Below are 72,089 nucleotides of genomic sequence, written 5' to 3'. Positions count from 1 at the left end.
TACCCAAGTATTCTTCTTAAATACAGATTTCAGGTCCTTTACTTGAGTATTTGCATTGTATGAAACTGTATACTTCTACTCTACACTTATATGCTTTTACTTAACTAAAAGAACTGAATACTTCATCCACAACTGAATATAATAAGCATGGCACATATCTATGTGGTGATAACATCACATTTTGTTATGAAAGAAAAGCACATTATAAGCAAATCTTCAGTCCTAGGACCTGTACACACATTTCTCAAAATTACTTAGTTATGTCTGAGTCTATATATGACAATGTATGACACCACAGTGTAACAGTGTAACAACTGATTTACTGCAGCTAGTAGACTATCTCTCAAGCAGGTCACATGCTCTGACAAAAAGTTCAATTCCATGATTTCCATCATCAGTGAAGGGGTTGATGGGCCTTAACTCCACATTCCACTGGTGATCATAAGGGGGTTGCACAGGTACACGATTGAGTGGCCTTTGATGCTGAGGAAGTTGGAGCATTCCAATTGTCCACAGTTGCAGTGGGGACCGACTCTCCATTGTCCTCAAGCTGTGGTTGTTCCACTGGCTCACAAACTCATCCACAGATCTGTTAATTCTTGGAAGATAAACATGGTGAAGAGCTGTAATGTGAAGAGGGTCAGTGCTGTCTAAAAGTCCGAAATTTTCCATAAAGAGGAAAAGGTCTTTATAGTATCCTGACACAACCCTGTTTACTTCTGCCCACAATCTTTCGATTCTTTGATTATGGACACTACGTCCAACCATGAAACTTCCTCTGTTTGTTCCTCGATTCTCAATCATGAACCGTGCAACATCAATGTTCTCGCTACCAGCATCACCCCTGACACGATCTGGCAGTCCAAATACATCAACAGCACCCTGGAAAAGATGCAAGGCAGTCGATGCTCGGTTGTCTGTGCAACATCTCAGGAAGGTAATGCAGCGACTGTAGCCATCAACTGCTCCATGATACACAAATCCCCATGGATTTAACTTGTGGTTTGTGTCAATATGCCTGAAATAAGAAATTAGTTATTATTATTATTATTATAGTATTGTTATGTACTGGATGTACATAAACATGTAACTTCATTGGCTTTGCTGTACGACTATTTCTACTTGATAATAAGAATGTTCCTTGTATCAATATTTTCAATGAGTTAATGGTCAGTGAATTGCGTCATTGACCAGCTAGGGAGAAATAACTAATGTTAATCAAATTAGTAAAACAACACATACCACACTTGATTTGGGGCAGAGACATTGTAGACCCTCCGCTGAATTGCCCTTCGTCCTCTTAAGGCTCGCCCCACTGGATCTACTGTTCTTAAACGCTCCCGTACCCGCCAACGCTGAACTCTGATTCTTCTTCCTCTCAAACTACCAGTGATATAGGTCTCTCCGGAACCGGGGGTTTGCCTGAGAATCTCAGCAATAAGTCGATCCAGATCGACATTTGCAATGTCAGTGAAACTCCCATAGTCCACCAGACCGAGCTGTGTCCTGTGGTTGTACAGTGTTCGTATGTTTACAGACAGCATCCGAGATATGGCCATCCAGCTAAATCCTAAATCCCGCATGTGAATCAGCTGAGCAGCTGGTATGTTGTACCTTTAAAGAAAAAAAAAACAAATAAAAAACCAAATATGTTAATGTGTTAATTCACATTGTGTGAATAAATTGGTTGAAGCCTATAATAATGTCTATATAATAATACATTATAACAAGTTTGTAACTTCTTTATTGTACCATGTACTAAGTAGAGATTATACTTGGCCTGCATCAGCCTCCATCCCCATACCCTTATTTAAATATTACTTACTTAGGCCTTCCTCTCTGAGACGCAGAATGGATGCCCATGCCATTAGCTTGTACATCAGCTTCCAGCTGTAATGTTATTTCCGCCAACATCTCCCTGAGAGACTCATAAATTCCTTCAAGAATGACGTATAATGTCCTTTCAGCAATGTTTTGTTGAACATTCCTCATAAGTACTGTGAATGTCGCAATAATAGAGATATGATCCTCAAGGTGACGTGATATAGTCTCCAAACTGTTAGTGTCATTTGGAGTACAACCTGTGGCAAAAAAGTTTTCCAGTTCAAGAAAGTATTGGAATAGTTCAACTGATGCCATTTTGTAAAACCAGCGAATTCAGCAGGCTATCACTTTGATGAAAAGGATACAACTAGGTTTTGGATGTCATTCAGTATTATCAAGTTTTTAAAAGTATATTAAAGCTTCATTCAATATATTCAAAGTTCATTCTATATATTCAAAGTTTCACTCCATATATTCAAAGTTTCGGCAAAACTCATTATGCATTTGTCTGTCTGTCTGCAGTCCGCTGCGTGAGTAACGTGCCCAAAGCTGACAATGTGTCGCCAAATAAGTTCAGTGCTAAATTAAATATTCAGCCTGCATTGGTCTATGAATGTGGGCGATTCTTATTGTATCTAAACAATATATGAAGAGCTTCTCTTTCAGTTCACGAAATCCCTGTAGCCACAGCAGCTTCTCCAGTCCGGAGAAGTGCCGCGTCAGAGCGCAGTGCCATTACGCACGGCCATTCACTGTGTTTTACCTTCATTAAATCACCTGAAAACTATATCAAGCTAACCATACAGACCTACATACAGACCTCTACACACAGCAGAGTGTTCCGTTAATAGTTCGGCTTTTTTTATGAAGGAGACGCCCTGTTACCAGGGCTCATTATAGCTGCACTGAGATATAGAATATGATCTATATCGTTATATGCACTCTACTGAGAGCCCTCATCTAGTTTAAAATAAAGCCTAGCTATTCTTACATCTTGTGTCTTGGGCCCTTTCTTGTGTACGGGCGGAGATTGTACACATGGGGCTGTTGTGGGACACTCCTGTGATGTTGAAGGCATGCTGAGGTTAGCCTGATAAACAGCTGCCTGGCCTGTTGCAGTAGGTCTGCCACGATTAAAAAGGGAGCGAACTTTTTCGTCAGAAGAACGGTATTGGGCAGGGGTATCAGGAGGATTTTGGCCCGTACACGCATTCGCCAGTGTGTTGATCATGTCCTTACAGTTTAATATTGCTGCTGCGAGATTAAAAGCGGACTGACTAACTTTTTGCTGCAGCATCCGCACGTTACACAAGATGGCCGCACTTCACTGCAGTGAAGTCTGACGTCAGTCAAGTTTCATTCAATATATTCAAAGTTTCATTCAATATATTCAAAGGTTCACTCCATATATTCAAGATTCATTCCATATATTCAAGGTTCATTCAATATATTCAAAGTTTCATTCAATATATTCAAGTTTCATTCCATATATTCAAAGTTTCATTCAATATATTCAAGATTCATTCCATATATTCAAAGTGTCATTCAATATATTCAAAGTTTTATTCAATATATTCAAAGTTTCATTCCATATATTCAAGGTTTCATTCAATATATTCAAAGTTTCATTCAATATATTCAAGATTCATTCCATATATTCAAGGTTCATTCCATATATTCAAAGTTTCATTCCATATATTCAAGTTTCATTCAATATATTAAAAGTTTCATTCCATATATTCAAGTTTCATTCAATATATTCAAAGTTTCATTCAATATATTCAAAGTTTCATTCCATATATTCAAGTTTCATTCCATATATTCAAGGTTTCATTCAATATATTCAAGGTTTCATTCAATATATTCAAGTTTCATTCCATATATTCAAGGTTTTATTCAATATATTCAAAGTTTCATTCAATATATTCAAGTTTCATTCCATATATTCAAGGTTTCATTCCATATATTCAAAGTTTCATTCAATATATTCAAGTGTCATTCCATATATTCAAGGTTTCATTCAATATATTCAAGTTTCATTCCATATATTCAAGGTTTCATTCAATATATTCAAGGTTTCATTCCATATATTCAAGGTTTCATTCCATATATTCAAAGTTTCATTCCATATATTCAAGGTTTCATTCAATATATTCAAGGTTTCATTCAATATATTCACGTTTCATTCCATATATTCAAGGTTTTATTCAATATATTCAAAGTTTCATTCAATATATTCAAGTTTCATTCCATATATTCAAGGTTTCATTCCATATATTCAAAGTTTCATTCAATATATTCAAGTTTCATTCCATATATTCAAGGTTTCATTCAATATATTCAAGTTTCATTCCATATATTCAAGGTTTCATTCAATATATTCAAGGTTTCATTCCATATATTCAAGGTTTCATTCCATATATTCAAAGTTTCATTCAATATATTCAAGGTTTCATTCAATATATTCAAAGATTAATTTCCTGAACGGCATGCCATAATATATATATATATATATATATATATATATATATATATATATATATATATATATATATATATAGTTAAACAAATTATATATATATATATATATATATATATATATATATATATATATATATATATATATAATTATATATATTGTTAAACAAAGGAAGATCGTTGTGAGATAGAGGACAAGTCTTCTTCGGACTTAACTTCACATTCGATTTCGCAGGCTGCAAATTTCAGTTTGCGCGCATAGTGGTGTGGTGGTGAAGTACAGCCGTACATGTTGCGGTTTAATAACACGTTCAATACAAAGTTATGGCTGCATGGTGATCGGAAATGAAATGAGTTTTATTTATATTTATATGGTGATATAGGCTATTCAAGCTTATTATGGTGATATATGACGTATTTGAGAGACTTCCACAGAAAATTAAGTTTGCTTCTTTCATGGGAGCCTGAGGGAATGGGAGCTCAGCTCCCATTGGCTCCCACGTAATTCGAACTATGAGTGTAAGGACCGTGCAGTTTGTCTTGTATGTAAAGAAAGTGTGTCGGTTTTCAAAGAATATAATCTGCGTCATCACTACGAAACCCGCCACAAAGAGTATGTTAGTTTGCGAGGGCAAACAAGAGAAGACAGGATTCGGAGGATGAAATGCGGACTGGCTGCACAACAGAATGGATTCCTTCGCCAAACCCAGATCAACCAGGCTGCTGTCCGAGCTAGCTATAAGGTAGCTCACCTACTAGCTACCCATGGAAAGCCGTTTACTGATGGGGACTTTGTTAAAGTATGCATGCTTGCTGTGGCCGAGGAGGTGTGTCCCAACAAGAAGGATGCGCTCAACGCGGTGAGTCTCTCCGCACCTACTATGACCAGGCGAACCGAAGATTTGGGGGACAACATGTATGACCAGCTGAATGAGAAAGCGTCAGAATTCGAGTTTTTTGCTTTGGCCATGGATGAGAGCAATGACGTGCAGGACACAGCACAACTGCTGTGATCTATTGCTCATATTATTATAATTTCACTGTTTTTTAAAATTTATTTATTTTATAGGCCTATTTATTTGACCTTTATTAAGTGCTGCATACAATTATTATATTATTAATAATATCAACAGGCCTACCTACAATTTATAATTTTCCACTCATCTTTGCCAGTGTCAATCACCTCAAATAGGCAGATGTTTCTTACCTTGACAGCTTTGATGTTATTTTTATTAGAAAACAAATAAATGGAATATCTGTGGTATTTCAAATTAAAACAAAGTGTGAAGACTCAATTACTACTTTTGCAAACCACTAGTAAAGATAAACAAATATGTGCCAGGAATCAAGTGTTGATATAGTAGTGGGGATATAGTAGTGTTGATATAGTAGTGTGGGTATAGTAGTGGGGATATAGTAGTGGGGATATAGTAGTGGGGATATAGTAGTGTGGGGATATAGTACTGTGGGTATAGTAGTGTGGGTATAGTAGTGGGGATATAGTAGTGGGGATATAGTACTGTGGGTATAGTAGTGTGGGTATAGTAGTGGGGATATAGTAGTGTGGATATAGTAGTGTGGGTATAGTAGTGGGGATATAGTAGTGGGGATATAGTAGTGGGGATGGCCGTGCCAGGCTAGTAATCTCTACTACACAATGAGGCCTGCTGGTGGTCATATTTGTCTGGGTCATACAATTCTATGTGATATAGCTGACCCGACCCCGGCCCCCCATCACAGTCAGGAACGACAATGTGGCCCCCAGAGAAAAAAGTTTGGTGACCCCTGTCTTACAGTCTTCAAGTGGCTCTGCCCCATCCACTGAATTGAACTAAGTTTGACTGTAATTTTTCCTTCTAAGACAAAAATAGCAGTCAGTAATTTATGAAGAAGAAGAAGAACAACAACACTTATCACACATATACACTTAAGCACAGTGAAATTCTTCTCTGCATTTAACACACTAATGCACACACACATACCCAGAGCAGTGTGCAGCCATGCCACAGCACCTGGGGAGCAGTTGGGGAATAGGTGCCTTGCTCAAGGGCACTTCAGCCCAAGGCCACCCCATGTTAACCTAACCGCATGTCTATTGAACGGTTTCCCCCACAGAGCACCTGGGGAAATCCACACAAACACGGGCAGAACATGCAAACTCCACACAGAAAGGTCCCCGTTGGCCGCTGAGCTCAAACCCAGAACCTTCTTGCTGTGAGGCGACAGTGCTAACCATTATACTACTGAGAGATTTTTGAATTATCACAAAAAAATTATATAAATATTGATTGGCGGCCATATGGCTGTGACCGTGAACATCTGACCAGAGGAAGCCCAAGCTGTGTTTCTGTGAGTAATAAATTAATAATAATAATAATAATAATAATAATAATAATAATAATAATAATAATTTGTTGCCAGGCAAAACAAACCTTGACTGGGAGCACTTATGATGAAATATGAAGAAAGATATCATGAAAAAAATAGGTACCCTGTGGGTATATATGGATGCTGCTTATAAATAAAATTGTTTTCTGATACCATGTCCATACAGTAAATATAGCATATATATTTACTCTATGAGGTAGTAGCCACAAAAATGAAGTGTAATCCAAAAATGAACAATTTAAAAATCACAGAAGTAAAATATACCAAATGTCTGTATTTTATATCATTCTACTCTGACCTCTTACAGTTTTCGAAACTGAAACCTTTGAAACAAGGCTGACATACACACACTGTTGCCATGACTGAAACTCTTATTTCCCAGAATGGCCCAGTGCTAGAGCTCAGTGGAACGCACTTTCCCTCTGTAATAAGCATAAACATGTCTGAAAGTGATTTCTTTAGTCTAGTCCATAGATAGTGAGGTAATAATAATAAATCAACAGAGCAGGGAAGTTTTTATCAATGAGGTTTAAAAGTGGGCATGGCCATAACCCCTTTCTTTGCATATGCAAATGAACCAAGAAACCATCCAATGACAGCACAGTGTATGAAAATGTGTCAGAATGCAGGCACTTAATGGATGTATCTGCAGAGAAGAGCAGGGCGCAAACTGTAAACAAAGCCAAGACATGAGACTGGAATTGGAGTGGGTAAACTAGCGAGGGTCGGGCGATCGACAAACAACATAGTAAAGGGAAAACAAAGCGTGAAAACATGAGAGAAATAGCAAAGGGTCAGAAATACAATAGGCAGTCAGAAAATACAAGGCTTGGTATGAACTGAGAGAGCAGAATGATACTTCGCAAGGGTGTGTGTGTGAAGAAAGCTTAAATAGGGAGACAGGTAATTAGGGAGATGAGTGACAGCTGATTTCAATAGGCTGGTGACAGGGGGCACTGTGGTTCTTGGGAACTGTAATTCAAGGTGTCCAAGTTTGTAGTTTGTTCGTTTTCAACAGGTTTACTGACAGAACCCCCCCCCCCCCCCCCCCAGGAGCTACCTCTGGGAGCTACATTCTTTCTGGGATGACCCCTATCTCTCAGTGCTGGTTTTTCAGGTTATAGGGCATGAAATTCTTGTTTGAGGAGTGGGTATAGAATGTCTTTGGCCATGACCCAACTTTGTTCCTCGGGTCCATATCCTTCCCAATCTACCAGGTATTCGACTTGACCTCTTCTTCGTCTTGAGTTGAGGATCTTATTTACCTGGTAGATGGGCTCACCCTCTAAGTTGAGTGCTGGGTGCTCCTGGACCGGTGTGTTTCTGGTGAGAGGACCTGGGATGGCAGGTTTCAGATTGGTTACATGGGAAGTTCAAAATGGTATGAGACTTCATTGATACGACGCATTACCTTGAATGGTCCAATGAAACATGGTTGGAGTTTTCTACAGGCATTGAGTTCTCTCAGGTTTTTGGTGGCCACCCATACTCTGTCACCTGGGGAAAAGTTTGGAGTGTCTCCTCTGTTTATCCACATATTCCTTATACTTGGCTTTGACTGACTCTAGACGCTGATGTATCTCCTCCCAGATTGTCTGGCTGCATGCAAACCAGTCATCTATGGCTTGTACCTGGCTGGGTGTGTCGTCCCGGGGAAACAGGGACAGCTGGTAGCCGAGTATACACTGAAATGGTGTTAACCGGGTTGCAAAGTGTTTGAGGGAGTTCTGTGCATATTTGGCCCATGGAAGGAAGCGTGCCCAGTCCCCCTGGTTACACATGCAGAAGATCCTCAGAAAACAGCCAATTTCCTGGTTGGCTGTCTCTACTTGACCATTAGACTGGGGATGATAGCCAGATGTGAGACTCACTGATACCCCTAATCTTTCCATGAAACTGTCATGCTCTGCCCCGGACTTCCACTCCAGAGATTACTTATCTCCCAGATCAGCGCTAATCCAGATCCAGGACGGGAATTCCATCTTGCCTGCATTCACTTCCTGGTTTTCTCTGCTGTGTATAAAATCGCCATTCTCAGACAGGGACTTCGGCAGAACGTCTCATCAGTTTTTCTCACCGTTTATGTGCCCTTTATGCTTCTTGGTTTTTTGCTCTCTAGCCTGCTTGTTTCTTGTCATGGTTTTTGCATTAACGTTTTGTCTTTTTCATGTTTTTTGTGCTAGTGTTTTTGTCCTTGCCTGCCTCATTTTTTGTCTCAAAATTTTTTGTCTGGACTATTTTTCATGCCTTTTACACTAGCGTTTTTGTCCTTGCCCACCTCATTTTTTTGTCTCTTTTTTCCTGGACTATTTTTGCTATTTGTTTTTTCTACACTGTTTGTTTACCTTTTTTGCCATGCTCTTTCCCTGGATTAAATCACATTATTTATTGGATTACTGTCTGTGTGTTCTGCTCCTGGATCCTAATCTCACCACACCTCCACCACCCCTAACAGTACATTCTGGCCAACATGGATCCAGCAGAACTGACCCATCTGAGAGCGGCTATACAGCAGCAAGGAGCTCTCCTTGGGACCCACCAACAGGAGCTCCAACAGATTACCCAGAACGTCTCCACCCTGTCCAATTCACTCAACCTTCTAGTCATGCAACTCTAGCACTCCCAAGCCGTGCCTACCCCACCCAGCCGCCTCCTTCTTCACCTCCTGCCACTGCTGCTCTCCACGAACAAAGACTCCCTTCGCCTCAGCCCTACAGTGGAGAACCAGGTACCTGCAGATCTTTTCTATCTCACTGTTCACTGATCTTGGAGCTACAACCTCTGGCCTTCCCCACAGAATGCTCCTGGGTAGCCTATACCATCACGATCCTCACCGGCAAGGCCAGGGAATGGGGAACAGTGGTCTGGGATGCCAATGCATCCTTTTGTTCCACCTTCAAATAATTCTCCGAGGGAATGAGGTGAACATTCGACTGCTCTCTGTCCAGCCGGGAGGCGGCTAGGGAGCTCATGGAGCTGCGGCAGGGGTCCTGATCTACCTCAGATTATGCCATCGAATTCCGGATGTTGGTGACATCATGTGGTTGGAACGAGAGTGCCCAGGTCGACGTGTTCCTACATGGCCTGTCCGATGCCATTAAAGATGAACTAGTCTCTCGGGAACTGCCGTCGGACCTCTCCAGCCTTATGGACCTTGCCAATCACATCGACGCTCGGATTCAACAATGGAGAAGAGAGAAGAGCCACCCCAGTTTCACCACCTCTCCACCTTCCGCCTCGTCCGTCGAACCCATGCAGGTAGATCAGGTACGGATGTCAGCAGAGGAACGACTGCACTGGTGGAGCACGGAGGCCTGCTTCTACTGTGGTCAGCAAGGACACATCTGCTGAGCCTGTCCACTAAAAGGATGAGCCCACCAGTGAATCGAGGGGCCCTGGTGGGCAATGCTTGGAACCAGTCCCCTGTTGACCGACCGTTGCTCCCTGTTATCACCCACAACAACTGGCATCACCATCTTCAGGCACTCATCGACTCGGGGGCGGACAGGAACCTGATCTGCTCCACTACCACCAAGGATCTCAGAATCCCGTTACTCGCCCTCGAGGTCCCTCTCATCATCATGACACTCAGTGGCACTGGTTTGACCACCATCACTCACCTTACTGCCCTGCTCACCTTAAGGATTTCAGGCAATCACTCTAAAACTATTCAATTTCACATCATGAACAACCCTCACATTCCCGTCATTCTAGGACTACCTTGGCTGACGCAGCACAACCCTCACTTAAATTGGACTAATAACACCATCTTAGGCTGGAGTCCTTCCTGCCTGGCCTCCTGCCTGAACTCCGCTCTGCCTCCCACCAAACCACCACAGCCCTCAGCCAGTGAGTTTCCCGACAACTCTCACGTGCCTCTGGAATATCTGGACCTTAAGGTAGTTTTCAGTAAGACCTGAGCAGTGTCCCTCCCTCCTCACAGACCCTACAACTGTGGTATCGACCTCCTGCCTGGGACAGCACCACCTAAGGGATGCCTCTACTCTCTTTCTCCCACCGAAAGACAAGCCATGGAAAAATACATCACTGAGTCACTGGCTTCTGGGATCATCCACCCTTCCTCCTCCCCAGCAGGGGTGGAGTTCTTCTTCGTGGAAAAGAAGGACAAGTCACTCTGCCCCTGCATTGACTATCAGGGTCTCAACACTATCACAGTCAAGAATCGTTATCCACTACTGCTCATGACCACGGCCTTCGAACTACTCCAGGGAGCCAAAGTGTTTACTAAACTGGACTTACACAATGCCTACCATCTCATTAGGATCAGGAAAGGGGATGAGTGGAAGATGGCCTTTAACACCACGACAGGCCACTATGAGTACCTCGTGGTCCCTTTCGGCCTGACCAACGCACCCGCAGTCTCCAGGCACTAGTTAACGACATCTTGAGGGACTTCCTTAACACCGTCTTTGTGTACCTGAATGACATCCTGATTTTCTCTCGCTCCCTGGAGGAACATCAGTGTCACTTCCGGCAGGTCCTCCAATGCCTTCTTGAAAACAAGCTGCTCACCAAGGTGGAGAAAAGCGAGTTCCACCAAAGCTCTGTCTCATTCCTGGGGTTCATCATCTCTCCAGTGAAGATTCAGATGGACCCCCTCAAGTTGGAGGCAGTCACTGACTGGCCCACCCCATCTTCAAGATGAGAGTTCCAGCACTTCCTTGGGTTCGCCAACTTCTACAGGTGCTTCATCCGTGACTTCAGCACAGTGGCCAGACCTCTCTCAGCCCTGACCTTGATCAAGACCCAGTTCAAGTGGGGGAAGGAAGCAGAGAAAGCCTTTTCAAGCGCAGGTTTACCACAGCACTCATTCTCACCATACCCGATCCAACCAAGCAGTTTATCTTCGAGGTCGATGCTTCCAAGTCAGGGGTCAGAGCCATTCTCTCCCAGAGGGCCAGTGACAACAAGGTCCACCCATGCTCCTTCTTCTCCCACCAGCTGTCCCCAGCTGAACGGAATTACGACATTGGCAACAGAGAGCTACTGGCTGTGAAACTAGCCTTGGAGGAGTGGAGGCACTGGCTCGAGGGATCTGATCTCCCCTTCCTAGTCTGGACCAACCATAAAAACTTGGAGTACCTCAAGTCCACCAAATGCCTCAATTCTCGACAAGCCTGATGGTCTCTCTTCTTCTCCTGGTTCAAATTCACGCTCTCCTACCACCCAGGCTCCAAGAACAGCAACCCTGATGCCCTGTCCAGGATGTTCTCTTCCTGCCAGGAGGAGTCCAAAATGCCCAAAACCATCCTCCCTCCATGCTGCCTGGTGGGGGCCGCCATACTTGAGGTTGAGACACTAGTGCAGAAGGCCCTGAAGCAGGACCCTGGAGAAGGTAGCTCCAATGACATTCCACATAATCATCTGTTTGTTCCCTGTCCTGTGTGAACCCAGGTGCTGCAGTGGGGTCATGGCTCCAAACTGGCTTGTTATCCGGGAGCTGCCCAAACCCTGGCACTCATCCAGCAGTGCTTCTGGTGGCTATCCATCAAGGAAGACGTCCAGGAGTTTGTGGCAGCCTGCGACACATGCTCCTGGAACAAGACAGCCAATCGACCCCCTGCCGGCTTGCTAAGACCCCTCCCGACTCCGCATCAACCTTGGTCTCACATTGCCCTGGACTTCATCACAGGACTCCCCAACTTAGGTGGCAACACATGCATCTTCACTGTTATTGACTGTTTATCCAAGACCATTCATTTCATCCCTCTGCCCAAGCTCCCCTCAGCCAAAGAAACTGCTGAACTACTCATCCAGCACATTTTCCATCTACATGGACTGCCCACTGACATCGTTTCTGACTGGGGTCCTCAGTTCACTGCACAATTCTGGAGGGTCTTCTGCAAACTCATTGGGGCCACCTGTAGTCTCTCCTCAGGCTTCCACCCACAAACCAATGGCCAGGCAGAACGGGCAAACCAAGCTTTGGAGGTAGCACTCAGGTGCCTGGCGTCCAGGGACGCCAGTTCTTGGAGTAAGTACCTACCTTGGATTGAATATGCTCATAACACTCTCCCTTCCTCTGCCACAGGTCTCTCTCCATTCCAGTGCTCCCTAGGTTACTAACCACCACTGTTCCTCAGCCAAGAGGAGGAGAGCGCCATACCCTCAGCCCAGCTCTTTATACATCGCTGCAGGAGGACATGGGCATTGGCCCAGAGAAGACTCATTCGCTCCACCCTTGCATCCAAGAGGCAGGCTGACAAACACCACTCCAAGGCACCCACTTACTGGGTAGGACAATGAGTCATGCTCTCCACGTGCCACCTGCCGCTTAGAACCATCTCCCGCAAGCTAGAACCCAGGTTCTTTGGACCTTTTCTTGTCAAGAAGGTAATCAATCCATGTTCCATTAGACTGGCATTACCACTCACCATGCGATGTGTTCACCCCACCTTTCACATATCACAGCTCAAACCCCTGGTCTCCAGTCATTTATTAGGCACTGGAACACACTGAGCGGCACGGTGATGTAGTGGTTAGCACTGTCACCTCACAGCAAGAAGGTTCTGGGTTTGAGCCCAGCTGCCGGTGGGGGCCTTTCTGTATGGAGTTTGCATGTTCTCCCCGTATCTGCCTGGGTTTCCTCCAGGTGCTCCGGTTTCCCCCAAAGTTCAAAGACATGCAGTTAGGTTAACATGGGGTGGCCTTGGGCTGAAGTGCCCTTGAGCAAGGTACCTAACCTCTGACTGCTCCCCGGGTGCTGTAGTATGGCTGCCCACTGCTCTGGGGGTATGTGCACATGTGTTCACTACTTCAGATGGGTTAAATGCAGAGGATGAATCTTACTGTGCTTGAAGTGTGCATGTGACAATAAAGGTTTCTTCTCCTTCTTCTAGAAAGGCCATAAGGCATTACCCGGTACTCAAAATGGCCGGCAGTAGTACTAAAGGCAGTCTTCCACTCATTGCCCTTCTTTACCCTGATCAGGTTATATGTGCTGTGTAGGTCAAGTTTGGAGAAGATCCTAGCAGATCTGAGTTGCTCCAAGGCTGCCAGAACAAGGAGAAGAGGATAAGTATATTTAATGGAGACCTGGTTTAGACCTCTGTAATAGATGCAAAGTCTTAGTCCACCACTTTGTTTCTCCACAAAAAAAGAAACCAGCAGATGCAGGAGACTTGGAAAGGCAGATATATCCTTGCTTGAGGGCCTCCTGAATATACTCCTCCATGGCAGCATGTTCCTTTTGGGATAGGGGATAAATACAACCCCGTGGCGGTGACATACCTGGCAGTAGGTCGATTGCACAGTCATATGGCCAGTGTGGTGGTAGCCCACAGGCCTTCCCCTTACTAAAGACCTCCGAAAGGTCCCTATAACAGTCAGGAACATTGTCCATGGAGTCTGGTTGTGGACTCTCCACTGAGGTGGAAGATATATTGACCTGGGGACAAGAGAGACAACTCTGAAAGCAGATAGGTGACCATTGGAGAATTTCCTTATTCTGCCATGAGATCAAAGGGTCTTGCAGTTGTAGCCAGGGATAACCAAGAATAATATCATGATCCACAGCTGTAGTCACATACAGGGAGATAAGTTCTTTGTGCAATGCTCCTACTTGAATCGGAATTGGGATAGAACATGTGGTGACGAGACCGTCTCCTATGGGTCCTCCATCGATGGTCCTAATGCTGAGTGCACTGTGCAGAGGAGTGGTAGGCAGGTTGAACCTCTGAACGATCATACTGCTGATAAAGTTCCCCTCTGCCCCTGAATCGACAAAAGCAGAAAGGGCATACAGTATGTGGAGGACACCACCTTTAATAAAACTGGAACCTTCAATGATTTTGAATTGATCTTTCTCACCGGACTCACAGGTTGTGCTGGGCCTTCTGCTGGAGCTACAGAGGGTGGATGGATGGGACAGCGCCTGATGTTATGCTTGGAGCTCTTGCAGTGGAAATACAAACCCTCCTTATGTCTTCTCTCATGCTCTGCACAAGTTAACTGGGTGCATGACACTTCCATGGGTGAACTATGTTTGGAGGGTTGCACAGGCTTGGCACTTTCTTGGATAGAGGGTTGGTGTGTCAACAGATGGTCAAGACAAATAGCTAAGTCAATGAGAGAGTCCAGTGTGAGGTTCTCATATCTACAGGCCAGTTCACTAACAATCTCAGGGCGCAGACCTTGGCAAAAAAATGCTTTCAGGGCAGGATCGGTCCATCTACTGGCAGCCACTAATGTTCTGAAGTCCAGGGCAATGTTTCTAGAACCTTGAGAGCTGGTAAGCAGACTTTCATTGACCTCAATCCCTTCAGGTTCATGGTCAAACACTCTCTTGAATAGGGTGAGGAACTGCTCATATGATGTGGTCTGCTCACTGCTCCTGTCCCAAATGGCAGTTGCCCATTATAGTGCTTTGCCAATGAGAAAGGAGAAGAATTTAGTGATCTTGTGCTCGTCAGACAGGTTAGGCATGGTAGCAAAATACATGGAACATTGAAGTAGAAAGTCTTTACATGTGATAGTGTCTCTGGCGAATTTCTCCACCGTGGAGAGCTGTAGTGCTGGGCTAGGAGGAGACTCAGGGCATAGTAGGAGGGCCTGTGACATCACAGTTGTGAGTTGTGCCATTTGACTGTTGAGGTCTGCAAGCATCTGTTGATGTTCTCCTAATAAACACCCCTGTGTGTTCAGAGCAGTCTGCTTTGCTTCTTCCATGATATCAATGTTCGGCGAAGTATCCTGTCAAAATACAGGCACTTACGGATGTATGTACAGAGGAGAGCGAGGTGCAAACTGTCAACAAAGCCAAGACATGAGACTGGAATTGGAGTCGGTAAACTAGCGAGGGTCGGGCGATCGGCAAACAACGTAGTAAAGGGAAGACAAAGCGCAAAAACATGAGAGAAATAGCAAAGGGTCAGAAGTATGAGAGGCAGTCAGAGCAAGGCTTGGTATGAACTGAGAGAGCAGAACAATACTTTGCAATGGTGTGTGTGTGTGAGGGAAGCTTAAATAGGGAGACAGGTAATTAGGGAGACGAGTGACAGCTGATTTCAATAGGCTGGTGACTGGAGGTGCTGTGGTTCTTGGGAACTGTAATTCAAGGTGTCCATGTTTGTAGTTTGTTTGTTTTCAACAGGTTTACTGACAAAACTAGGCAGGTAGTGATCCAATCAGCGTGTTTATGGGAGGAGTCTTTCTGAGGCAGTGCTCCTGCAGTCTGAGCTCAGAGCTTTTTTTTTTAACCTTTTTGGTCACCATGACCTTGCCCTTGGACAGATGACCCTCAAAATGTCGGAGGTTCTATGTGAGACCAATGCCCATCTATTCTGAAAGTTTCATAAAGATTGGTCCAGCCGTTTTCCCGTAATGTTGCTAACAAAGAAACAAAGAAACCCAACCGAAAACAATACCTCACCCCACTTATTCTGTAGCGGGCAAGGTAGCTAGCTCACAGCTGCACCTCTACTTAACTAACTGCAGCTAACTAACAAGATGGCTAGCCAACTAACTACAAAGTAATTTGACAAAATATAAGTGTGGTGATTATACTACATTATGTTTTTTGTTTACTTAGAATTTAGTCTTTCTAAATGCTCATATTCTCCATAAGTGAGTTACCTGTTAATTAGCTTCCTAAGAAAATTCCAATACAACTGATCTGCTGCCAAATGGCTGAGTAACACTAAGTTAAACTTATGCTGTAAAGGCACTTGTACCTGAGCTGAGACGCAAAAGCGGTGGAATTGGGGGGAAAAATATTTTTTAATAATTAAAAGTGCTGACTGCAAAGTTGAATTCTGGGCAAAATGTTCTATGTCAATAGCTATTGGAGTTTTGAGATGTTGTGATGCTGCACACACCATGTACCCTGTGTCATTGTTTTGCTGGGATAAGATGCATCCTGCATTTTATGATTCTGAAAATTGCTGAAGCAAGTGAACAGCAATATCACGTGACCACCATGGGGTGCGTTTGACCTACTTTTCACCAAAACAAGTCAGCATGACAAACATGGCAGACTGTGCTCTCCCGCCAGTGAAAAGCCAGTGGAAAAGAAAAGGAAATCTTGTCTAGTGAGTGCAGCTACAAGATAGAGCAAGATTAGATGACATAATTTTTCTGGACAGATAACTAAATCATTCTAGCTAGCGCTTGGCTATCTTAGCCTTAGAATGCATGGGCTCGATTCCACTGTAGCGAGTATAGAGTTATAGAGGCCTTTCACGTGACATCATAGTAACTGCAGTTTTGCTTATACAGCCAAGCTTTGTGTTTGACAATGACCAGTATGAGTGTATGTGAGTGATTGTAAGCCCAATTCAGTCCATCTACAGATAAACTTGTAGATGTTACATCTAAAAGAACAATGCCAGAGACCTGGAGGGCTTTTGGATGTAATAACAGACATGGAGATAAGCCTGATTTTACTTTTCACTGCTTCCCAGAAAACCCAGAAAGATGAGAAAAATGGTAAGCTACAGTTAAATGGGAAGACTGGATGCCAACAAACCATTCCCGTGTGTGTGGAGAACATTTTACAGTATATCAGGTTAGTGTGAAAGCTCTGTGCAACATTAAAATGTATATCTGGATGTGGGCTTTGGACATGAAATATTTTATTAGACCTAAGGCTTGGCTAGACTAGCAGCATGTTTGTTATGTACTGATAATGTATTAGATGAGGCTAAACATCATAAAATATACTAGAACTAGGCCCTGGCTTGTTTATTACTATTAGTTCAGTCAGGACCACTTTTGTCAAAGAAACTTTAATTACATTTGCAATATTTGCAACAAATTGTATTTGGCAGGTGTCTCTGTTCTGGGACCTCCCTGCCATTCCATATGCATATGTGGAAAGCCTTGGGGCAGGGAGAGCACACCTCCTTGCTCTACCATGTACCTACATGGAAAGGCTAAAGCAGGGAGATCAACAGCAAAAAACCCCAAAACTACCACACCAGGCAGACCTCCTTGGCCTTCCATGGGCTTTCATGGAAGAGCCAACAGGAGGAGCTAGCTGAAATATTAAGGAGGAAGCAAGTTAAACCAAGATAAAATATGATAAGGTGAGTTGAAGAGTCACAGATTTCTAGTTGGGGTAACATAACTAGTTAGTTTATACAGAGAGCCTAAGCAGTGATGCAGTAACAGTTATTGTTTAGTTTAGTGCAGTTTGAATGAACGGGGGCAGGTCAGGCTGGATAGCATTGCCTCAGGGCACAGTTGGCGAAATTTCTGAAATTCAAAGCGGGAAAAATAATTGGCCATTTGTTGTCCAAGCCTGGAATATGGGCTGTTCTAATCATGAAATTACCCAACACAGAGGACCATGTGAGGTGCATTATGAATCTATTAATAAATAGAACTGAGGCACACCCTTTGTTAATGATGTTTACAGGTGCCTCATTGTCACAAAAACAGGATTTTTGCTTTCTTGACCAGTATTTACCCCACAGAAGACAAGCTACAGGATTGGGAATATTTCCATAAGAGCAGTGGAAGAAGTGTTAGCTGGCAAGGATGACAGTTCTTTTGGCCATGCATCAGCAAACCGCTGATTATTGAAACCCCCCTAAAACCAATGGGAAGGACTGTCTGTGAACAACCTAATTGCTTATGGAGATTCCAGGTTTGCATTATAGAAGAATGAGATACCATTCCATTTACCCAACAGAAGGAGACCAGAACCGGAGTTCAGATCTGCAGCCTGCATCCAAGCTCACCTAATCATGGAGTTCTTTACAGATTTAGAGAGGTCAAGAAGCCTGGATATAAAGGCACATCCCTGGGGAGTAACATGCATTGTGTAATTAAGATGCCCAAACATAGAAGCAATTCCCTTTTTTGAAATTGCTATCGCCTCCTGCACTTTTCATGACCTCTCTGTTATGATTTGATTTTTCCAAGAGGCACTGAAGCTTGCATCAGGTTGCTGTCTTAGGTGATGCTATAGAATTTCTATAGATGAGAAAACCAATTTCCATAGGTAAGAAATACTATAGTCTGGAGAAGGCCTGATGTTTTCTCTTCAGATAGCGATATATCCAATTTTATAAATGTATGTTTGAGTGCTGAGATACACTGGTCTGGTTTTGAATTGAGTAGTCCACTAGCAAAAGTCATCCAAGAGGTGAAGCGCAAAAAGCAGTTTACCATTGTTAAGGAGGGTCCAGCAAAGAGCCTCTGATGAGGTGTCAAATATTTTTGGGCTGCTGCGACAACCGAAGGTGAGTCTGACTGAGAAATACATCCTATCTCTCCATTTAGAGAGAAACACATTATAAAACCTATGAATAAATAAATAAATAAATAAATAAATAAATAAATAAAATTTATTTAAAAAAACAATAACCAAACTTATAAACCTATAAAAAGTTCCAGGACCGCGCCTTAAAAAAATAATTTCATTTAATTTTGGCTGCCATCCCCTTCAAAGTAATGTCCTTGTGAAGTGATGCACCGCACCTTGATTTTGGCAACATTACAGTGTATAATAGAGCAGCGGCTACAATTATTGACACCTTAATGATCTTTTGGCCATTGCAAAAGTAGAAAAGACTTTCAATACATAAATTGTGCATGAATAATTACTCAAACTTCCACTGGAAAAAAAAAAGAATTGATTCCCAATTACTTAGTGCAGGGCTTTTCAAAGTGTGGGGTGCGCCCCCCCTGGGGGGCGCCAGAGTTCTTCAGGGGGGGGCGCAACGTGAGAGACAAAATGGATCGATTTTTAGTACCTAAAGCTACAGGGAGTGAGGAGACGGCCAAGCAAAAAAACAGAGCCTCCAGGATGTTGCGATTTGCAACTTCAGCGCAAATTCAACCAATCCCCGCGAATTCAGGGCGGTGTTGCAATTATATCCAATCACCACAACTTTCCCGCAAATTTGACCAATCGTTGGCGTCGTCTTGAGGTGACATCGACAAACTACCTTCCGCCTTACTTCCGGATGTCTATGTTCAAGAGAAGCAGCATGCGCGCAGTGTTGCCAGATTGGCGGTTTCAAGTGCATTTTGGCAGGTTTTGAATATATTTTGGACTGGAAAACGTCAGCAGTATCTGGCAACATTGCATGATGTGTGAGTCAGTGTTTATGTAGGCTTAAATTCTGTTACTGAAAGTGTGTTATGTTTACAGTGAAGGACTGTGTGCACTTTATTTTTTATTTTTTACTTAATACAAGAAATTAATAGATGCCAACATTTTTGCCAAAATGGTATTTTATTTTCCATTGTTTAGGCAGCTTCAGAATCATACTGTGAGATTCGGTTCAAATTGTTTTTTTTTTCTTCTATGAAGCCTGAGCCATTTATTTTATTAGTTTATAATTATTGTTTAATTTAGTCTTCAGGAGAGACTGCCTGCACACAGTACTAGTATTAATAGGTTTTTTTTCTTACATGAAAGCTGAGGCATTTATATTATATTTTAAGGTAACTTCATGTTGTGCTGTGAGGTTCTATGCACTTTAACTTTTGAACCAGCAGGTGCATTTGGATAAGTAAAGCCTATTTTTCTGCATTTTTGTAGTCCGGGTAATCTTTTATATTGGTAAAGTTGTTTATAGGACCATTTCTCAGTGTCTTTGTTTTTTAATCAATAGTTTTTCAGTAATAACTTAATATTTAACATATCACTCAATTTTAATCACAAAAAGAGAAAATCGCAACAATTTCTCGCAACTTTCACTTCCTCCCGCAATGTAATCGCAACAAAAACCTAAAAAACACCACAACTTTCATCGCAATTTTTTTGGAAACCCCCGCAACATCAGACATTTTAGCCCACAACAATCACAAAAAAGGCCCGCGGAATCCTGGGACTGGAAAAAGAAGGAAGTATGACCACGATTATTTAAAGTTTGGATTTTCATGGACTGGATCTGAAGATGCTCCACTGCCACAGTGTGTTGTCTGCCAAGAGGTGCTAGCTAACGATGCTATGAGATGTTTAAAATGTGTAAAACAAGATGTTTTAAAAAGCACAGATGTTTAAAATGTGAAAAAGAAAAAAATAATGTGTACAACAACCATTTTTTTTAAATACAAATGGAACATTAAGTATAGCAACAACAAAAATTGTAAGGGGGGGCGCTGTTGTTTATTTGCTCTCTGAGGGGGGGGGGCTGACTCTCCCACACTTTGAAAACCCCTGACTTAGCGTATCAGATCACGTCACACCGTTCCACAATTACTGACACCTTTGTCCACAGTTATCGACACTGTTCCACAATTATTGACATCCAAATAATTATTTATAAAAAAAATAATCAGTATGTGATATTAAGGTACCAAAACATAGTTTTTATTTAAAATTTGTTTTACATAGACTTATATTTAGTACAAAATATATTTTATATAAATATATCGGTCAGTGCTTACATAAATGAGGAAGTAATTCTAATTTTGTAAATAAATGAACTGATAATGTTTAACCTGTGTCAGAAAATCTTTTTGTTCCAATTTCTACCAACTTTCTAAGTATTTTCGTAGATCACATTTTGTTAATCATTTGTTGTTGTTTGTATTCATTTCTACTTTTGTAGTTTACTAGTAAATGTCAACAGGCAATTGACATTGGAACCACATGAAAATCCAGGTCAAAGGTTGCATGTCATTCCTCAAACCAAAACTTTATATTTTTATATACTAGTGCATCTCAAAAAATTACAATATTGTGAAAAAGTTCAATATTTTCCATCAGTTATTTAAGAAAGTGAAAATGTTATATATTATAAACTCATTACACATACACTAAAATGTTTCAAGCATTTTTCTATTTTAATCAGTATGGCATACAGTACAAAAACATTTAAAAAAACATCTCAAAATATTAGAATATTTCATTTCGAGTTTGAGTAAAACAGTATGAACACAGTGTATCTCTCGGTCTAGTTCAGTACACACAACCACAATCATGGGGAAGACTGGTGACTTGACTGTTGTCCAGAAGATGATCACTGATGCCCTCCACAAGGAGGGTAAGCCACAAAAGGTCATTGCTGAAAAGGGTGGCTGGAAAAGGTGCACAAGCAACAGGGATGGACGCAGTCTTGAGAGGATTGTCAAGAAAAGTTGATTCAAGAACTTGGGAGAGCTTCAGAAGGAGTGGACTGAGGCTGGTGTCAGTGTATCAAGACCCATCACGAACAGACATCTTCAAGAAAGGGGATACAACTTTTGCATTCCTAATATCAAGCTACTCCTGAGCCAGAGACAATGTCAGAAGTGTCTTATCTGGGCTAAGGAGAGAAAGAAATGGACTGTTGCTCAGTGGTCCAAAGTCCTCTTTTCAGAGGAAAGTACATTTTGCATTCAATTTGGAAATCACGGTTCTCGAGTCTGGAGGAAGAGTGGAGAGGCACAGAATCCAAGGTGTTTGAAGCCCAGTGTGAAGTTTCCACAGTCTGTGATGATTTGGGGTGCCATGTCATCTGCTGGTGCTGGTCCACTGTATTTTATCAAGTCCAAAGTCAACACAGCCATCTACCAGGAGATTTTAGAGCACTTCATGCTTCCATCTGCTGACGAGCTTTTTGGAGATGCTGATTTCCTTTTCCAGCAGGACTTCGCACCTACCCACAGTGCCAAAACTACTACCAAATGGTTTGCTGACCATGATATTACTGTGTTTGATTGGGCAGCCAACTTGCCTGACCTGAACCCCATAGAGAATCTATGGGGTATTGTCAAGAGGATGATGAGAAACACCCAACCCAAAAATACAGATAGGCTGAAGGCCACTATCAAAGCAACCTGGGTTTCAATAACACCTCAGCAGTGCCACAGACTGATCACCTCCATGCCACACCGCATTGATACAGTAATTCATGGTAAAGGAGCCCCAACCAAGTATTGAGTGTATAAATGAATATACTTTTCAGAAGTTGGACATTTCTGTACTGTAAATCCTTTTTTTGATTGATCTTAGGGAATATTCTAATAATTTGAGATACTGGATTTCTGATTTTCATGAGGTATAAGCCATAATCATCAAAATTAAAACAAAAAAGGCTTTAAATATTTCACTTTACATGTAATGAATATAGAATATATGAAAGTTTACCTTTTTGAATTAAATTATGAAAAAAGGAACTTTCTCATGGTATTCTAATTTTTTGAGATGCACTAGTATAAAAATATAAAATGTTGACTGATATGGTGGCGGCACGGTGGTCTAATGGTTACCACTGTCACCTCACAGCAAGAAGGTTCTGGGTTTGAGCCCGGTGGTCGACGGGGGCCTTTCTGTGTGGAGTTTGCAGGTTCTCTGTGTGGGTTTCCTCTGGGTGCCCCAACAGTCCAAAGACACGCAGGTTAGGCTAACTGAAGGCTCTAAATTGACCATAGGTGTGAGTGTGAATGGTTGTTTGTCTCTGTGTGTCAGCCCTGCGATGATCTGACGACTTGTCCAGGGTGTACCCCGCCTCTCGCCCAGAGTCAGGTGAGAGAGGCTCCAGCTTGCCCGCGACCCTGTACAGGATAAGCGGCAACAGATAATGGATGGATGGATGGATGGATTTAACTAACATCAAAAAACACAGAGTATCCATGCAGACACGGGGAGAACATGCAAACACCACACAGAAAGGCCCTCGTCAGCCACTGGGTTCAAGCCCAGGACCTTTTGGTTGTGAGGCAACAGTGCTAACCACTACGCACAAGTCAGTGTCTTCTAACAAGAACTGTTTATTTATCAGCTCCTTCAAGCTGATGAAATTATTTAAAAAAAAGAAGCTGATAAAGCTTAAGTATTAAAATCACATAAAAATAACTGACGAGTCAAATCTTTCGCTGTTGAGAAATTAAAATTTGAATGTCCTGTTCTCAGACATTTTTTTTCTTTTGCTGCCATCTAGGGGTGAGTGGGATAAATTCCCACATTGTTCATACCTCCAACACAAGAGACTCAGGTGACTTCATGTTCTGAGGTCAGTTTCCTGTTCTGTTCATTGTCACTCTAAAGTGTTTAGAGTTTTTCAGTTTCTTAGTTGCATGATAAGCTGCGTTTCATCTTTTTCACTTCAGGAGAGAGAGAGAGAAAAGTGATGCTGGAGACGAAACAGCTCTTTCATCGCTGCTAGAGATATCAGGAATTAATTTGTCTCAGAGACACACAACATTAATGAAATTATAAACAGTCAAAAAGAGCAATGTGTCATTCATTCATAAATTCAAAATAATTGGCAAATTGCTGTGGTATAAGCAGAATAACACTTCAGACTGCTGTTATACAAAAATAAAGAGCACATCTGTCACACGAATTATTCTTTACATATGCATCTTTACAAGGGGTGCCAATAATTGTCGAGTGCACTGTAACTGACAACAAATAACAAGTATATAACATGCAGTAACTACACAACACACGGTTAGTCGACATTAGATTCCCACACAGTAGACACATCTTACATGCAAATACACTGATACAAATTATTACAGAAGATCCTGCTGACGAACTGCATTCAGTTCATTTGTGTATCATTCAGTGCTCTACATTTACATATCCACTCCAGAATACATTTTAGTTGAAAAAAAGTGCTTAATCTGTAAATATTTTACTACTATATAAGAGTTTGTTCGATGACAGAAGTAATTTGAATAGGTGTGAATGTGAGTGTGAATGGTTGTCTGTGTCTATGTGTCAGCCCTGTGATGACCTGGCGACTTGTCCAGGGTGTACCCTGCCTTTCGCCCGTAGTCAGCTGGGATAGGCTCCAGCTTGGCTGCAACCCTGTAGTACACTACCGTTCAAAAGTTTGGGGTCACCCAGACAATTTTGTGTTTTCCATGAAAAGTCACACTTTTATTTCCCACCATAAGTTGTAAAATGAATAGAAAATATAGTCAAGACATTTTTCTGGCCATTTTGAGCATTTAATTGACCCCTCAAATGTGATGCTCCAGAAACTCAATCTGCTCAAAGGAAGGTCAGTTTTATAGCTTCTCTAAAGAGCTAAACTGTTTTCAGCTGTGCTAACATGATTGTACAAGGGTTTTCTAATCATCCATTAGCCTTCTGAGGCAATGAGCAAACACATTGTACCATTAGAACACTGGAGTGATAGTTGCTGGAAATGGGCCTCTATACACCTATGGAGATATTGCACTAAAAACCAGACATTTGCAGCTAGAATAGTCATTTACCACATTAGCAATGTATAGAGTGTATTTCTGATTAAAGTGATCCTCACTGAAAAGAACAGGGCTTTTCTTTCAAAAATAAGGAAATTTCAAAGTGAACCCCAAACTTTTGAACGGTAGTGTGTGTGTGTATATATATATATATATATATATATATATATATATATATATATATATATATATATATATATATATATATATATATATATATATATATATATATGAATTCATATGAAACATCTGACCACTATAGCACAAAAGGAACTATGTAACATTTTAGTCCTTTTTTTGTTTCTTTTTTTTCTTAACTCTCCCTATATTAACATAAATAAAAATGATAGTTTTTTTTGTGATCAAATATTTATTGAGAAGATACACATCAAATTTACAAAAATACAAAGGAGAGTGGGCAAGAAAAGTGTGAGGTCATTAATTTATTACAGAAGTAAGCATCCAAATTCAAAGTCAAATATAGCACAACTTGAAGACTTAAATAAAACAATGACCCCTACCCACCCAGCATAAAACTAGCACAAACAAATAACATGTAATAAAGAGAGCCCTGTGATGACCTGGCGACTTGTCCAGGGTGTACCCTGCCTTTCACCCGTAGTCAGCTGGGATAGGCTCCAGCTTGCCTGCGACCCTGTAGAACAGGATAAAGTGGCTAGAGATAATGAGATGAGATGTAATAAAGAGAAAAATAAATAAAGAAAAAAGAAAAAGCAGCCCCAATCATGCCTGCCTGAATGTAAGGGGATGCATCCAAACACAAAAGAATGAGTTAGACACACAGACAAGGATAAAGACACAGACAAAGACACAGACAAACGCACATACATGCACACACATACATACCATACACATGCACACACACCATTTCAGGGGAAATAAAAATTTCAAACAACAACATAAGGAGTAATGACAATAGGGACTAAAGGGTTACCCCAATAAGCCTTTTAAGTATTCCGCTGCTGTCTGCCAAGTGCATAGAGTTTTTTCTGTGGCACCATGAATACGGGCAGTTGACAATTCCATATAAACAACATCTAAAAAGGTAAAGATCCATTGTCTAACATTAAGCGCCTGCAACGGTTTCCATCTTGTAGCAACTAGCCTTTTGGCAGCTGTGAGGCCAGTTAGGAGGATGCGCTTGTTAAGTCTAGAAGTGTTTAGTTCCGATAAGTCACTTAACATCAGGACAGGCACTGTCGCTGGCACTGGTTCACCCACTAGATCTGACAGTGTCAAAGCAACCTCATTCCAGAACTGTGCCACTGGTAGGCAATCCCACATCATATGTAAAAATGTCCCAGGACACTTTAGATTACAAAAGGAGCACAAGGGGGAGTCTATCAGTTTCATGTAGAAAAGTTTACGAGGAGTTAGATAAGTTCTATGTATGAAATTGAAATGTATCTGTTGATAGTTTGGATTACGTGACGCCTCTTTTATACTATCCCAAACATCGTCCCAGTCAAACTCTGGATCCAGAACAGGATAATCTTGTCTCCATAATCTATTTAAAGGCAAATCAGGGTATGAGGATTCTAGAATAAACTTATAAAACATAGATACCATACCCCTAGTCCCATTTTGCACTGAAATCAATTTGCCAAGGGGATGAGTGGGTAATGGTTGCTGCCATGGCACCCCATATGCTTTCATGGCTGATCTAATCTGTAAGTAAAAAAAGAAAGAGGAACCTGGCAGATTGAATGAGGTTCTAATATCCTGGAAGGAACCTAGGGCGGTGTCAATGTATAAATCCTTTAAGTACTGGATACCTCTATTGCTCCAGTGTGATGGAGAAATAGGTCTCCCTCCAATCAGTAACCCTTTGTTGTTGAACAGAGGGGAAAGTGTATGCCATCTACAGGAAATCTTACATTCTTTTTCTACTAAGCGCCATGTACGAAACACATTTGAGACTAAAGGGCCAAAACTTAGCATGGTTTGTTTGTCAGAGACATTAGAAAAAAGGACATCTACTAAATTCCATGGTTGTACCATTTTTTCCTCCAACCCGCGCCAAGATACCGGCATATCAGGATCACGCCATGTAACAATAGGGCGGAGCACAAAGGACCAAAAATCATATTTAAAATTAGGTACTGCTAACCCACCATCTCCTCTACTTCTCTGTAATGTGGATAATTTAAGTCTGGGACGTTTTTTGTTCCAGATAAATTGGGAAATATCAGCGTGTAATTTCTTCCAATAATCTGTGGAAGGGCAGAGTGGAATCATTGAGCTGATGAAATTAATTCTCTGTAAAATATTCATCTTAACAATAGCAAACTGGGCCTGAAGGGAGGCAGGCAGGTTAGCCCACCTATCCATATCATTTTTTACGGTTCTATGGATTTCCAAAAAATTATGAGATGTAGTGCGATGCAGAGAAGGAAAAATCTTAATTCTAAGATATTTAAAGTGCTGGACAACAGGGACATTAGTGGGGAAAGGCAGTGCTTTCACAGAGACATTCAGAGGAAGAAGAGCAGATTTGGACCAATTGATCCTAAATCCAGAATAAGCACCAAACTCCTCACAAACTGTTAATAGATGTAGTATTGACTGACTTGGGTTTTCCATAAAAACTAAGACATCATCCGCAAAAAGAGCTACTTTGTGTTCCGTGTTTAAAATAGAAATGGGGTTTATGGAGGGAGACTGTCAAATCATTTGCGCCAGGGGTTCGAGTGAAAGGGCAAAGAGCGAAGGGCTCAAGGGGCAGCCCTGTCTTGATGACCTTGTAACAGGGAATGGAATGGAACTGCCCAGTTAGAACCTGTGCAGAGGGGCTAGAGTATAAAACCTGAATCATGTGTATGAACCCTTTGGCAAATCCCATAATTTCTAAAACAGACCACAAAAAGGACCATTCCAGCCTATCAAAGGCCTTCATGGCATCAAGGGACAGCACAGCTAGTGGAACTTTTGTATCTTTGGCAGCATCAATAATGTGGAGAAGTCACCTAACATTGTCAGAGGCAAGTCTGGTCTTTATAAATCCAGTCTGATCACAATGAACCAAAAACGGCATAAACTTTTCAATACGCCGCGCAAGTAACTTAGCATAGATTTTCAGGTCTGCATTCAACAGACTCAAAGGTCTGTAACTAGCACAGTCTGTGGGGTCCTTTCTTTAAGAGTAGCAAAATAAGAGCGGTATTGACATCCCTTGAAAAAGCGCCTATCTTAATTGATGCTGTGATCATGTCAAGAAGTAAAGGACCTAATTTCTCCCAAAATAAAACAAACCTCTGGAGGTATTCCATCTAACCCAGGAGATTTATTTGACTGCATAGACGATGTCGCTTTTTCTAATTCTTCTAACGTTAAAGGGCTGTCAAGGCTCAAAGAGTCTTCCACTGACAGAGATGGTAAATCTAGCTGCTTAAGATAGTTCTCACATTCATTTTTATTCAGCTGTCCCTCAGACTGGTATAAAATGTAATAGAAATCACTAAAAGTTTTATTAATCTGTTTGGGTTCTGTTGTTATGACTCCATCGGCTGATCTAATGGAGGGGATGTCTGCAAAGTGTTCATTAGATCTAATTTTCATGGCCAGTAAATGACTGGATCTGGATCCATGAAAATAGTACCGTTGTCTAGTTCTGTGTATTAAAAATTCTGATTGCTGTTTCAAAATATTATTAATTTCTTTTTTGACAAAATCATGTTTAGTCTCTATGTCTGAAGAATAATTATTTTGCAAAAGAAAATCTAGTCTAGAAAATTCGACTTCAAGAGTTTGTAATCTAGCGGATTTCGTTTTACGTAAATTGGAACTAAAAAGTGTAGCAGTACTGATAAAACCTTTCACTGCATCCCATAATACCCTAGGATCATCTACTGACCCCACATTAAAAGAAAGGAACTCATCCAACTCAGATAAAAATTGCGCCTTAAAATCTCATCTCATCTCATTATCTCTAGCCGCTTTATCCCGTTCTACAGGGTCGCAGGCAAGCTGGAGCCTATCCCAGCTGACTACGGGCGAAAGGCGGGGTACACCCTGGACAAGTCGCCTCATTCTTTAATAATGAAGAGTTAAAGCGCCATCTAGTGACACGTTTGGACAAGCATTTCAAAGTGGCGTGATAGAAGACACCTTTGTGGTCTGACAGAGCAATGGGAAGCAAAAAAGTTGCATCAATCCTTTGAAAAAGGTGGGGGGATGAAAAAAGAAAATCTATTCTAGAAAATGTGTTGTGTCTGTGAGAAAAGAAAGAATAGTCTTTTAGGGTCAGATTCATTGATCGCCAAACATCTACAAGACCTAGGCTTTGTACCCAAGATCGTAGAGCAGCAGTAGCCAACTCTTGATCCCTTGTGGCTCTTGGATGGGAACGATCTAGAGCAACATCCCACACAGCATTCATGTCAGCCCCAACTACTATTGAATACTGTGTCAGTTCTAGCATATAACACGTTAAAAAGTCATAAAAATGTTTCTCAAATTTGTTCAGAGCATAAACCAAACAAGAGCGACTTTCCGTCCAAAAAGCTCTGCCTTCACGATAACCATTCTGCCTTCATTGTCCGCCCTGATGTCCAGCACCCTGATCGGAAGATTACGTCTAGCCAAAACTGCCACTCCCCTAGTTTTCGCATTTACTGATGAAGATGTAATGACATGGTAGAATCTATTAGCCAGGCACTTAGAATCATGAGATAACAAATGTGTTTCCTGTAAAAGGGCGATATCGATCTTCTTATGACTGAGCAGTGACAACACATTAGCCCGCTTATGTGGCGCATTTAAACCTCCCGCGTTCCATACTAAATTATTTATTTATTTATTTCGAACATGTATAAAAAAAATGTATGTAACTATTTGTACATACAAAAGAAAGAAAATGAGAAATTAAAAAAATAAATAAAATAAAGAGCTAAGATATTACAAAACACCGCACATTGTTCGAAAAAGGAGTGGGAAGAAGTACAATACTTTTTTAATTTCCCACCCCTTTTTAACTACCCCGAAATCCAAACTACATTAATACACCTATAAAAATATATACCATATATACACTTCATGAATATCTATATAAATATATAATTACAAAAATAAATATATACTACATACCATATATACACTTCATAAATATCTATATAAATATATAATTACAAAAATAAATGTATACTCCATACCATATATATACTTCATAAATCTCATCTCATCTCATTATCTCTAGCCACTTTATCCTTCTACAGGGTCGCAGGCAAGCTGGAGCCTATCCCAGCTGACTACGGGTGAAAGGCGGGGTACACCCTGGATAAGTCGCCAGGTCATCACAGGGCTGACACATAGACACAGACAACCATTCACACTCACATTCACACCTACGGTCAATTTAGAGTCACCAGTTAACCTAACCTGCAGGTCTTTGGATTGTGGTGGAAACCAGAGCACCCGGATGTTAGGGTTTTGCTGGGATTCGAACCTGGTTCGTTGGTGTGATAATCCAGCAAACCCCCACTAGGCCACCAGGGGGATGACTCAAATGCAGAGGCGTGAGGCGGAAGTAGAAAAAGAATCAAAAAGGTTTATTTAAACTATATACACTATATACAGGGCAAAACAAAAGACAAAAAAAAAAACCAAAGAGTATAATCCAAAAGAAAAGCAAAGTGCAAAAATTCAAAAGCTAAGATCAAAAAACACAGTACCAAGGAAACTGGAGATAAACATAGCACAAAGACTCCGTGACAAGAGGACTGAACTCAGGGGTATAAATAGACAAACTAATTAAGGACACAGGTGAAGATAATTAGGCAATTAACACAAACACAAAACACAGGAACAGTGGCGGCCTCTAGAGGCCAAAATAAACACGACATGAAAAGGAAATAACAGCGGCCTCTAGAGGCCAAAACAGTCCTAGTCCTAACACCGGAGGAAACCCACGCGGACACGGGGAAAACATACAAACTCCACACAGAAAGGCCCTCGCTGGCCATGGGGCTCGAACCCGGACCTTCTTGCTGTGAGGTGACAGCGCTAACCGCTACACCACCATGCCGCCCTATATAAATATATAATTACAAAAATAAATATCTACTACATACCTATCCCTGTAAATATAAATATATAAACTATCCCCATAAATAAATATATACCATATACTAAGTTAGTTCTAATATAACAATCAACCCTATTCTATTTATAGATTTATCCCTCATCATCCTCCGTTAACATACTACCTCTTCCATATACTTGTTTAAAAATATTTTTGTACCTTTTTTTAAACAGATTTATATTTGCACTTTGTTTTATTTCTGTCTCCAGTCTGTTCCATAAAGTCACCCCACAGCTCGATACGCACATGCTTTTCATATTTGTTCGAACCTTTGGTTTTTTTAAAGTTTAGGTCTCCCCTTAGATTATATCCCCCCTCTCTCTCACTAAACATTCCTTGTATATTTTTTGGCAATAGATTATTTCTCACTTTGTACATTATTTGTGCTGTTCTGAATTTGACCAGATCCATAAATTTCAACATGTGTGATTTTATGAATAGTGAGTTTGTGTGATCTCTGTATCCTGTTTTGTTTATTGTCCTTATTGCTCTTTTCTGTATTGTACATATCGGCTGCAGAGTGGTTTTGTATGTGTTTCCCCAGACTTCGACACAGTAAGTCAGATATGGCAAAAATAACGAGTAATATAGAGTATGCAAAGATTTGCAATCAAGAATATGTTTTGTTTTCCACAGAATTGCCGAGCACTTTGCCAGTTTTGCTCGTATGTATCCTACATGAGGTTTCCAGCAGACTTTATGATCCAAAATCACACCAAGAAATTTAATTTCCTGTACCATTTCTTTCTTAGTATTGTCTATTATCAATTTTACATTACAGTCTATTTTGTGTCTCCCAAACAACATGATCTTTGTTTTGCTTAGATTTAATGATAATTTATTTTTGTCAAACCAAAGTTTTAGTTTATTTATTTCAGTTGTGATTGTCTCCAAAGTCTGCTGCAAATTCTCACCGGAACAAAAAATATTGGTGTCATCTGCAAACAAAACAAATTTCAGTACTTGCGAAACTCTACATACGTCATTGATATATAATATGAATAATTTCGGACCTAATATTGACCCCTGTGGTACCCCGCATGTAATGTTCATGAAATCAGATTTATGGTCACCTATCTGCACAAACTGTTGCCTGTTTCTTAGATAGCTCGACAGCCAGCTCCACCCAACTCCCCTAACACCACACTTTTCTAGTTTACTTAATAATATACTATGATCAGTGGTATTGAATGCTTTTTTTAGGTCCACAAATACTCCAATTGCTATTTTTTTATTGTCTACACAGTTTGTGATTTCCTCTATTAGTTCCATTAGTGCCATTGATGTTGATCTGTCCGTTCTGAATCCATATTGACTGTCCGTAAGGAGGTTGTGTTTTTCAATTAATTTGTCCAGTCTATCTGAAAAAAGTTTTTTGAGTATTTTGGAGAATTGGGGGAGTAAAGAAACAGGCCTGTAGTTTTTGAAATCGTGTCTATCTCCGGTTTTAAACAATGGTATTACTTTTGCAATTTTCATTTTGTCTGGAAATGTACCTGATTGAAAAGATAAATTGCAGATGTGGGTGAGTGGTTTCACAATTCCCTCAATAACTGTCTTTACTGTTAACATGTCTATATCATTCCAGTCTGCAGAGGTTTTGTTTTTACATTTTCTTACAATTTGTATAATTTCTTCATCATCAGTTGCAGTTAGAAAAATTGTACTTGGATTTCTGTCCCCCATATCTTCTATGTCCCCACATTGTGTTGTCTCGGGTTCCTTTATTTTTGCCGCTAAATCTGGTCCCGAATTTACAAAGAATTGGTTAAAACCATTCACCACATCCTCCATATTATTTATGGTCTTGTCATTTTCAGTGTAGTACTCTGGTTAATTTGTAGTTTTGGATCCATTTCTCACAATACCATTTAGTACAGTCCATATACCTTTAATATTGTTTTTATTTTCTCCACTAATTTGTTATAATAGTCTTTCTTACATATCCTCATAATATTAGTTAATTTATTTTTATATTTTTTATATTTTTCCTCTGCCTCTATAGTTCGATGCTTTAAGAATTGTCTGTATAATATATTTTTCTTTTTGCAGGCATTTTGTAGCCCCTTGGTGACCCACGGACTATTTGTATATTTATGTATATTATTGTATTTCTTTATAGGACAATTTTTATTATATAGTTCATTGAATATTATTAAAAATTCCTCATATGCTTTATCAACATCTTTTTCTTTATAAACTACATTCCAGTCCTGTATCATTAAGTCATTTTTTAGTGCAATCATGGTTTCTTCAGTTTTCACTCTTATATATTTATAATTTTTAGTATCCTTTTTCTTGCTATAATTACCATAATATACATTAAAAATAGGTAGGTGGTCACTGATGTCTGTTAATAGTAGTCCACTCTCTGTATTATTTACCAGGATATTAGTAAATATATTATCTATTAAAATGGTGCTGTGAGAAGTGATCCTGCTTGGTCTGGTAATAGTTGGATACAGTCCCATACTGAACATTGAGTTAATGAACTCTTCTGTCATTTTATGTTTCTTATGATTTAAGAGGTCGATGTTAAAATCACCACAGATGTACATGACCTTCTGTGTTGTTTTTATAAACATACTTTCCATCCAATCTATAAAAACTTCTATGCTTGATCCAGACGATCTGTATATACAGCTCACCGTTATATTTTTCATTTTTTCACAACATATTTCTACTGTAATACACTCCATCCAATCATCAACAGCTACCGTCATTTTATTATTAATTTTATATTCCAAACTATTATCAACATATATTGCCACTCCCCTCCTCTTTTGTTGTTAACTGGTGACTCTAAATTGACCGTAGGTGTGAATGTGAGTGTGAATGGTTGTCTGTGTCTATGTGTCAGCCCTGTGATGACCTGGCAACTTGTCCAGGGTGTACCCCGCCTCTCGCCCATAGTCAGCTGGGATAGGCTCCAGCTTGCCTGCAACCCTGTAGAACAGGATAAAGCAGCTACAGATAATGAGATGAGATGAGATTGTGCATCCTGCTAATGGATTTATACTTATCAAGATAGATGCAGTGGTTTATTTCCACTAAAATGCAGTTACTGCAGGTGGTGTGAAGTTTCAAGTAGTACGAAATGTATACATTTAATAAACAACCATATTTTCCCAAAGAAAAATAAACCTACAACTGTAACTGATTTTTAGTTGTGTTTTTGTTGTTTTGCTTATTTTGATTTAATAACATATAATTTCATGCTTTGTGCCTCTCTTACATATAAGCTCCTGTTTGTTAATAAATCCATATTATATTTAACAATAATTCCTACTTCCTCCTTCAAATAATTCTGGTGATCAGGTGAGTTAAGTTGAAACCAATTGGCTGAGGCACTGAAATTTCATGACATGGTCATGACATTTTAGCCATACTTATGACCTAAAGTTCAAAAAGACAAGTCATATTGCATGCTAACAAGCTGTACATATACAGTTAGGTCCATAAATATTTGGACAGAGACAACATTTTTCTAATTTTGGTTCTGTACATTACCACAATGAATTTTGAACAAAACAATTCAGATGCAGTTGAAGTTCAGACTTTCAGCTTTAATTCAGTGGGTTGAACAAAATGATTGCATACAAATGTGAGGAACTAAAGCATTTTTTAAACACAATCCCTTCATTTCAGGGACTCAAAAGTAATTGGACAAATTAAATAATTGTAAATAAAATGTTCATTTCTAATACTTGGTTGAAAACCCTTTATTGGCAATGACTGCCTGAAGTCTTGAACTCATGGACATCACCAGACGCTGTGTTTCCTCCTTTTTAATGCTCTGCCAAGCCTTTACTGCAGCAGTTTTCAGTTGCTGTTTGTTTGTGGGCCTTTCTGTCTGAAGTTTAGTCTTTAACAAGTGAAATGCATGCTCAATTGGGTTGAGATCAGGTGACTGACTTGGCCATTCAAGAATATTCCACTTCTTTGCTTTAATAAACTCCTTGGTTGCTTTGGCTTTATGTTTTGGGTCATTGTCCATCTGTATTATGAAACACCGACCAATCAGTTTGGCTGCATTTGGCTGGATTTGAGCACACAGTATGTCTCTGAATACCTCAGAATTCATCTGGCTGCTTCTGTCCTGTGTCACATCATCAATAAACACTAGTGACCCAGTGCCACTAGCAGCCATGCATGCCCAAGCCATCACACAGCCTCCACTGTGTTTTACAGATGATGTGGTATGCTTTGGATCATGAGCTGTACCACACCTTTGCCATACTTTTTTCTTTCCATCATTCTGGTAGAGGTTGATCTTGGTTTCATCTGTACAAAGAATGTTCTTCCAGAACTGTGCTGGCTTTTTTAGATGTTTTTTAGCAAAGTCCAATCTAGCCTTTTTATTCTTGAGGCTTATGAGTGGCTTGCACCATGCAGTGAACCCTCAAAATTTACTTTCATGCAGTCTTCTCTTTATGGTAGATTTGGATATTGATACGCGTACTTCCTGGAGAGTGTTGTTCACTTGGTTGGCTGTTGTGAAGGGGTTTCTCTTCACCATGGAAATTATTCTGCGATCATCCACCACTGTTGTCTTCTGTGGGCATCCAGGTCTTTTTGCATTGATGAGTTCACCAGTGCTTTCTTTCTTTCTCAGGATGTACCAAACTGTAGATTTTGCCACTCCTAATATTGTAGCAATTTCTCAGATGGGTTTTTTCTGTTTTCGCAGCTTAAGGTTGGCTTGTTTCACCTGCATGGAGAGCTCCTTTGACCGCATGTTTTCTTCACAGCAAAATCTTCCAAATGCAAGCACCACACCTCAAATCAACTCCAGGCCTTTTATCTGCTTAATTGAGAATGACATAACGAAGGAATTGCCCACACCTGCCCATGAAATAGCCTTTGAGTCAATTGTCCAATTACTTTTGGTCCCTTTAAAAACAGGGTAGCACATGTTAAGGAGCTGAAACTCCTAAACCCTTCATCCAATTTTAATGTGGATACCCTCAAATGAAAGCTGAAAGTCTGGACTTTATGTCCATTATATAACGATAACTTGAATATGTTTCAGTAAACAGGTAAAAAAATAAAATTTGTGTCAGTGTCCAAATATATATGGACCTAACTGTATGGTCTGGGGTCCTCTGGGCTCTCTCCAGTTCCTTTAGTATGATTTACTCAACAATGGTGCCACCACCGTCATATAAAGGAAATATTCTTGAGTAGACACAAAAACACCAAGCCAATAAATGATGTTTAAATATAGATTTCCTATAGAACTTGAGTTTTAATAGAAATTTTCTATCCCATAGAACATAGAAAATTTCTGTGAAAACAAAAAATGTTTTCATAGAAATGTTTGTCTCTATGTGTCAGCCCTGTGATGACCTGGTGACTTGTCCAGGGTGTACCCTGCCTCTCACCCATAGTCAGCTGGGATAGGCTCCAGCTTGCCTGTGACCCTGTAGAACAGGATAAGCAGCTACAGATAATGGATGGATGGATAGAACACTGAGAAAAGCCTATAGAAACCTCTTGTTCTCATCTCATCTCATTATCTCTAGCTACTTTATCCTGCTCTACAGGGTCGCAGGCAAGCTGGAGCCTATCCCATCTGACTACGGGCGAAAGGCGAGGTACACCCTGGACAAGTCGCCAGGTCATCACAGGGCCAACTTCTTGTTCTGTAGGACACAATTCACAGTCTCCTATAGAACCATGCTGAAATCCTATAGAACACCATAGTTCCTACAGAACTTCTATAGGACATTTTTTGCAGGGTGAAGATAAGCTGTAAAAACTTTATCCCTATTTGGTCCATTTGTTCACCTGTAAACCGCACAAATATTGACCATATTTCCAATTGAATCATTTTAGGCTCTTTACTAAACAGCAACTGTTTGTCCTTGACGACAGTTATCAAGGAGGATGAAACCTGTCTCGAATCTCAGAGCATTTTTTAACATAGTTACTGGGAGCCCAAATGGTCTCCCAGTGGCCAGATTTGGTCTCCTAGTCAATGCCAAACCAGCTTCACTGGGAGACCAAATTTTAAACCACATTATGTCTTATCATTTGGTTCAATCAGTTGCAATTAATTAACCAAGTACCATGTAAGTATACATTTAACAAGGAAAACTTGGCACTGTATTAACTATGTTGATATTATGCTGGCTGAAACGAGGATTCGTAATGCGGCAATTTGCATCACAGAATATGCCGCAGCGGTGCAGCCGCATGGACTCTGGGGCCTGTGATTGTATTGCCCAGACCAGTTGGTCTCCTAGTGGAAAATCCTTAAAAAATGCTCTGGTCTTGATGGAGTTTGCCAGTTTGTTACCCTCTACCCTCGCTCACTACCTTGATTGTCTGCTTCATGAATATGGTCAAGAAAATGCATGAGAAGGTCATCAGTAATTGGCTAGAGATCAGGACAATCATTCCAAATTGCCAATAACCTGCAACTTGAACTTGTTGGAGTTGTAAACGTTATGAATGTTACAGGTTGGGAGATTTAAATTTTGCATTTCAATCAATTTTTATTAAAATGCAAAAGCTGGCAAAGGCTCCTGTATGCTTCATTAATCCTTCCATCGTCCAATCGCAATTTTGCGGTCTAATCTGTTTGATGTCCCAAATTGCATTGCGAATCACAGCCTTATTTACTGTAGAAAGTTACTGTGAAAGTATATAAATTTTTGAAACAATGAATTAATTTTAAAAAAATAAAAAACGAGAGCCAAGAACCAGAATAACAATATTAACATAAGGCTTGGTCAGGTCATACTGAACGCAACACTTCAGAAAGTCTAGAGTTCAGCATCCTTATAAGCGCGCTGGTTGCACCTGTCCGGATTAGAGCGCATGTCCTTGAGACGACGCGCAAGTGACAGTTCAAGGCGCGCATGCGCGTGGATGTGACAGCTTCTGATTCTAATTCTGATGTGACAGTGACGTTGAAGCACTGAACATTTGGAACAGAGATAACAACAGCAACAACAACAACAGCAGCAAAATAAAATGGCTTCTACGTTTTCAGAGGAGGATTTCTCCTGTCCTGTGTGCGGTGAAATCTTCAAGGATCCTGTTGTTCTGCACTGCAGTCACAGTGTGTGTAAAGTGTGTTTGCATCAGTTCTGGGAGACCAAAGGATCCAGAGAATGTCCTGTTTGTAGGAGGCAGTCGCCTGTGCATGAACCTCCCATAAACCTGGCTTTAAAGAACCTGTGTGAGATTTTCTTACAGGAGAGAAGTCCGAGATCTTCATCAGAGTCTGAAGCAGTCTGCAGTCTGCACAGTGAGAAACTCAAACTCTTCTGTCTGGATGATCAACAGTTGGTGTGTTTAGTGTGTCGAGATTCAAGAAAACACACCAACCACAAATTGTGCACCATTGATGAGGCAGTAACAGACTGTAAGGTAAATAAAATGGACATATGAACTCATGGGTCACACGTGAACAAATGCTGTTGTTCATAATTATTACATTTACTTTGTAATCAGTTTAGTTTACATGAATTAACTAACAGGGCAGCACGGTGGTGTAGTGGTTAGCACTGTCGCCTCACAGCAAGAAGGTCCTGGGTTCGAGCCCAGCAGCCGATGAGGACATTTCTGTGTGGAGTTTGCATGTTCTCTCCATGTCTGCGTGGGTTTCCTCCAGGTGCTCTGGTTTCCCCCACAGTCCAAAGACAAGCAGGTTAGGCTAATTGGTGGCTCTAAATTGACCGTAGGTGTGAATGGTTGTTTGTCTCTGTGTCAGCCCTGCGATAACCTGGCGACTTGTCCAGGGTGTACCCCACATCTCTCCCATAGTCAGCTGGGATAGGCTCCAGCTTGCCTGCAACCCTGTAGAGCAAGATAAGCAGCTACAGATAATGAATGTGGATGGATGAATGAACTCATGGGTCACATGTGAACAAATGCTGTTGTTCATAATTATTACATTTACTTTGTAATCGGTTTAGTTTATATAAACTAACTAACAGGGCAGCACGGTGGTGTAGTGGTTAGCACTGTCGCCTCACAGCAAGAAGGTCCTGGGTTCAAGCCCAGCAGCCGATGAGGGCCTTTCTGTGTGGAGTTTGCATGTTCTCCCCGTATCTGCGTGGGTTTCCTCTGGGTGCTCCGGTTTCCCCCACAGTCCAAAGACAAGCAGGTTAGGCTAATTGGTGGCTCTAAATTGACCGTAGGTGTGAATGGTTGTTTGTCTCTGTGTCAGCCCTGCGATAACCTGGCGACTTGTCCAGGGTGTACCCCACATCTCTCCCATAGTCAGCTGGGATAGGCTCCAGCTTGCCTGCAACCCTGTAAAGCAGGATAAGTGGCTACAGATAATGGATGGGTGGATGGATGAACTCATGGGTCACATGTGAACAAATGCTGTTGTTCATAATTATTACATTTACTTTCTAATCAGTTTAGTTTACATGAATTAACTAACAGGGCAGCACGGTGGTGTAGTGGTTAGCACTGTCACCTCACAGCAAGAAGGTCCTGGGTTCGAGCCCAGCAGCCGATGAGGTCCTTTCTTTTTGGAGTTTGCATGTTCTCTCCGTGTCTGCGTGGGTTTCTTCCGGGTGCTCTGGTTTCCCCTACAGTCCAAAGACATGCAGGTTAGGCTAATTGGTGGCTCTAAATTGACCATAGGTGTAAATGTGAGTGTAAATGATTGTTTGTCTCTATGCATCAGCCCTGCGATGACTTGCTGACTTGTCCAGGGTGTACCCCGCCTCTCGCCCATAGCTGGGATATGCTCCAGCTTGCCTGTGACCCTGTACAGGATAAGTGGCTAGAGATAATGGATGGAATTAACTAGCATCAAAAACACAGAGTATCCATGCAGTGTGTTAATTTATTTCAGGAGGAGCTCACAACTGCCCTGAAGCACCTACAGGAGAAACTGAAGGTCTTTAAAGACTGTAAACTGAACTGGAGTAAGACTGCAGAACATATAAAGGTTAGAATCAATGACATGGGTTTGCTATTAGCCTGCATCATTCCTCTACTCAAAAATTCAGGTTTTGAATATGTTTTGGTCCCCAGCCTAAATTTGTTCCTTTTCCAATATTCCACCTATGGACAAAAATTGGGCAGTTTGATAATGGTGTATATGGTCCATCTGAACGGTGCATAATTAAATTAATGATGTAAATACACCTTATTTCCATGTCTAGGTATGCAGAAATTTACAGAAAATGTTATAACTATGCTTTGGTACAACAATAACCAATGTTACCAATAACGGTAAATTTAACAGACGATATCGAGATTAAAATTGATCATATTTAACTGCATTAAAGCCATGATCTCATCATAGAGCTGTCGTCATTTCAAGTGAACTACCACTACAAAAAGCCATGGGGGAAGCCATGGCCTACAGGTTAGAGAAGCAACTTTGGGACCAAAAGGTTTGATTCCCTGAACCAGCAGGAAAATGTGTGTGTAGGGGTAGTAAATAAACAACACTTTCCCCTCCCTCTACATCCATGGATGAAGTGCCCTTGAAGGCCTAAACCCTACTGCTCCCCAGGCACTGGGAATGTGTGTGCTCACTACTAAAGATTGGTTCAATGCGGAAAGAATTTCACTGTGCTCTCATGTACCGTATATGTGGCAAAGGCTTAAAAACCAAGCTTATAAAGAAAAATCCACAGCCACAATTCTAAATAAGTTTTTAATAGATTTAACAGTTAAATAAAAAATAAATAAATGAAAATATATCTTCATAATGGCACCTAATAGCTACAGCATAATAGTAAAAAAAAAATATATATATATATATATATATATATATATATATATATATATATATATATATATATATATATATATATATCAAGCTTGAGGTGGACCCCCAAGAAATGTATATATTTTGAACTCAAATTTAAGAAATACAGTGTTGCTTGAAAGTTTGTGAACCCTTTAGAATTTTCTATATTTCTGCATAAATATGACCTAAAACATCATCAGATTTTCACACAAGTCCTAAAAGTAATGAGACCCCAGTTAAACAAATGAGACAAAAATATTATACTTGGTCATTTTTTTACTGAGGAAAATTATCCAATATTATATATTTGTGAGTGGCAAAAGTATGTGAACCTTTGCTTTCAGTATCTGGTGTGACCCCCTTGTGCAGCAATAACTGCAACTAAATGTTTCCGGTAACTGTTGATCAGTCCTGCACACCAGCTTGGAGGAATTTTAGCCCATTCCTCCGTACATAACAGCTTCAGCTCTGGGATGTTGGTGGGTTTCCTCACATGAACTGCTCGCTTCAGGTCCTTCCACAACATTTCGATTGGATTAAGGTCAGGATTTTGACGTGGCCATTCCAAAATATTAACTTTATTCTTCTTTAACCATTCTTTGGTAGAACAACTTGTATGCTTAGGGTCGTTGTCTTGCTGCATGACCCACCTTCTCTTGAGATTCAGTTCATGCACGGATGTCCTGGCATTTTCCTTTAGAATTCGCTGGTATAATTCAGAATTCATTGTTCCATCAATGATGGAAAGCCGTCCTGGCCCAGATGCAGCAAAACAGGCCCAAACCATGATATTACCACCACCATGTTTCACAGATAGTATAAGGTTCTTATGCTGGAATGCAGTGTTTTCCTTTCTCCAAACATAACGCTTTTCATTTAAGCCAAAAAGTTCTATTTTGGTCTCATCCGTCCACAAAACATTTTTCCAATAGCCTCCTGGCTTGTCCACATGATCTTTAGCAAACTGCAGATGAGCAGCAATGTTATTTTTGGAGAGCAGTGGGTTTCTCCCTGCAACCCTGCCATGCACACCATTGTTGTTCAGTGTTCTCCTGATGGTGGACTCATGAACATGAACATTAGCCAATGTGACAGAGGCCTTCAATTGCTTAGAAGTTACCCTGGGGTCCTTTGTGACCTCGCCAACTATTACAAGCCTTGTTCTCGGAGTGATCTTAGTTGGTCAACCACTCCTGGGGAGGGTAACAATGGTCTTGAATTTCCTCCATTTGTACACAATCTGTCTGACTGTGGATTGGTGGAGTCCAAATGCTTTAGAGATGGTTTTGTAACCTTTTCCAGCCTGATGAGCGTCAACAACGCTTTTTCTGAGGTCCTCAGAAATCTCCTTTGTTCATGCTGTGATACCCTTCTACAAACATGTGTTGTGAAGATCAGACTTTGATAGATCTCTGTTCTTTAAATAAAAAGGGTGCCCACTCACACCTGATTGTCATCCCATTGATTGAAAACACCTGACTCTAATTTCACCTTCAAATTAACTGCTCATCCTCGAGTTTCACATACTTTTGCCACTCACAGATATGTAATATTGGATCATTTTCCTCAATAAATAAATGACCAAGTATAATATTTTTTGTCTCATTTGTTTAACTGGGTTCTCTTTATCTACTTTTAGGACTTGTGTGAAAATCTGATGTTGTTTTAGGTTATATTTATGCAGAAATATAGAAAATTCTAAAGGGTTCACAAACTTTCAAACACCACTGTATTTTTCAAGGCATTTTATTTTGGTCAATGGTACATAATTAGGATGGAGACAGATTCATTTAAACACCTTGCGAGGTTTGATGCACCCTAATAATTATATTTTGCATCATTGCATATTCAGTTACATTTCATTTGATTTCCTCTTCACTGCAGATTCAGGCCCAACATACAAAGTGTCAGATTAAGGAGGAGTTTGCAAAGCTTCACAGGAATCTACGAGATGAAGAGACAGTCAGGATCACTGCACTGAGAGATGAAGAGGAGCAGAAGAGTCAGATGATGAAGGAGAAGATTGAGAAGCTGAGCAAAGACATATCATCTCTTTCAGACACAATCAAAGCCATAGAAGAGGAGATGAGAGCTGAAGACATCTCATTGCTACAAGTGAGGTTCATTTAGTCAGTATTTATACTGTGAGAAAGTAAAACTTCTTTCCATCATCAGAAACATCACCATTTCCATGGTGTAAAAATGTAAATCATATCCCCTGATATTTGCTTTGTTGTTTTACAGAACTACAAGGACATAGTGAAAAGGTGAGTGATGTGCTTCTTGTCTCTCTCGTTCTCTGTGTTTCTGAGTCCAATCCAAAAGCAACACTGACTCCTGAATGTTTTTGCAGAGCCCAGTGCACATTGCAGCATCCAGAGGAGCTTTCAGGAGCACTGATCCATGTGGCAAAACATCTGGCCAACCTGCAGTTCAGAGTCTGGGAGAAGATGCATGACACTGTCCAATACAGTAAGGCACTTACGTGTGTGTGTGTGTGTGTGTGTGTGTTGAACATGAACATTTTTTTTCTTTTTTCTTTCTATTTTTCTGCCTTTGTTAGTAACCCTAATGTGGTCGTTATGATGTTTCATTTGTATACTGTTTTGCTGTTGTTGTCATTATTACTTCCGCCAAGGAGGTTATGTTTTCGGTAGTGTTGGTTTGTTTGTTTGTTGGGTTGTCTGTTAGCAACATTATGGAAAAAGTTATGAATGGATTGCTCTGAAATTTTTTCCAGAGGTGTGGCTGGGCGCAAGTAACAATCCATTAAATTTTGGCGGTGATCCAGATCACCTTCTGGATCCCGGATTTTTTAAAAGGATACTTGGCGGAGGTCTGCACTCTCCGAGTGCTTTTCTAGTTATGTTATGTGTTTACTTTTCATTTTGAACTCATGTAAGGGAACTCTTATTTTGAAAAGCTTCTTTTGCCATCAGTAGCGATGGGCAACAGGTGGGTTGCCTCCGACATCACATCCGTTTCATTAGATATGCAAGATATAAAGTGGTGGTCAGCTGAACTCACTGTTTGTAAAGCGTTACTATGACTGGGGCACCTTGCTAGTCATTAAAATGCCCTACGCTTGTGTTTTGCACTGTTTGAATCAAACAAACCATGAAACTGAAAAAGTTTCTTCGGGGTTCCCAGTGAAGTGATTAAGGGTGAAAGAGCAAAGGATTTTACCAAAAGACAAGAAAGGAAACCTTTCTTGAACCTTTGGCTGCAATGGAAGGGAGTGGAGTTGAAGAATGCTTGAGTTTGTAGTGATCACTTCAGTAAAGGTCTGTAAATTCCTCTGAATTATTTTGTTTGCATTCGGAAATGACTTTTCTCCCCATTTTCTGTTAGTTTGTGATGTTTTGAAGTTCAGGAGATGCTTTGGTCCTCAGATGTGGTTTTTTTTACTGTTTGATTGTGGTCGCTATACTGTAAACTAACGTGTATATAATACACGTAATACCCAGGTCTTTAAAGGGGTTTCTGTGGATCTTTGTAAATAATTCTGCTGGAAGAGAAGAGCAGGGAGGATTGAGAATCGAGTGGCTGTGGTTTTTTTACACCTGATACTAAAACTTCGCAGACCATCGCAAATATGTGTACAATAAAAAACAAAAATGCCTAATTACCCAGGCATAAACAATACAGGATTTATCTTGTAGTGTCTTGATCCTCAGATCTTTAACCCAGCCACATATAAAAAGTTGTATGCCTCCATACTCTTCCAGGTTTTCATCTATTTGTCCATGTAGAATGATGTCTGCAGTACCAGGTAGTTTGAGATGTCGGGGAACTCAATGGATGGATAATTTTCCAACTCATAGGAAAAAGCCTTCTTTTTTGATGTGTAAGGATCTATCCCATTGCAAAGAGCAACTTTCTGAAGGTATCTTTACCATGCATTGCCCTCTAAAAAATAGTCAGAGACAGTTTCACTGGCTTTTTACAAAACGGCAGCACAATTGGTTGTGGTTCTGGTTGGCTACTGTATAAATTCCACAGACAGGATGTAACATGTCGGTACAAGTCGAGTGAGTGGGATATTAATTTTTGAACAGGGATTTTTGGATGACATTACCCAGGTCAACTGTCTGCAGTCTGGAATTGGTTTGCCTGACCACCACTTCATTCACCAGAAGTAAACTCATAAGCAAAAGTCACGTGACTGAAAACAACCTATACCACTGATTTTTTTCTTTTCAGTCTGATACCAAGTTATATTAGAGTTAGTATCCTGATAGATACCGATATTTTTAGAAGTTTTCTTGTGTAGAGAAAAACAGGAAATATTTATAATTTTATGATCAAATTTGTAAATGCAGACATCATAAGTTGTACCTAAAAGCTTTGGCACTACTAGATCTATGAAAAACTATAAAATATCAGACTTAATTTTGTTTTTCATGTTTAATAGCAACAATGATAAAAACACAGGAGTTATTCTTCACATAAATAGGTTAAAAATGTTCAACACATATCTTCACATAGACTGAGATTTTGGGTAATTGCCCTTTCGATAAAAGTAATGCATTTGTGCTGAAATGATAGCTGACAAGCATTATAGTCACCTCTGTGACACTGCATGCAGAAATGTTCCACAGTGGCACTGCTTCTGGGTATCACGTTGCATAGTCCATCAGGACCAAAATAAAGTGATGCCCTCATGCAGACTGGTCTAATGGTCCGATGAAATCCATCCCAATTCTTTCGAAGGAAGTCTCAATTAGGAGAAGAGGGCGCAAAGGCGCCTTTGGCATGGCAACCAGCCTCACCAACTGGCATTTGTGGCATGCTGCACACCACCTACAGACATCCCTGTGAATCCCAAGCCAATAAAAATGGGCCATGAGATGGGCTCGTGGTTTTTTTTTTTTCCCTCTCCTCTTTTCTCCCGCCCGAGGTGTCCGGCCACGGCGATATAATGAGCCGCATGGAATGAGTTCCCTACAGCTCTTTGGGATTAACATTTGAGTCTTTTTTTTTTTCCCATCGGTTAGGTGTCCTATGTCACTAAGTACTTGATTGTCCTATATAACATTTGGCTGGAGAAGTTGACCATCAACTATTCTCACTTGGTCAAAAGCACTACGCAAAGTCTCGCCTCACACTTGCTCCAAAGGGCAATCCTCTAGGGAATTCCTTAAAGAGAGGGGAAGGCAGGGATGCTCCCTCCATGTCACTGTGATGCGAGGCTGATGCAGATGGCTCTGAGAGGTCTTCCCCAGCTAATGTTACACCAGGATCTCCCCATGATGTGCTGCTGCAGGACCCACCCACCGCTATGCACTCCATTACATTCCTAAACCCAGGCAAATCAGTTCCCAGAATTAGTGGGTGGGTGAGGCATGGGTTAACCACCACCTCTACACTATATTTTGTCCCCCGAAAGTGAATGCGAACCAGCACCAGTGGGTATTCATGAACATCCCCATGTACACACAGAACCTTCACAAACCTGCTGCACCCAATGCTTCACCTTGAATCATGTCTTAGTGAATGGAGGTTCAATTATAGTCTGAATCCACCAATGCGTGACATGTATTCCCTTGGATACTCACCGGTATGTGATATGTTTTGGCCCGATCGAGGGCACTCACTGGCGTGTTGGAGATCCAGACCACTGCCCCAACTTCCATTGCATGGCACTGATCCTGGAAGTGTCCAGGTTCCCTGCAGCACCAGGATACCGGCCCAGGCTTCACTCCTGCACTGGCGGCTTGGGGATCACTCACCTGGGAGGAAGATGACACAAACACAAGCAGAGGGAGGGAGGGGGACACCATAGGCTCAGCAAGTGGGCTGCGGGGGGTTTGGTCCAGCCCCTGCTTCTGTGGTACAGGGACAGGACAGTGGGGGACAAGGAGTGAGAGAGAGCCAGGAAGTCCATCTAGCACTGGAACTGCCACGAGATGGTCCTCTGCCTATGTGATCACTCAATCCAGAGATGCCAGCTAGTGGCACTGGACCCACTCCGCTGTCCCTTCTGGCAGCTAAGTGATGAACTGTTCCAGTGCCACTGGATACTCACTGGTATGCGATATGTTTTGGCCCGATCGAGGGCACTCACTGGCGTGTTGGAGATCCAGACCACTGCCCCAACTTCCATTGCATGGCACTGATCCTGGAAGTGTCCAGGTTCCCTGCAGCACCAGGATACTGGCCCAGGCTTCACTCCTGCACTGGCGGCTTGGGGATCACTCACCTGGGAGGAAGTCTTGGTCTTCTGCCCTCAGCCACGACTGGCAGGTGTCCTGGAGCTGTTGGCCGAATGCAAATGGCCGGCCAACCTCTTCCAGAGTGAGTGTGCGGAAGCACTGTCTGTGTTGCTCGGGAATGCAGCTGACATGTTGCAGGATAGGTCGGCATATTCCAGCCTGTTGTCAGTGGAGAGCTGCATTCCCCCAGTCAGTAGCAGCAGTAGGTGAGCCACTCACTCCTCGAATGGCCACCCCCATGCCTCCGCGGCTTGCTCAGAGAGTGGCAGGAATGCCTCAGGATCATTGTGTGGGCCCATTTTTGTCTGGGTGATGTGGGGGAAGCCCATAGACATGGCAGCTGGAGTGCCCGCTGATGCAAGCAGGTTCCAGAATGCCTAATGATCTGCCTGCTGAGCCTGCAACAAGGCCTCAAAGCACTGCTCCTGTTGTTGAAGGATAAGCAGCATTTGGTGCTGGTTTTGCTGCACTGCATCGAGGGCATAGATGACATCCTTAAATGGCAAGGACTCTGTATGGGCAGTTCCCTTCAGTGTCCCAGGTTTTTGCACCAGTGTAACAGTCTCTGTCATGGATGGAACAGTGAAGCACTTGACAGGTGGGATAACTGCAGGACAATCATTTTTATTCAGAATTGAGTTTATTGCCAAGTACAATTGAGTTTATTGCCTTGTTATCACATACAAGGAATTTGCTTTGGTGCTTGGTGCTTGAATAATTAAGTTCAAGGAATTTAAAAATGGACAAAAGTACTTGTATAAATAAAATAAAAAATAATAAGAATCTAAAATATACAACTTTGAAAAATACATATTTAAGGAGTATGTGCATGGGTTGTTTTGAAGTCCAAGCTGTCCAATATGTCCCAGAATGTGCAAAAATAGGTCACAGGATGAAAAAGAGTCATGACACGAATGTGCAAGAGGAGAATATGTGCAGTGGGTTAAATAAATAACCTAGCTGTACAGTGTGTACCGGACTGTGCAATGAATGTTCACAGGATGATGATACATGACATGACCATGAACGTGCAAAATTGCAGTTCAGAGAAGTGCATTTCTATTACACAATGAGAGTGTGAGTTAAGAGTTTAGTCAATGAGGTCCCTGACCTTATTGACAAGGCCAGCTGCAATGGGGAAAAAGCTGGCCTTTTGGTTCTGATTGACTGCAACCTCTTACTACAGGGGAATGTCTCAAAGTTTGCATCTGGGATGAGAGGGAGTTGGCCACAATCCTGTCTGCTCTCCTCAGGGTCCTGGACTCATACAGGTCCTGAAGAAGTGGAAGGTTGCAGTCAATTGTCCTCTTGGCAGAGCGAATGATATGCTACAGTCTGCTCTTGTCCCTGGCAGTCATAGCAGCATACTAGACAGTGATGGAGGAGGTAAGAATTGACTCAATGATAGCGGTGTAAAAGTGCACTATTATTGTCTTTGGCAGATCAAACTTCTTCACCTGCTACAGGAAGTACATCCTTTGCTGTGCTTTCTTGGTGAGAGGGCAGATATTCATCTCCCACTTGAGGTCCTGAGTGATTGTAGTGCCCAGGAAGTGGAAATACTCCACAGATGTTACTGGGGAGTCAAACAGGGTGATGGGGGAGGGTGTGGCAGAGCTCCTCCTGAAGTCGAATCATCTCCACTGTCTTTAGAGCATTGAGCTCAAAGTTGTTCTACCTGCACCAGGGCACCAGATGGTCAATTTTCCACCTGAAAGCGGATTCCTCCTCATCCAAGATGAATCCAATGAGGGTGGTGTCATCTGCAAACTTTAGGAGATTGACAGACTGATGACTGGAGGTGCAGATGTTTGTGTACAGGGAGAAGAGTAGAGGAGAGAGGACACAGCCTGGGGGGGAATCTGGTGCTGATGGTTTGGGAGTCAAAAATGTGTTTTCCTAGCTTCATGTCTTGCTTCCTGTTAGACAGATAGTTGGTGATCCCCCTGCAGGTGGAGTCAGGCACACTAAGCTGGGAGAGCTTGTCCTGCAGAAGAGGTGGGATGGTGTTGAGGGCAGGTCTAAAATCCACAAGCAGGATCCTAGCATAGGTTCCTGAGGAGTCCTGGTCCTGGAGGATGACATGAAGAGCCATGTTAACAGCATTGTCTACAGATGTGTTGGATCTGTAGGTGAACTGCATGGGGCCCAGGAGTGGGTCAGTGATGACTAAGATCGTAAAGCACAAGGCACTCAAAGGATTTCATAACCACAGAAGTCAGAGTGATGGGTCTGTGATCCTTGGCTTTTTGGGGATGGGGATAATGGTGGAGGCCTTAAAGCAGGCTGGCACGTGGCATGTCTCCAGTGATGTGTTTTAAGATATCAGTGAACACTGGAAACAGTTGATTCAGCACAGTGCTTCAGGGTAATTGGTGAGACAGAGTCCGGACCTGCTGCTCTGAGATGGTTCAGCTTCTTAAAGAGCTTGATGTCCCTCTCACAAATGGAGACACTTGAGGCTGTGGTGGGGTGGGCCTCCAGCATTAGAGGTTGTAGAGAGTCCCTGGCAGAAGTAAAGATGGGGGTGGTGGGCAGGAGCTGGAGTGTGCACTCCCCAAATGCCTCACTTGCACGTTCCACAGTACCTCCCATTCGTTCCTTTCTCAGTGCTCCATAGCAATGGAACTCCAGGTGTTTGCTTTCCCTTCTGAGAGCTCTCATGCAGCATATGTTATCATGCTTTTAATGGGAAAGTCATGTGAGTGGGAAACAGCTGTCTGGGACACCAGGGCTCCTTGCTATTCAAGCTTTAAGGAGTTTATGAAAGAAATGCAGGAGGTTTTTGACTGTTCTCCCAAGGGCACAGAGGCAGCTAGACAGCTAATGGGGCAGAAGCCAAGATCCCGATCAGTTTTGATTGTTATTGAAGTCCGAATCCTAGCCAGGGCAGCAGATTGGAACACTAGTGCCTCATATGACACCTTCTATCATTAGCCAAATCATGTCATCCTGGATGAGATTGTGCCTCATGACCTTCCTGAGAGCCTGGATGGCCTGATGGACTTTGCTGGTTAGATGAACGCGTGCTTACAGCTGTGCAATTGGAGAAGAAGCCATAGGTTAAAACCTGGGAAGGTCCCACCTCTGATGAATCAGAGCCCATGTCATTGTGCAGGACCTGGGTCACTCGAGAAGAAAGAAGGCACTGTCGTGAGACTAGTTCCTGCTTTTGCTGTGGACTTTCTGGACATTTTATCTCCCATTGCCTGGTAAGAAGGTCTGCCCACAAGTATATACAGAGATACAGCTGCCTGTTTCTACATGTTCTTCCCCTGCCAAAGGTCAGCATTGTGTGTCAAGCTAATTTTTCAGAATTATCTTGACATGCAATCAAGATAATTTTGATTCAGTCTGTCAAAGCCTCATTGACTCTGGTGCAGACCAGAGTTTTATCAAGACTTCCTGGCATTTACTTACGAGAATTAGATTGTCCCCTTGTGACCAGAGCTCTGAACAGGGCTGAACTCAGTCCCATCTCCCACATCACAGACCTGGTAACTTTGAAGGTCTCTGGTAACTACATCGAATCAATTTCTTTCCATGCCTTGAATGATTCTCTTGAGCCTATTGCGCTTGGCCTCCCCTGGTTACAACTACACAATCCCCACATCAACTGGAGTGATGGGACCATCCTCTTATGGAGTACTTGCTGCCCGGCTACCTGCCTTTCTTCGGCTCGGACTCCTGGCCTTTCAAGTTATCAGCCCCAATGAAACCATGGAGCTTCCTAATGTGCCTCTCAAATGTCTGGACCTTTGTCTGGTATTCAGCAAGGCTTGCGCCACTTCACTTCCCTGATCGGCCTTACGATTGCACCATAGAACTGTTGCCTGGGACCACTCCTCCCAAAGGACATATCTATTCTCTGTCCCCTCTGGAAAGAGAGGCTAAGGACAAATACATTGCCGAGTCTAACAGCTGGCATTATCCATCCACCATTGTCCCTGGCAGGAGAAGGGGTGGGGTTTTTTTTGTTTTGTTTCTTTTTTGTGGAGAAGAAGACAGATAAGTCTCTCAGGCCCTGCACTGACTATTGGGGACTTGATGCTATCAAAGTCAAGAACCAGTACCCCTTACCAATCACTTCCACAGCCTTCAAATTACTATAGGGGACTCCATTTTTCTCCAAATAGGACCACTACAGTGCCTATCACCTGGTGTGAAGAAGAGAAGGGGATGAGTGAAAAATCATATTTAATCACTATGAATACTTGGTTCTTCAATTTGGGCTTACTAATGCTCCCTTTGTCTTTCAAACTCTAATCAATGATGTCCTACGAGATTTCGTGAACCAATTTGCCTTCATATGTTTAAACGATGTTCTCATCTTTTCTCTTTCTCATTTGAAACTCCTTGATTCCACATCAGGCAAGTCCTGCAATGACTCCTGGAGAATCATTTTTTTTGCCAAGGCAGAAAAGTGTGAGTTCCACAAGCGCACTGATTCTTTTCTGGGCTTTGCAGTATCCCCAGGAGTGATTCACATGGGCCCCAACAAGGTCAATGGGGTCTCTCAGTGGCCTGTTCCCTCCTCCTCTAAGGAATTGCAGCGCTTCTTGGAGTTCTCTAATTTCTATTGATGGTTTATCAGAAACTATACCTACATTGCCCCTCTTCTGACCAAGCTCACATCTTCCAAGCGCCCCTTTTCTTGGACTAACCATGCCACGACTACCTTTACCTCACTAAAGAGCAGGTTCACCATGGCACCCATTTTCATGATCCCTGACCCAGCCACCCAGTTTGTGTTTCGGCCTTCAGGTCACGACAATCCTATTATCACTGGTTACCTTGGTAATGCCTGCCTCTCTGAAAAGCTTCTGTTTGAGAAATGTGCTTCACTCTATCAGAAGTGGAGCTAACTTCTTGCTCTTTCTCTGCCTCTCCTCGTTTCTGCTCTACATCTTCATGCTCTTTTGTGTGGCAATTTAAGCATTTCAACAGGCTTGCAGTATTACAACAATACCTGACAGTTTCTTTTTTTTTGTAACATATGTCACATTTTGCTTCAGTGTTGTTCAACAGTGAAATAGCTCCAAACAATGCTTCAGTTCCTCTTTGCCATTGTGTAACTGCTGGAGAATTGGCAGGATCTGTTTCTCTGCGTGGCATGTTCTTTACTACTGCCTGACTACTGCTGTTGTTGAGAGCAGAGTGAGAAGGTGGAAGGAAAAGTAGTTCCTAACCAATAATTTAAAAAATGAGCAAAAAATAAAATTAATTAAATAAGCGCTTTAAAGCTATACCTGTTATCCATTTTTTAATAAAAGGATTGATTTTCAAAATTGAACCATCAAGATCAAAATATTGATATTTTGGGATTGATCTGCCTATCCTTAGCCTGACGCATGAGCAGAGGGACTGAGTGAAAAAATGGAGCAGTTTAACATTTTACAAAAGTTTGAGAATTACAGTTATAAAGATTGTTTGTTTAAATTTGTAATTTAAACACAAAGAAAAAGACACAAAGCATGTTAAGTTATGCATGTTTATTAATCAACTTTGGAATTACAGTTTTAATTTCTTTGGTTTAGGCAAATGTTAGCTAGTTCCATGCTAATGTAAAGATTAAGTTGGATTAGCTCCATCAAAACAAAATGTAAAAAGGTGTGTGTGTGTGTGTGTGTGTGTGTGTGTGTGTGTTTGTTTCAGCACTTGTAACTCTGGACCCCAACACTGTTCATCCTGAACTCATTGTATCTGATGATCTGACCAGTGTGAGACTCAGTGATGAGGAACAGATACTTCCTGATAATCCAGAGAGGTTTGATAGCTATTGGTGCATCCTAGGTTCTGAGGGCTTTAACTCAGGCACACACTGCTGGGATGTTGAAGTTGGAGATTGTACATACTGGATTGTAGGTGTGATGACAGCATCTGTTCAGAGGAAGGGGGACATATTCTCCAGAAATGGAATCTGGTATGTGGGGTATTATGATGGTGAATATAGTGCACGTTCTACACCACAGTCGGTCACTCTCCTCTCAGTAGCACAGAAACTCCAGAGAATCAGAGTGAAGCTGGACTGGGAAAGAGGAAAGCTGTCATTCGCCGACCCTCTCACTAACGCACACTTGCACACTTTCTCGCACACGTTTACAGATAAATTATTGCCATTCCTACGTGTGTTTGGTTAAGAATCTTTTCTAAAAATCCTCCCACTTCAGTGTTCTCTGTAAGGGTGAATCTGGAGAGGGTTTCCCGAAAGATTCTTAATGCTAAGAGCGTCTTTAACTATCTCTTAAGAACCATTTTTAAGCTAACATGGTTTTCCCAAACACCGCTGTAGCCAAATTAGTACTTTAGTTCACTCTGTGAAGATTTCGCTTGCAGCCAAATACACAGAATGCACATGCAGCTCTGAGGGACTCCCTTCCAATCAATGGGTGGAAACTGGTGGTGAATATGCTGCCCGTACTCAATTCTTTTTCTTGTATGTTGCAAGTACATCGAGTTAATTATTAAATTAATATATGCATAACATTTATGACTAGATTTCAATGTTGTGGATTTGTGTGTATTAAAAGAAATTTCATAATGTCACATTGGTAATGCCACATTTTAATCAAAATAACTCCATTGGTCAGCAATTAAGACCTAATTTAGTGTCATAAATTGGACAAACTGCTGCACCTGTAACATTGTTTGTATAAGGGCAAAACATTGCCAACTTGGCATTGTGGAGAACAATTGAAATAATCATGGATGCACTCCAGCGAAGTCACTCTGAAGCTCCACTTGTCTGGCCAGCAGGTCTGGTTTTGCCTGTTTAATGGCTATCCATTCTTGATGGTGCCACTCCCTTTGGTCATGCAGGCCTCGGAGCAACTGGAGCCGTTCCTTCTCAAAGTTTAGCAGATTTCAGCTGCATTTACACTCTTGGCCAGCTGTACTTTGACTGCCTGCAGACTGGGAAGTGGTCAGTTGAGAGGGTCCAGGGGATGAGGAGGCAGCGGGGCCAGCCATGAGGGGTGGGGAGGCACTGCTGTCTGTGGAGAGGAGGCAGGTGATGGGATAGATACCTCCTTCATATGCCAAACACTACTCAGATGTATGACAATTTATAAGGGACCTTAAGCTCTTGATTGGGTAACAGTGAAATGAGCAGGCAAAGGGAAAACATTTTACTGAATTATTTAGCTTATTATTCACTCATTATTTCATGTGAACATTTGTTCATTTAATTGAAAAACATGCTTGGAATAAAAAATGTTATTGTCCAAAAATGTAAAATAGTTTCAATTATTAATTACCGTATTATATATGTAATGCTTAATGATGATACAATATCCATCCATCATCTGTAACTGCTTATCCTATGCAGGGGCACAGACAAGCTGGAGCCTATCCCAGCTGACTATGGGCGAGAGGCGGGGTACACCCTGGACACGTCGCTAAGTCATTGCAGGGCTAACGCATAGAGACAAATAATGATTCACACTCACATTCACACCTATGGTCAATTTAGAGCCACCGATTAGCCCTACGTGCATATCTTTGGACTGTGGGGGAGACCGGAGCACCCGGAGGAAACCCACGCAGACACGTGGAGAACATGCAAACTCCACACAGAAAGGCCCTTGTCGGCCACTGGGCTCAAACCCAGAAACTTCTTGCTGTGAGGCAACAGTGCTAACCACCGTGGCACCCCACAATATAATATATTAAGATATTTTAAGCACTTTATATTTCATTGGTTTTTGGTTAAAACAAAAGCCATGTGACCTCATCGACTGGATTTAGCAACTACTAATGCCTTTAGCGAGGACGCATGTTGCAAGGTAGCTCTGAGTAAAATTGCTCTTAAAACTCCTTGTTATGAGTGTGTTTGGGAAAGCCACATACAGAGGCAATATTCGTTGATTAAGAGCATCTTTAAACTTGTTCTTAAACCCTAAAGTGCAACGTTATCGGGAAACCCAGCCCTGATCGGTTATGTTTGTTGTTTTATTCCAGTTCATTAATAAAATATTGCAGATGAAAAGATTATTGTTCTTTGTGTCAGTCTTTTTTTTCCTTTTGGAAACCCTGAAGCACACTTTTTTTTAAGTGACTCAAAATATCTTGAAATAATAAATTTACTCAAATAACATCTCAAAATGCATCCTCATGTATATCATGTGTAAATATATACAACCCCAATTCCAAAAAAGTTGGGACAAAGTACAAAGTGTAAATAAAAACGGAATGGAATAATTTACAAATCTCAAAAACTGATATTGTATTCACAATAGAACATAGACAACATATCAAATGTCAAAAGTGAGACATTTTGAAATTTCATGCCAAATATTGGCTCATTTGAAATTTCATGACAGCAACACATCTCAAAAAAGTTGGGACAGGGGCAATAAGAGGCTGGAAAAGTTAAAGGTACAAAAAAGGAACAGCTGGAGGACCAAATTGCAACTCATTAGGTCAATTGGCAATAGGTCATTAACATGACTGGGTATAAAAAGAGCATCTTGGAGTGGCAGCGGCTCTCACAATTAAAGATGAGAAGAGGATCACCAATCCCCCTAATTCTGCGCCGACAAATAGTGGAGCAATATCAGAAAGGAGTTCGACAGTGTAAAATTGCAAAGAGTTTGAACATATCATCATCTACAGTGCATAATATCATCAAAAGATTCAGAGAATCTGGAAGAATCTCTGTGCATAAGGGTCAAGGCCGGAAAACCATACTGGGTGCCCGTGATCTTTGGGCCCTTAGACGGCACTGCATCACATACAGGCATTCTTCTGTATTGGAAATCACAAAATGGGCTCAGGAATATTTCCAGAGAACATTATCTGTGAACACAATTCACCATGCCATCCGCCGTTGCCAGCTAAAACTCTGTAGTTCAAAGAAGAAGCCGTATCTAAACATGATCCAGAAGCGCAGACGTCTTCTCTGGGTCAAGGCTCATTTAAAATGGACTGTGGCAAAGTGGAAAACTTCTGTGGTCAGACGAATCAAAATTTGAAGTTCTTTATGGAAATCAGGGACGCCGTGTCATTTGGACTAAAGAGGAGAAGGACGACCCAAGTTGTTATCAGCACTCAGTTCAGAAGCCTGCATCTCTGATGGTATGGGGTTGCATTAGTGCGTGTGGTATGGGCAGCTTACACATCTGGAAAGACACCATCAATGCTGAAAGGTATATCCAGGTTCTAGAGCAACATATGCTCCCATCCAGACGACGTCTCTTTCAGGGAAGACCTTGCATTTTCCAACATGACAATGCCAAACCACATACTGTATCAATTACAGCATCATGGCTGCGTAGAAGACGGGTCCAGGTACTGAACTGGCCAGCCTGCAGTCCAGATCTTTTCACCCATAGAAAACATTTGAAATTTAAAATCACCTAATTTTTCTCTTTAAATGATACCTTTTTTCAGTTTAAACATTTGATATGTCATCTATGTTCTATTCTGAATTAAATATGGAATTTTGAAACTTCCACATCATTGCATTCCGTTTTTATTTACAATTTGTACTTTGTCCCAACTTTTTTGGAATCGGGGTTGTATTTTGAAAGCCTGAGTAAGTCAAAATAATTAGTTACATAATGAAACCCATCTTGAAATAACAAGTTATTAACTCAAAATAATGACATAGCATTTCATTAAAATCATAAACGTGTTTAAATATAGAATGAGTTGAAAAGATTATTTTTATTGATGTATCTTAAATAGTTTTAAATAAACAATTTGAAAGCTCATGTCTTTACTGTATTTGTTAGCGTTTTGCTGTTAATCTTGGATGAAATGTTTTAGCTGTGTGTGTGTGTGTGCGTTATATTTGAAACTGTGCAGTGGAGCACAGTGGAGTTCAAGCTTTAAAGTTTCCCTTCACCAGCAGTGGTTTTGCAAAGATCAGATGGATTTGTATGTTAATGCTGGCCTGGTGATGAGTCACAAGTTCAAATCAGTTCTGAGTGAAATAAAATTAATTTGTTCATATTAATATTAAACATTGTTAATCTGCATAATTGGACAATTAAAAGATGCATAAATGAATACATATGTAATCTATGTGATGTTTATCATTAACAGTTAAAATGTTTGTGATGTGGGCAATTATATATTTGTACAGATGTGTGCAGTGATTGTTATTTTCATGATTAGTATCAGAGATGTGTTCAGTCTGTGTAACTGACCACTGAGAGGATGTGGAAGAGAGAGGCAGGTGAGTGAATCAGTCATTAAAGGTGTTAAAAGCAACAATTTTCTCAATCGCCATTTAACCGCAAGTGATATTTAACTTGGGCAGTATGGTGGTGTAGTCGTTAGCACTGTCGTCTCACGGCAAGAAGGTCTGGGTTCGAGCCCAGCAGCTGATGAGGGCCTTTCCATGTGGAGTTTGCATGTTCTTCCCGTGTCTGTATGGGTTTCCTCCAGGTGCTCTGGTTTCCCCCACAGTCCAAAGACATGCAGGTTAGGCTCTAAATTGACCATAGGTGTGAGTGTGAATGGTTGTTTGTGTGTCAGCCCTGCAATGACCTGGTGACTTGTCCAGGGTGTACCCAGCTTCTCACTCATAGTCAGCTGGGATAGGCTCCAGCTTGCCTGCGACCCTGTACAGGATAAGCACCAACAGATAATGGATGGATGGATGATATTTAACTCCCATCCATTATCCCTGGCTGCTGTATCATATGGGTTAAAACATGACAAGATCTGTCTCATCTCCCTCAACTGAAAACACAAACTCCAACTTCCATGATTCTCAAAAGTACCGACCACATCACATTCAGAATCTCTCGATTTCAATTAATCACTGTGAAATCTCACACTTGGTCTTTACTAGGGACGTTAGTGAGATGCTTATTCTGTGTTTGATATCCCGGTTTGTTATCATTATCGAGTCTCTCCCTGTCGATTTGCTCATCACCTGCACTGTGCCTGCTCTATGTTTTGAGTTCACTTTGTCCTGACAAATTTTCTGCCTCAAAGTGTTTTTCATAAAACCAAGCATTTTCGTCCAACCTGTATATCCAGAACTGTGCACAAGCCCCCCCACACACACACACCTTTAATCCGGATTATATTTGATGTATAATTGCACATACGAGTGACAAGTGTTAATTTCAGTTTTACTTTTCCAGCAGTTTCTTTGAGATCCAGACTTGTGTGTTATGTGAAAACAAATCATCTACAAAACTGTAGTTTGACTTCTCACACACCTTCCTCCAATGTTTTATTAATTATAAGTGCATTAGTGTATAAGATCCAATGACGACCCAGTTTTAGTTTCCTGGCAAAGGCAGCCAGATTTTAATTTCAAATGTCCTGGTATTTCATGGAGTCCATGATGCCATGTACCCTACCAAAGTTTCCAGGGTCCTTGGAGGAAAAACAGTCCCAAAACATCACAGAACTTCCACCATATTTTACAATTGAGATAGGGTTCTTTTTATTATCGCCATCCTTCTTTTTATGCCAAACCCACCTTGAGTGTTTATTGCCAAAGAGCTCCATTGTTGTTTCATTAGACCATTGAACACGGTTCCAGTCAAAGTTGTACTAGTGTTTCAAAAACATTCTCACTCTTTCCTAATCTTTACAAGGGGTGACAATAATTGTGGAGGGCATTGTGTGTGTGTGTGTGTGTGTGTGTGTGTGTGTGTGTGTGTTTTATATATAAAGCTTAATGGAGTATTAGCATCTGAATTAAGCTGTTAGATAGACTAAAAGTGCAATTCTAAAAAGTTATCCTTTATAAAAGCAGTGAGCAAATAATTCTCAACTATCTTATTATCTTTAACTTTATTTGTTCTTAATATTATATAGGACCTATATCTAAAAAATAATAATTGCTGGGAAGCTTCTTTTGATCAGTATTCAACTTGCCTCCTGACTGATATGTCAAAAGTTCTGGCTTGCCTGGGGGCATCGTGGCTCAGGTGGATAAGGCGCCATGCCATAAATCCGGGGACCCGGGTTTGATTCCGGCCCGAGGTCATTTCCCGATCCCTCCCCGTCTCTCTCTCCCCTGCTTATTTCCTGTCTCTACACTGTCCTATCCAATAAAGGTGAAAAAGCCCAAAGAAAATCTTTAAAAAGAAAAGTTCTGGTTTGCCTGCTATGACCTACACAACCAGCCTTTCCACACCTTTGTAATTCTTATGCAGTTCAAACTGGTGGCCTGTTAGGGCGGGACGGTATCCATCCCACTCGGGAAGGTGCTGCTCTCATTTTCTGCAGCATAGGTCATAGTCTCAGAACAGGCCTAGTGAATTTCTGACAATCCAGAGCCAAGGCCAGGGAGCAGACGAACAGACTAAACCGACTGTCTGCTAGCTGCACAGAGTTGTCACTCAGGGTCCACCACATTGAGACTGTCTGTTCCCCGAGCTCAACAAAAAGGTAGAAATATTCAGAGTTTGTTCCAGGAACCTAATCAATATAAAATTAGATCATACTGACTGTACAGCCGCTGCCAGCACCTTTGATCTAAAGGTGGAGCTATTAAATATTAGATCTCTTACAACGCCGATTCCAAAAAAGTTGGGACAAAGTACAAATTGCAAATAAAAACGGAATGCAATGATTTGGAAGTTTCAAAATTCCATATTTTATTCAGAATATAACATAGATGACATATCAAATGTTTAAACTGAGAAAATGTATCATTTAAAGAGAAAAATTAGGTGATTTTAAATTTCATGACAACAACACATCTCAAAAAAGTTGGGACAAGGCCATGTTTACCACTGTGAGACATCCCCTTTTCTCTTTACAACAGTCTGTAAACGTCTGGGGACTGAGGAGACAAGTTGCTCAAGTTTAGGGATAGGAATGTTAACCCATTCTTGTCTAATGTAGGATTCTAGTTGCTCAACTGTCTTAGGTCTTTTTTGTCATATCTTCCGTTTTATGATGCGCCAAATGTTTTCTATGGGTGAAAGATCTGGACTGCAGGCTGGCCAGTTCAGTACCCGGACCCTTCTTCTACGCAGCCATGATGCTGTAATTGATGCAGTATGTGGTTTGGCATTGTCATGTTGGAAAATGCAAGGTCTTCCCTGAAAGAGACGCCGTCTGGATGGGAGCATATGTTGCTCTAGAACCTGGATATACCTTTCAGCATTGACGGTGTCTTTCCAGATGTGTAAGTTGCCCATGCCACACGCACTAATGCAACCCCATACCATCAGAGATGCAGGCTTCTGAACTGAGCGCTGATAACAACTTGGGTCGTCCTTCTCCTCTTTAGTCTGAATGACACGGCATCCCTGATTTCCATAAAGAACTTCAAATTTTGATTCGTCTGACCACAGAACAGTTTTCCACTTTGCCACGGTCCATTTTAAATGAGCCTTGGCCCAGAGAAGATGTCTGCGCTTCTGGATCATGTTTAGATACGGCTTCTTCTTTGAACTATAGAGTTTTAGCTGGCAACAGCGGATGGCACGGTGAATTGTGTTCACAGATAATGTTCTCTGGAAATATTCCTGAGCCCATTTTCTCATCTCATCTCATCTCATCTCATTATCTCTAGCCGCTTTATCCTTCTACAGGGTCGCAGGCAAGCTGGAGCCTATCCCAGCTGACTACGGGCGAAAGGCGGGGCACACCCTGGACAAGTCGCCAGGTCATCACAGGGCTGACACATAGACACAGACAACCATTCACACTCACACCTATGGTCAATTTAGAGTCACCAGTTAACCTAACCTGCATGTCTTTGGACTGTGGGGGAAACCGGAGCACCCGGAGGAAACCCACGCGGACACAGGGAGAACATGCAAACTCCACACAGAAAGGCCCTCGCCAGCCCCGGGGCTCGAACCCAGGACCTTCTTGCTGTGAGGCGACAGCGCTAATCACTACACCACCGTGCCGCCCTGAGCCCATTTTGTGATTTCCAATACAGAAGCATGCCTGTATGTGATGCAGTGCCGTCTAAAGGGCCCCATACACGTTCAAAAAAGTCGTCAAAATTTTGTATCAAAATTTTGATGCAAAATTTTGATGTAAAATGTCCACACACGATTCAATGTTTTTTCTATCAAAAATTCAGTATTGTCAAAAACTTTGACATGGACGCAGCAGTGGCCGTAGCACTTGTGTTCGCTTTGGACAATGAACCACCTCGGCATCGACGGAAATGGTTGAAAGACTGGTTTTTGAAACGGCGAACGTACGGTCACGTCAACCTCCTCAGAGAACTTCATCTCAAAGAACCAGAGGACTTCCGTAATTTCCTTAGGATGGATGCCCCATCCTTCAATGAATTATTGGACCTTGTCAAGCCATTGATATTGAAAGAAGACACTGTGATGCGTTCATCTATACCACCAAGTGAACGCTTGTCCATCACACTGAGGTACCTGGCATCTGGAAATTCTTTTGAAGACTTGAAATTCCTGACTGCAACGTCTCCGCAAGCAATTGGAAAGACAAGCCCCCCACACACGCATCAATAATTTGACGACTCTTCAAAAAATATCAAAGTGATTTGATATGTCAAAATTTGGGTTCAAAATTTTGACATCAAATTTTTGACATCAAAACACCCTACACACGATCAAACTTTGTATCAAAATTTTGATATCAAAATTTTGATACAAAATTTTGACGACTTTTTTGAATGTGTATGGGGCCCTTAAGGGCCCGAAGATCACGGGCACCCAGTATGGTTTTCTGGCCTTGACCCTTACGCACAGAGATTCTTCTAGATTCTCTGAATCTTTTGATGATATTATGCACTGTAGATGATGATATGTTCAAACTCTTTGCAATTTTACACTGTCAAACTCCTTTCTGATATTGCTCCACTATTTGTTGGTGCAGAATTAGGGGGATTGGTGATCCTCTTCCCATCTTTACTTCTGAGAGCTGCTGCCACTCCAGGATGCTCTTTTTATACCCAGTCATGTTAATGACCTATTGCCAGTTGACCTAATGAGTTGCAGTTTGGTCCTCCAGCTGTTCCTTTTTTGTACCTTTAACTTTTCCAGCCTCTTATTGCCCCTGTCCCAACTTTTTTGAGATGTGTTGCTGTCATGAAATTTCAGATGAGCCAATATTTGGCATGAAATTTCAAAATGTCTCACTTTCGACATTTGATATGTTGTCTATGTTCTATTGTGAATACGATATCAGTTTTTGAGATTTGTAAATTATTGCATTCCATTTTTATTTACAATTTGTACTTTGTCCCAACTTTTTTGGATTCGGGGTTGTACATCTAAAGCGATAATGGTTAATGAACTCATTACTGATCAGAAGTTTAATGTACTTTGTTTAACAGAAACATGGATTAAGCCAAATGAATACAGTGGTGCTTGAAAGTTTGTGAACCCTTTAGAATTTTCTATATTTCTGCATAAATATGGCCTAAAACATCATCAGATTTTCACACAGGTCCTAAAAGTAGATAAAGAGAACCCAGTTAAACAAATGAGACAAAAATAGTATACTTGGTCATTTATTTATTGAGGAAAATGATCCAATATAAGGGTGGCACGGTGGTGTAGTGGTTAGCGCTGTCGCCTCACAGCAAGAAGGTCCAGGTTCAAGCCCCATGGCCGGCGAGGGCCTTTCTGTGCGGAGTTTGCATGTTCTCCCCGTGTCTGCGTGGGTTTCCTCTGGGTGCTCCGGTTTCCCCCACAGTCCAAAGACATGCAGGTTAGGTTAACTGGTGACTCTAAATTGACTGTAGGTGTGAATGTGAGTGTGAATGGTTGCCTGTGTCTATGTGTCAGCCCTGTGATGACCTGGCGACTTGTCCAGGGTGTACCCCGCCTTTCGCCCATAGTCAGCTGGGATAGGCTTCAGCTTGCCTGCAACCCTGTAGAAAAGGATAAAGCAGTTAGAGATAATGAGATGAGATGAGCGATCCAATATTACATATCTGTGAGTGGCAAAGTATGTGAACCTTTGCTTTCAGTATCTGGTGTGACCCCCTTGTGCGGCAATAACTGCAACTAAATGTTTCCAGTACCTGTTGATCAGTCCTGCACACTGGCTTGGAGGAATTTTAGCCCATTCCTCTGTACAGAACAGCTTCAACTCTGGGATATTGGTGGGTTTCCTCACATGAACTGCTCGCTTCAGGTCCTTCCACAACATTTTGATTGGAGTTAATTCCATTACTTATTATTTACAGGCCCCCGGGGCCATATTCTGAGTTTCTTTCTGAATTTGCAAATTTTATCTCAGATCTGGTTATTTCCTTAGACAAAGCTTTAGTTGTCGGAGATTTTAATATTCACTTCGAAAACCCAGAAGACCCTTTGAAAACAGCGCTTGTGTCCATTTTAGATTCAGTAGGGATTAATCAGAATGTCATAGGACCGACCCATAATGGTGGGTACACTCTCGATCTAATACTAACATTCCGGTTAAATGTAGAAAATATAGTCATACTTCCACAGTCTAAAGTTATCTCAGATCATTATCTCATCTCATTCAAACTATGTCTGAGTAATAATATATGCACCTCACCATGCTACTGTATTAAATGTACATTCATGTCAGCTACTGCACAGAGCTTTATAAATGATCTCCCAGAGTTATCAACTTTGATTGGGTCACTGTCAGCCCCTGCAGAACTTCATCAGGCAACTGAATGCTTAGAGTCAACATTCTGCCATACCTTAGATAATGTAGCTCCTCTTAAAAGGAAAATGGTCAGAGACAAAAAAATTAGCACCCTGGTATAATGATGACACTCGCACATTAAAACAGACCACTCGAAAATTGGAAGGTAAATGGCGTCAAACAAAATTGGTAGTATTCAAATTAGCATGGAAGGAGAGCTTCCTGATGCATAGAAAAGCTCTTAGTGCTGCGAGATCAACATATCTCTCCTCCCTAATAGAAGATAACAAAAATAATCCTAGATTCCTATTTAATGCTATAGCAAAATTAACCAGGAATAAGTCCACTATAGACATATGCATACCTGTAGTATGTAGTAGCAACAATTTCATGAATTTTTTTAATGACAAAATTGAGAATGTCCGACAAAAAATTCAAACTACTAATTTAAGGTCAGACAATGTAAGTGACCCTGTAGTTAATAATATAACTGTATCAGATCATCAATTAGAATGTTTTACTCCCCTAAAAGAAACTGAATTACTTTCATTAATCTCTGCATCAAAAGCCTCAGCTTGCGTACTGGATCCCTTACCTACACGTCTATTCAAACAGATAATACTGTACCTGAAGTAATTGAACCGCTTCTAAAAATAATAAATTATTCTCTTACGATTGGCTATGTACCCAAATCCTTTAAACTAGCAGTTATCAAACCCCTTATTAAAAAAACAGACCTTGATCCCTGTCAGCTGTCCAATTATTGGCCAATATCAAACCTCCCCTTTATCTCCAAGATCCTTGAAAAAGCTGTGGCACAGCAGTTATGCTCATATTTACATAGGAATAACATCCATGAAATGTATCAGTCAGGATTTAGACCTCATCATAGCACAGAGACAGCTTTGGTTAAAGTAGTAAATGACCTACTGTTGGCGTCTGATCAGGGCTGTGTCTCACTGCTTGTGTTGCTTGACCTTAGTGCAGCATTTGATACCACTGATCATTCCATTCTTCTGGAAAGACTAGAAAATGTTGTGGGAGTTAAAAGGATAGTTCGGGATTTTTGACATGAATCTGTATGGCATCCCCATCAATAGTGTCGTGCAAACACACTGACTTACCCCTGACAGCATCCTGTGAGTCCAGTTCTTGTCCAGTTGTGGTCCAGACGAAAGTAGTCTGGCAAGTTTGTTGGGGTCATGAAAGTAAAACGTTTTTCATCTCAAAACAGTATGTGTTCAAAAGAGTGATATATTTGCATCACAAAACCGTTGCCAAATAAAAAGTCAGACCTCGAAATCGCTTGGCACTATTTTCTCTCCCTTCTTATCACTGCGCGCTGCCGCCAGGTGACAGCCACGGCTGTTTCATTCATTGTTTTAGTGATGGGAATTTCGGCTCTTTTTCGGGAGCCGGCTCTTTTGGCTCTTCTTACTATAAGGAGCCGGCTCTTTCGGCTCCCAAATGGCTCCTGAGATTTTATTTTTGATTTAATTGCTGCAATTAACTAGTTAATTAATTACATTATTATTTATATTTTATCAATAGGATGTTTTCCATTTTATTTTTTAGTTTTTGTAGCCATTGTAAAGCTTTGTAAAGTATAGCAGTGTAACAATGTTCTAGCTATAGAAATAAAACTTACTTACCAATTAATAAATTATTTTCTCACAAACATAATGCAAAACTGTGTTATATTACCAATATAAAATACACAGAAGACATCAACTGTTTATCCTTTATGGCTTTATTTCACACTCGACCTTGAACAAAATGCCACAAAATAAATTATGAAGTATAAATCAGGCCTAAGAAACTATGAAGCAAAGTTGGAAATTATTTTAACAAACACAGAACAATGTGCAACAAAATATGTGGCACCTTGAGCGCATGTAAAAAGAGAAAAAAGTGCTGCACTCTGCTCCACCAGTAATGAGAAGCCGCTGGAACAGCAAATATGCTCCTTTTATAATGACTGCTGTCTCGTTGTATACTGCAGATTAATCTGGCCATGCCAAGGCGGTTGCCGACCGAACCTGTCAATTTATGAGCGACAATTTATATCATGAGCTTTAGGAATTCACGGCAACAAAACAATGATCATGGTTGTCAAATAGACAATCATCCTTCAGCTGAGCTGAACTCTCTCTCTCTCTCTCTCTCTCTCTCTCTCTCTCTCTCTGAGGCACCTAAGGACAAAAAACTAATTCGGCTCCCCAACTCGGCTCCCACCGAAGAGCTGGCTCCCGTCATTCACTTCAAAGAGCCGGCTCTTTCGCGACCGACACATCACTACATTGTTTACTGCTAGCAAAGTTAGCAACAACATGTCTGACTACGATGGTGAAATGTGTGCGGAGATTCAGCCACATCTTTGTTGCTACAGCCTGGATAGTCGCAAGTGCGCACCATTTTCACAAATATATTATTGTATAGGTTATAGAAGGTGATAAATTTGTCGCTGTTCTTGCTCTCAAATTAGCTTGTTAGCGCTGCTGATCTGAACTCCTAATCACTGCCAAACAATGGGAAAGGTGTTGATTCCTGCGCAGATGTCAACATGACAGCGCGCAGTGATACCGAGGGAGAGAAAATAGTGCCAAGCGATTTTGAGGTCTGACTTTTTATTTGGCAACGGTTTTGTGATGCAAATATATCACTCTTTTGAACACATACTGTTTTGAGACGAAAAACGTTTTACTTTCGTGACCCCAACAAACTTGCCGGACTACTTTCGTCTGGACCAAAACTGGACAAGAACTGGACTCACAGGATGCTGTCAGGGGTAAGTCAGTGTGTTTGCACGACACTATTGATGGGGATGCCATACAGATTCATGTCAAAAATCCCGAACTATCCTTTAAGGCAGGGGTGTCAAACCTGATCCATAAAGGGCCGTGTGGCTGCAGGTTTTCATTCCAGCCATGCAGCAGCACCCTGATTTGGCTTATTCAATCAACTGACACACCCACCCTTTAATCAAGGGTGGTTGTGGCTGCAAGTATTTGACTGTGTGAAGACAGTTCAGTTGATTGAATGAGCCAAGTCAGGTGTGCTGCTGCATGGCTGGAATGAAAACCTGCAGCCACAAGGCCCTTTATGGATCAGGTTTGACACCCCTGCTTTAAGGGAACGGCCCTCTCCTGGCTCAGCTTTTATTTAACTGATCGCTATCAGTATGTTGATATAAATGGTGATATTTCGAGATGTACTGAGGTAAAGTTTGGTGTTCCACAAGGTTCTGTCTTGCGTCCACTACTTTTTTTCTTTATATATGTTACCTCTGGGTGATATTATTCGTAAACATTGTATTAGTTTCCGCTGTTATGCTGATGACACACAGTTGTATGTTTCTGCAAAACCTGATGAGAGACACCAGTTTAATAGAATTGAGGAATGTGTAAAGGACATTAGACACTGGATGCTTATTAACTTTCTTCTGCTTAACTCTGACAAGACTGAAGTACTTGTACTAGGACTACATGCAGCTAGAAGTAAGTTTTCTGATTACACAGTAACTCTGGATGGCCTTTCTGTTTCTTCATGTGCAGCAGTAAAAGACCTCGGAGTGATTATTGACCCCAGTCTTTCATTCGAAACTCACACTGATAACATTACCTGGATAGCTTTCTTTCATCTCAGAAATATTGCTAAGATAAGAAATTTAATGTCACTACGTGACGCGGAAAAACTAGTTCATGCTTTCGTTACGTCCAGGTTGGATTATTGTAATGCCTTACTGTCTGGATGTTCCAATAAGTGCATAAACAAGCTCCAGTTAGTTCAAAATGCAGCAGCAAGAGTCCTTACTAGAACTAGAAAATATGACCACATCACCCCTGTCTTATCCACACTGCATTGGCTCCCAATCAAATTTTGTATTGATTATAAAGTACTACTATTGACTTTTAAAGCACTGAATGGTCTCACACCACAGTACCTGAGTGAACTTCTGCTCCTCTAAGACCCGCCACACCTATTTACTGTAGCTCAAAAGGTCCAGGCTATCTGCTGGTACCTCGTATAGTGAAGGCTGCATCAGGGGGCAGAGCCTTTTCTTACAAAGCCCCATAGTTATGGAACAGCCTTCCAAGTAGTGTTTAGGAATCAGATACAGTCTCACTGTGGTTGCAGTCCCCCCGGGGGGACTTTTTGGACTGTTCCAAACACACATCTGAAGCGCTGCAAGTTTTTGTCCTAGAAACATATGAGTAACACCACTAGAAACCTTGAATCTTCTAGTTTTCAAATATATAGGTTTTAAAATAAAAATGTATTGATTGCGCTTTATAAAGAGAATAAATACAGTGGGGCAAAAAAGTATTTAGTCAGCCACCAATTGTGCGAGTTCTCCCACTTAAAAAGATGACAGAGGCCTGTAATTTTCATCATAGGTACACTTCAACTATGAGAGACAGAATGGGGGGAAAGAATCCAGGAAATCACATTGTAGGATTTTTAATGAATTAATTGGTAAATTCCTCGGTAAAATAAATATTTGGTCACCTACAAACAAGCAAGATTTCTGGCTCTCACAGACCTGTAACTTCTTCTTTAAGAGGCTCCTCTGTCCTCCACTCGTTACCTGTATTAATGGCACCTGTTTGAACTCATTATCAGTATAAAAGACACCTGTCCACAACCTCAAACAGTCACACTCCAAACTCCACTATGGCCAAGACCAAAGAGCTGTCAAAGGACACCAGAAACAAAATTGTAGACCTGCACCAGGCTGGGAAGACTGAATCTGCAATAGGTAAGCAGCTTGGTGTGAAGAAATCAACTGTGGGAGCAATTATTAGAAAATGGAAGACATACAAGACCACTGATAATCTCCCTCGATCTGGGGCTCCACGCAAGATCTCACCCCGTGGGGTCAAAATGATCACAAGAACGGTGAGCAAAAATCCCAGAACCACACGGGGAGACCTAGTGAATGACCTGCAGAGAGCTGGGACCAAAGTAACAAAGGCTACCATCAGTAACACACTACGCCACTAGGGACTCAAATCCTGCAGTGCCAGACGTGTCCCCCTGCTTAAGCCAGTACATGTCCAGGCCCGTCTGAAGTTTGCTAGAGAGCATTTGGATGATCCAGAAGAGGATTGGGAGAATGTCATATGGTCAGATGAAACCAAAATAGAACTTTTTGGTAAAAACTCAACTTGTTGTGTTTAGAGGAGAAAGAATACTGAGTTGCATCCAAAGAACACCATACCTACTGTGAAGCATGGGGGTGGAAACATCATGCTTTGGGGCTGTTTTTCTGCAAAGGGATCAGGACAAATGATCTGTGTAAAGGAAAGAATGAATGGGGCCATGTATCGTGAGATTTTGAGTGAAAACCTCCTTCCATCAGCAAGGGCATTGAAGATGAAACGTGGCTGGGTCTTTCAGCATGACAATGATCCCAAACACACCGCCCGGGCAACGAAGGAGTGGCTTCATAAGAAGCATTTCAAGGTCCTGGAGTGGCCTAGCCAGTCTCCAGATCTCAACCCCATAGAAAATCTTTGGAAGGAGTTGAAAGTCTGTGTTGCCCAGTGACAGCCCCAAAACATCACTGCTCTAGAGGAGATCTGCATGGAGGAATGGACCAAAATACCAGCAACAGTGTGTGAAAACCTTGTGAAGACTTACAGAAAACGTTTGACCTCTGTCATTGCCAACAAAGGGTATATAACAAAGTATTGAGATGAACTTTTGTTATTGAGCAAATACTTATTGTAGCGCGTATCGAGTGTGGGTGGAGCACAGAGGACGGCAGGACAACGTTTGGAGGCAGACAGGCGATTTATTTTTACAACTTTTCAGTAATCTCATTCATTCATTCACACGCACACACTTGTCTGGTCCCGGGTTGCGCTCCCTCTCCTCTCTCTCTGCCTCCTTAAATAGGGAGCGGTTACTGGGAAAACACACACAAACACAGGTTAATTATCCTCAGGTGTCGCGATTCTGCCACTCACCTTCCCCAGCTCCACCCTCCTGTCACAGACCGGCGCTTGACCACGCCCCCGCTGCCACATACCCCCACCGCCCGACTCAGGCCGGGCGCTCGTCCGGCCCGCAGCCGACCCCCCCCCCCCTTGACGGGAGAGGAAGTCCGCCACGACCATCTGCGCCCCCGGCCTGTGGACCACCTTGAAGTTGAAGGGTTGGAGTGCCAGATACCAACGGGTGATCCGCGCGTTGGCATCCTTCATGCGGTGGAGCCACTGGAGGGGCGCGTGGTCCGAACAGAGAGTGAAAGAGCGCCCCAGCAGGTAGTAACGGAGGGTGAGGACCGCCCACTTAATCGTCAGGCACTCTTTTTCAATTGTGCTGTAGCGCCCCTCACGCACTGACAGCTTCCGGCTGATGTACAGGACCGGGCGGTCCTCCCCCTCCACCTGCTGGGACAAAACGGCCCCCAGCCCTCTGTCCGACGCATCGGTCTGCAACACAAAAGGGAGAGAGAAGTCAGGGGAGTGTAAAAGTGGCCCCCCACACAGTGCAGCCTTTACCTCAGAGAAAGCCCGCTGGCACTGCTCCGTCCACTGGACCGGATCTGGCGCCCCCTTTTTAGTGAGGTCAGTCAGCGGGCTGGTGACGTCCGAATAATTAGGTATAAACCTACGATAGTAGCCAGCCAGCCCCAGGAACTGCCTCACCCCCTTTTTGGTCTTGGGCCTCGGGCAGGCCGCAATTGCTGCCGTCATATTAATTTGGGGACGCACCTGCCCATTGCCCAAGTGGAAGCCCAGATACCGTACTTCCACCCGCCCAATCGCACACTTCTTCGTGTTGGCTGTGAGTCCCGCCCGCCTCAGCGACCTAAGGACGGCCCTCAGGTGTTGTAGGTGCCGCTGCCAATCATTACTATAAATGATGATATCATCTAGGTAAGCGGCGGCATAGGTGGCGTGGGGCCGGAGGACCCGGTCCATCAGCCGCTGAAACGTAGCGGGCGCCCCAAACAGCCCAAAAGGAAGTGTGACGAACTGGTGTAAGCCGAACGGTGTGGAAAAGGCCGTTTTTTCCCGGGATAATGGAGTCAAGGGGATCTGCCAATATCCCTTCGTCAAATCCAGTGTCGAGTAAAAGTGAGCCGTGCCTAGTCGATCGAGCAGCTCATCAATACGAGGCATTGGGTACGCATCAAATTTAGACACCGCGTTGACTTTTCTATAGTCCACACAGAACCGGACCGAGCCGTCGGCCTTGGGAACCAAGACCACCGGGCTGCTCCAGTCACTGTGGGACTCCTCGACGATGCCCATTTCGAGCATGGCCTGAAGTTCTTCCCGAACCACTTTTTTTTTGTGTTCGGGTAATCTATAAGGACGGCTCCGCACTACCACCCCCGGGGGCGTCTCTATGTGGTGTTCTATGAGGTTAGTGCGACCGGGCAGGGGCGAGAACACATCCGAAAACTCGGCCTGCAACTGGGCGACCTCCGTGAGTTGGGTCAGGGAGAGGTGGTCTCCACAGGGGACCAGAGAGGTACGTGATGCCAATGACCCTTTTTGGACCTCCGGCCCCAGCTCCGCCTTCTCCGGAACGACCGACACCAATGCCACGGGGACCTCCTCGTTCCAGAGTTTCAGCAGATTGAGGTGGTAGATCTGTAGCGCCCCCTCCCTGTCCGTTCGCCTAACCTCATAGTCGATGTCCCCGACTCGCCGTGTGACCTCAAAGGGTCCTTGCCACTTGGCGATTAATTTGGAGCTCGACGTGGGCAACAAGACGAGTACCTTATCTCCCAGAGTGAACTCTCTAAGGCGCGTGCCCTTGTTGTACAGGCGGGCTTGCCGTTCCTGGGCCTGCCGCAAATTCTCCTGAGTTAGGTGGGTGAGCGTGTGGAGTTTTGCGCGCAGATCCATAACGTACTGAATTTCATTTTTGCTCGGTGAAGGTCCCTCCTCCCAATTTTCCCGCAGTACATCTAAGATGCCGCGCGGCTTACACCCATATAATAATTCAAACGGGGAGAACCCCGTGGAGGCTTGGGGGACCTCTCGCACTGCAAACAACAAGGGTTCGAGCCACTTATCCCAGTTACGTGCGTCCTCACTTACGAATTTTTGATAATATTCTTGAGGGTGCGGTTGAACCGTTCAACTAAACCGTCCGTCTGTGGGTGATAAACGCTGGTGCAGATCGGCTTAATACCCAGTAGCCCATACAGTTCGCTCAGTGTTCGTGACATAAACGAGGTGCCTTGGTCAGTCAGAATCTCTTTCGGGATTCCAACCCGGGAGATGACGTGGAAGAGGGCCTCCGCAATACTGCGTGCTGAGATATTGCGAAGAGGCACCGCTTCCGGGTATCGCGTTGCATAGTCCACCAGAACCAATATAAAGCGGTACCCTCGTGTTGACCGATCTAATGGCCCGACGAGATCCATCCCAGTTCTTTCGAATGGGGTCTTGATTAATGGTAGGGGGTGCAAGGGCGCTTTTGGAATGGCCGCTGGATTTACTAACTGGCATTCGCGGCACGCCGTACACCACTTACGGACGTCGCCGCGAATCCCCGGCCAATAGAATCGGGCCATTATCCGGGCGAGTGTCTTATCCTGCCCGAGGTGTCCAGCCATGGGATTAAAGTGAGCCTCCTGAAATACCAATTCCCGGCGGCTCTTTGGAATTAGCAATTGGGTGACTCGCTCTTTCGTCTGAGTGTCCTGCGTCACTCGGTATAACCT

At 41.9% G+C, this 72,089-nt stretch overlaps 2 protein-coding genes across 2 annotated transcripts; one reads left to right on the top strand and one right to left on the bottom strand.

Annotated features, from left to right (window-relative positions):
- Positions 1–336: 336 nt before the first annotated feature.
- Positions 337–2,282, bottom strand: LOC132892147 (uncharacterized). The gene is made up of 3 exons (XM_060930541.1): positions 1,826–2,282; positions 1,243–1,614; positions 337–1,018 (listed from the first exon to the last, which is right to left on the bottom strand). The coding sequence occupies exons 1-3, from the start codon at positions 2,137–2,139 to the stop codon at positions 337–339; spliced, it is 1,368 nt and encodes a 455-aa protein (XP_060786524.1). The 5' UTR covers positions 2,140–2,282.
- Positions 2,283–37,888: 35,606 nt separating this feature from the next.
- Positions 37,889–52,995, top strand: LOC132891188 (E3 ubiquitin-protein ligase TRIM39-like). Its single transcript, XM_060928654.1, has 6 exons — positions 37,889–38,287; positions 39,732–39,827; positions 42,525–42,755; positions 42,885–42,907; positions 42,994–43,112; positions 52,511–52,995. Exons 1-6 carry the CDS (start codon positions 37,889–37,891, stop codon positions 52,993–52,995), a joined length of 1,353 nt encoding a protein of 450 aa, XP_060784637.1.
- The last annotated feature ends 19,094 nt before the right edge of the window (positions 52,996–72,089 follow it).

Source organism: Neoarius graeffei, chromosome 9 (genome assembly GCF_027579695.1).
Source record: "Neoarius graeffei isolate fNeoGra1 chromosome 9, fNeoGra1.pri, whole genome shotgun sequence".
In the NCBI taxonomy this organism is placed as follows: domain Eukaryota; kingdom Metazoa; phylum Chordata; class Actinopteri; order Siluriformes; family Ariidae; genus Neoarius; species Neoarius graeffei.
This window is presented reverse-complemented; position numbering and strand designations above follow the sequence as displayed.

Excerpts from the sequence above, each read along its gene's own strand:
- LOC132892147 (XM_060930541.1), bottom strand. The coding sequence starts at position 2,139 with ATGGCATCAGTTGAACTATTCCAATACTTTCTTGAACTGGAAAACTTT. Across the intron at positions 1,615-1,825 it reads TCTCAGAGAGGAAGGCCTAA|GTACAACATACCAGCTGCTC; the intron begins GTAAGTAATATT and ends TTTTCTTTAAAG. Across the intron at positions 1,019-1,242 it reads TCTGCCCCAAATCAAGTGTG|GCATATTGACACAAACCACA; the intron begins GTATGTGTTGTT and ends TTCTTATTTCAG.
- LOC132891188 (XM_060928654.1), top strand. The coding sequence starts at position 37,889 with ATGGCTTCTACGTTTTCAGAGGAGGATTTCTCCTGTCCTGTGTGCGGT. Across the intron at positions 38,288-39,731 it reads AGGCAGTAACAGACTGTAAG|GAGGAGCTCACAACTGCCCT; the intron begins GTAAATAAAATG and ends AATTTATTTCAG. Across the intron at positions 39,828-42,524 it reads AGACTGCAGAACATATAAAG|ATTCAGGCCCAACATACAAA; the intron begins GTTAGAATCAAT and ends TCTTCACTGCAG.